A 72,089-nucleotide genomic window follows, 5' to 3' on the forward strand; every position below is an offset into this window, starting at 1 on the left:
TAAAAGGCTATGATATATGCCAACGGACTACTAAACGACAACACAAAGACTTCAATCCCCTAACAATAGTTGTTGCACAAAAACCATTTGAAAAATAGGGGATTCACTATGTGGGTCCCATACATCCAACAGCAAAAGGAACACAGGCATGCTACATCATTGTGGCCACTGATTACTTTACAAAATGGGCTGAAGTTAAAGTAGTCAGAAAGGTAGATGCCAGAAGCACAACAAGATTCTTATACAAAAATGTGAATACCTGATTCAGATGCCCCATTGAAATTGCGTCGGATAGAGGCACAGATTTTGTCAATGAGGTAATCCAAGAACTCTTGTCTGGCTTCATGGTAATCCATAGAAAAAGCACACCCTACTACCCCCAAGGGAATGGATAGGCCGAATCCACCAACAAAATAATATGCATTATCCTGACCAAGGTAGTAGAACCACATCGTTTTGATTGGGCAAAGAAACTAGATGTAGCCTTACGGGCATACAGAACCAGAGACTCAGGTTCAGTACAGGGCACACACCTTTTCAATTGGTGTACGGCCTTGAAGCTGTGGTCCAACTAGAATTTGTAATACCAAGTCTATGGATAGCAGTACAAGAATGCATGGGAGACCATGAATCTTGAAAGAAAGGCTCTACCAGTTGGAGAAGCATACAGAGACAAGACTAGTCACCAATCATGCCATGACAACAAAAAAACGCAAAACAAAGGCATGGTTTGACATAAATTTTAAAGCTAAAGACATCAAGGAAGTCGACTTAGTCTTGTTATACAATGCCAAAGTACACAAGGGGAAACTGAATTATCTAGGTCAAGGACCCTACTGAGTATGAAAGATGAATCCCATCAGAGCTGTGCTGCTAGAAACATTGGATGGAGTCCAATTCAACACAACAATAAACGAGAGCCGACTGAAGCACTACTACATCAACACGCAAGCCATCCCCGACAAAAACAAGATTTGGGAAACCAAGTCTTCCATAGTTAGGATTAGATTGTATCACGAGCACTTACTAGCATATGCACATTTTTGCACATATAGTTTGCACTAGATTGTTACACACACACTCACTGGCATATGCATGTTTTTGCACATTTAGGAAGACCTAATCAATTTCGTATTAGGGATGATTGATTCTTAGTTTCCGTATTAAAACACACAAATAAGCGTATAGTTTAACACATCCCATGCACTTAGACGATTTTGCATAGGCACATAATAGATTGCATCAATAATAGTATCACATACTTTCATTCCATACTCTCAAAGCATGCAATGAATTCACACCAAGGACAAGAAGCTATGCCAAAACTCAAGATAAATTGGCAAAAGACTCTGGAGCCTCAACAATGAGATGTGAAGAGAGTGGGAGAGAAGTAAGGAGTCTCACTTGCAACTTTCTCACATACACAAAGGGGGAATTCACACAAAGGTGGACGCTGAAAAACAGTTTTCCTCTTCTTAATTGTGAAAGCCAAAAGAACTCTCTCTTAGTATAAAAGGAATAGATGAACCCTATATGTGGATCTCAAACCAAACTCAGCTAACCTAGGTGGCATACTAACTGAGCCACTAACTAGAGTACATAAAGATAGTTGTCATCTAGCTATTATTCATGGGCGGTGTACCAACCGCATCTGCAGCTAACAAGTTGGTGACATAAATGCACAATGGTCACCCTGGCATATCACTAGTGGAGCTCGATATCTCAACACTCCCCCTCGAGCTCAATCCCAATTTTTGCACACCAAGTAGGTCTCTGAACTTGCACATCTTTTCTGTGCCCAATGCCTTCGTGAATATGTCAACTACCTGATCCTCTGTGCTGACATAAACTAGATTAATAAAACCTACTAGAACCTTCTCCCACACATAGTGATAATGCACCTCAATGTGCTTTGTTCCAGCATGATATATATATATATATATATATATAATGTTTAAGTTACAAGTGGACTAAGGAGGAAATGAGTGCATGGGTTGAGAGAGAAGAGGATTACCAAAATTCGAGCATTTGCGTTCGAGCGAGGTGATAGTTCGAGCGAGGACTTTCATAAAATTGACATTCTGGTGTGATGATTTATGTTCAAAAAGTAGCATGCATTGCTTACTTTTACAATTATTATACTACCCATGATATTATGAGGAGTCAATTGCCTTACATACAAACAACAATTTTTGAAAAATGTTTTGCAATGTTTTTGCAAGGGTCAAGGAAGAAGGAGGGGTCGAAGAAAGGGGTTAGAGTATGTGTTTTTCTTGTGAAATTTCCATTTTCAAGGAAAAAGATAATGGGTGGAGGAGCCTCCCAAGAGGCCGCGATATCGCGGCCTCTTGGGAGGCTCCTTCTGCCAATTTTATTTGGGCCATAACTTGGTCAATCAAACTCCAAATATGGTCATGTTTGTAGTCAAAACGATCAAAATGATATGAATGAATCCATTTATCATGTTAGAATGTCTAAATTCTACAACTTTAAAACGTTTGTACTTATCTTTGTTTCATCAGAGCTAAACCTTATCAAACTCTTATATTTTCTTAAATTTTTCTCATATAGAGTTCGGGTCCTTGGTTCTCTCCCTCCCTCCCATAGGTATATACATGGTCATGGACATATGAATGTGATCCATATTTTGTTAGCATCATGGTCATAAGGTGATCAATAATTTATTAGCTCCATAGTTTAGACATTTTATTCATGTTATCATTTTGTGTACAAAATGGATCATATCATATGGGTAGCATGAAAATCGATGAGCTACATAGTATAAATAGTTTTTTGTGAAGGATTTTTATAGGAGGAGCTTCTATATCATGGATGGGACTATTTTTGTTTGTACGTAAGTCCACAAAATAAAGAAACCCGTTCAACTCACGTGCTACCTTACATAATTTTGAGTGACTACCTCGAGGTGTAGACATTGCAACATTTCCCCTTTTGTATCTATTGAATGATTTCTAACTTGCATGGATTTATTATTTATCAAATAATAGGTTTTCTCTTTGTATGTTGCCAATAAGTTTTCATTTGGTATTCATCGAATCATTGCTGACTTGTATGGACTTATTAGTTATCCCCAATAGTAGGTTTTCTCTTTGTATGTTGCCAAGAATCATACGAAAAATAAGTAAGAACAATCTCTAATATGGTATGTAGATTCAACCATTTCTAGTAAAAAACTATTGCTACTATAGGTTCAGAAAAAGTTCATCACAAGCATCGTTCGAACTCTGGGCTTGCTTGAACGCAGTCGCTCGATGTTTTGACTTTCCTTGATTGAGAAGGGATTAGTGAAGTGTTGACTTTGTGCCAACATGAACTTATGTAGAAAGAGAATGTGATACAACTTTGTGTTACAACTTCTACATACGACTTCTACATGTAGAAAGAGAATGTGTTACAACTTCTACATGTAGAAAGAGAATGTGTTACAACTTGTGATACAACTTTGTGTTACAACTTCTACATACGACTTCTACATGTAGAAAGAGAATGTGTTACAACTTTGTGTTACAACTTTGTGATACCACTTTGTGTTACAATTCCTACATGCAGAGAGAGAAGCTCTCCAGCTTATATAAATACCCCATAATGGAATGAAGCCCACACTCTTTGGGGCATTGTGTTGAGTCTACTTTGGTATTCCAAGAATTTGTCTCAAGTGTCCATGCTTCCTTGCACTCCACGTCCAAAAGCATGTCCTAACCTTGCAACTCCTCCTCCCCTCTCCTCCAACCTGGCAACCCACCCTCTCCCTCTCCTCCTCCCTCCTCCTTCTCCTTCCTCTCTCTTCTTTCCCCCATGCTCTTACACCTTCTTCCTCTCCCACTCCTATGCTCCCCCTAAACCCTTTGTTCCTCAACCCTTAAAACTCCATGATCTACAAGGGAGACGAGTTCTCCACCATGTACTCTACCATGAACCTTGGAACCTCCTTCTAACCCTGGACTCCTTCTAAACCCTAGAACTCCTTCTAAACGCTGGAACCTCCTTCTAACCCTGGAACCTCCTTCTGAACCTTGGATCCTCCTTCTAACCTTGGACTCCTTCTAAACCCTGGAACCTCCTTCTAAACCCTGGAACTCCTTTTGAACCCTGGAACCTCCTTCTAAACCCTGGAACCTCCTTCTAACCCTTGAACACCTCCTAAACCCTATAGCCCCCAATGAAGGGGAAAGCCTTCATTATCTCAATCATGATGATACACGTTCCTTTTACACATGCATGTACTTTGTTTGCTTACCACACTTAAGCATATGTCTCTCACCGGAACACGACTCGAGGTCCTAAGCTACATGTATACTACAATTGACAACTCTAATATATCTGTAGGTGACAAAAAGCCTCGGAACCCTACATACTGAGAGAACCCTGCTCTTCCTATGAAAGCAGTAGGAAAGAGCCAACATTTGATGCTATTGTCGGGGAGACTAGCATCTCAATTAGTGACGTAGGTATGTGTAAAAAACAAACTACTTCGAACTTTCACGAATATAACACTCAAGGGCAAGGAGAGTGATTTTTTTTTTTTCCATTTCTAGCCAAACATATCTACCCCAAGCATCAACCTTGAGGTTAACCTTAAGAAATTTTCTTTATTTCTTGAATAGAAGCCACATGATATACAATCAGGCTAGGTAGTGGACACGAATGCGTAGAGCTTGCAATTTCGATCATTTCACCTTTTTGCAGAAAAGCAAACTGATCTATCCATAAAGAGTTATGGCTCAGGAAGAGTTAAGGGTTAAACCCTAAACCTAAACTCATTTCCTATAAAAACCCACTCCACCCCGTCATTCTTCATGTTTCACTTTTTGCCTCCATTCTCTTCTTCATTCCGAGCCCTACACAAGACACTCCTCCCTCTCCATCGACCACCACCTTACTCCCATCCTCACATTGTAAGTAACTTTGAGCCCATCTCGTAGCGATAACCCAGCCATCCACCCACCGTCCATTGTTCCTCAAAATCCCGTTACATCAAGAAAGACTTGGAGAGCGTTCAGGTGACCACCTCTCCCTCCCTTTCGATTTTCGTCCGTCAAGTTTTTTTTTTTTTTCTTTTCTCTTTTTTCCCCCCTCCATTTCCACCACCCCCTCCATTTCCATTACCCCCTCCCCCTTCCCCCTCCACCTCCCCCTCCCCCTCCCCCCTCCATTTCCATTACCCCCTCCCCCTTCCCCCTCCATCTCCAACCTCCCCTCATTTCCACCACCCCCTCCCCCTCCCCCTCCCTCCATCTCCACCTCCCCCTCCCCCTCCCCCCTCCATCTCCACCACCCCCCTTCCCCCTCCATCTCCACCTCCCCCTCCCCATCCCCCCTCCATCTCCACCGTCCCCCCCCCCCCTCCCCCCTCCCCCCTCCATCTCCCACCTCCCCTCCCCCCCCCCCCCTTCCATCTCCACTCCCCTCCCTCCCCCCTCCATTTCCACACCCCCCTCCCCTCCTCCCTCCATCTCTAGCTCCCCCTTCCCCCCCCCTCCATCTCCATCTCCAGCTCCCCCTCCCCCTCCATTTCCACCACCCCCTCCCCCTCCCCCCTCCATTTCCACCTCCCCCCCCCTCCCCCCTCCATCTCCACCTCCACCTCCCCCCTCCATCTCCATCTCCATCTCCCCCTCCCCTCCCCCCTCCATCTCCACCTCCCCCTCCCCCTCCCCCCTCCATCTCCACCTCCCCCTCCCCCCTCCCCCCTCCATCTCCACCTCCCCCCCCCCCTCCCCCTCCATCTCCATCTCCACCTCCCCCTTTCCCCCCCCTTCGTCTCCACCTCCACCTCCCCCCCCCTCCCCCTCCCGCTTCCCCCTCCATCTCCATCTCCACCACCCCTTTTTGCCCCCTCCCCCCTCCATCTCCACCACCCCCTTCCCCCTCCCCCTCCATCTCCACCACCCCCTCCCCCTTTTCCCTCTCTCTTTCTCTCTCTCACACTCTCTCTCTTACTCTCTCTCTCTCTCTTTCTTTCTCTCTCTCTCTCTTACTCTCTCTCTCTCTCTCTCTCTCTCTCTCTCTCTCTCTCTCTCTCTTTCTCTCTCTCTCTTACTCCCTCTCTCTCTCTCTCTCTCTCTCTCTCTCTCTCTCTCTCTCTCTCTCTCTCTCTCTCACTCTTTCTCTCTCTTTCTTTAGCTCTTATTCTCTCTCTATCTCTCTCTCTATCTCTTTCTCTCTCTCTCACTCTCTCTTTCTCTTACTCTCTCTCGCTCTCTCTTTCTCTCTCTCACTCTCTCACTACCTCTCTCTCTCTTACTCTTTCTCTCTCTCACTCTCTCTCTCTCTCTCTCTCTCTCTCTCTCTCTCTCTCTCTTTTCCTCACTCTCTCTCTCTCTCTCTCTCTCTCTCTCTCTCTCTCTCTCTCTCTCTCTCTCTCACCCGCTCAGCCTCCCCTCTCCCCACTCAGCCCCCCCCTCCCTCTCTCACCCGCTCAGCCTCCCCTCTCCCCGCTCAGCCCCCCCCCTCCCTCCCCCGCTCAGCCCCCCCCTCTCGCCCGCTACACCCCTCCCCTCCCTCCCCCGCTCAGCCCCCCCTCTCGCCCGCTACCCCTCTCCCTCACCGCTTAGCCCCTCTCCCCGCTCAGTCGTCCCCCCTCCCTCACCCGCCCCGCTCCCCCTTTTTCTGCTTAGCCCCCTCTCCCCGCTCAGTACCTGTACTCTTCTCCCCCCCGTGTGAATAGACTTACAGCAAGCGTCCTTAAGTGCAGGAATTTTCCAGAAAACAGAGTGCAAGGAAACAGAGTTAAAAGGGGCAAAAAGAGGCAGTTTTGTGGGCAAAAAGAGGCAGTTTTGAGAGCAGAGAATTCTGCAGTTTTGAGCAGAACTTCCAGGAGTAAGGAGATGCCACAAACAAGGAGCTCCACCATGGCCCTCCAAGGAGCAAAAGTAGAGAAAGATAAAAGCATAGGCAGCAGTATAAGAGCCGAAGAGGCAAGTTCTTCATCTTTACCTTTAACATCTCCTTCCCCACCACCTCCAACGACCTCCCTTGCCTCCACCGCAACCCTTTCCTACCCATCTACTTTACTCAATCCTCCTGTGGCTCCGACCCCATCTCCTTTACTTCATCTCCCCATCACTTCCGGTTACCTCCTTGCCTCAATCCCAACCCTTTCCTACCCACCTCCTCTACTCAATCCTCCTCCTCTCCCTCCTTCAGTTTCACCTCCTCCTCTTGCTCCCGTTCATTCCTCCCTAGCCCTTTCCCTTGCTTATTCCTCCCCTCTCCTAGTCCCTACCATCCTCTTCCTTCCTCTTCCTCCCCTCCCCTAGTCCCTACCCATCCTCTTCCTTCCTCTTCCTCCCCTTCCCTATTCCCTACCCAGCCTCCTCCCTCCTCTTCTTCCCCTCCCCTAGTCCCTACCCAGCTTCTTCCCACCTCTCCCACCGACCCTCCCTTTCAGCCCCTTCCTCCCCTAGTGTAGGCTCTTCTTCGGTCCCTGACTCCCTACTTCCTTCTACCGGATCTCTCTCTTCAGGACCTCCATTTCTGCACCCTCCTTTACTCACCTTCTTACCCTCTTACCACCCCCTCATCCTTAGTACCCCCTCTCCCCTTCACCCTCCACAGCGGAAGCAGTCCTGGCAGATAATCTGCGATTGAGAGATTTAGTTATGCAGTGCATGGAGACTTGCAGACTTCAGGGCGCTACGATTCAGTCTCTCACATCACAGATACACACACTGACTGATCAGCTATCGACAGTTGAGAGTCATAGATCTGATCAGGACTCCCATATTTGCCAGCTTCATACCAGAGATATTGATCGGGACATCCAGTTACGGACACATGCTGAGCGCATAATGCAGCTGGAGGCACGCATTCAGGAGCATGTTGTGGCATGCGATGATCGCCTCCAGCAGCTGCATGTAGCTCCTTCAACTAGTGCAGCAGTTGAGGAGAGGTTGGCCACACTGCAGACAGAGGTACAGAAGACCTCAGAGTGGGTGGACGTTGTGCGTAGAGCCCCACAGGCCCAGTAGACCACAGTCTCTGAGACTATTGCCGAGAGTCAGCGGCGAGCTCAGAAGGCCCTCAACATCCGCATCCGCGGAGTTGAGCGATCAGATACGAGATTAGCCACCATGGATCAGGCGACAGATTTCATATCTAGGACACTCGGAGTTCAGGATCATGGCATAGTAGCTGCATATCGAGTGGGCCGGGATCCAGTACGGCACCAGCCACTTATCATCAGATTCAGAGATGCTGAGGCCCGTCTCGCAGTATTACGAAGGAGATCCAGATTGAGGGACCATCCACAGATTCACATGGATGAGGACCTTACAGCTCTTCAGTGGGAGGAGCATAGACGTCTCATTGCACAGAGGGATGTTGCCCGTCGTGAGGGCAAGTGGGCCGTGATTAGAGAGGGCAGACTTTTGATAGGAGCTATGCGATCTAGACCGGCTGGAGCCCACAGTTGACGACACGAGGCCTATGGGACACGTAGTCTGCCAGATAGCTTGAGTTTCACAGTTTGGAACTGTAATGGTTCCCTCACAGCTCAGCCTGGCAACTTACGAGAGGCCTTTTTTGATCAGGACATCGTCTTCTTTACAGAGACCCATGAGAGCCCAGAGAGAGGCTTGCTGCAGGTGACAGGGTATGCCTGGGAGTCTGTCTTTCGACAGCAGACTAGACGATCAGGAGGAGTCAGAGGATCTGGCGGTGTGGCAGTTCTTTATAGAGAGCATCTCAGATCGATACTCACAGTCATGAGGAGAGACCATCGGGCTAGATATCTTTGGGTACGGATCAGGAGACCCCCCCTGAGAGACTTGTTTATTGCAGTATGCTACTTTCCCCCGAGACACTCTCGTTATGCCTCAAATGGGCCAGGACAGTCACCTTTTGAGGATTTGTCAGCCGATGTATTGGAGTACTCACGCCGCGGAGAGGTCATCCTTTTAGGAGACTTCAACGCGAGGACATCAGAGAGACAGGCAGAGATTTTGGACTTTGCTGAGGATCCAGTCTTAGTTCCAGCTGCCCCAGATGAGAGTTTTCCACGCTTATCTTCAGATAGAGGGGTAGAGGTGACAGATCAGGGACATTGCCTATTGGAGCTTCTCTCATCGCACAGCATGGTCATTTATAATGGACTTCGACAGTGGCCGCATTCATCCACAGCCACATGTTTTCCCTTCGCGGGTGGTGGTACGAGCGTCATTGATTACGTCTTGGGTCCCCCGACTTTAATCCCTTTTGTACATAACCTCACAGTCGACCCTTTTATGCCTTCAGCCGATCATGCACGTCTGCACTTTATTCTTACCCAGATTCCTCATGCCCCCCCTTCTAGACATCATGAGCGTCAGCCATACTACTATGAGGTTCATTTTGACCACCAGTTTGATGATATTTATAGCCAGCACCTAAGTGGTCTTCTCCGTCCGCACCTTCTCGATGCCCTACCCGCCACACAGGATCGGTGGGACCTTGTACATACCTCCATCATCTCAGCAGCCCACAAGTCCTTCCCTGTCACTTGCCACACATCCAGTCCTCCACCAGTCGGTCTTGTGCCTTGTAATGGATGGTATGATGAGGAGTGTAAAGAACTCCGCAGGAAGCTTCGCCTTGAGACACAGGATAAGTCTCCCCTCCTCATTGAGACCAAGAAGAGTTACAAGTGTTTGGTGCGACGCAAAAAGTGCCAATTTCTAGCCCGGAATGAGGAGGAGCTGAGAAGTTTACTTTTCAGCTGTGATTCCAAGGAATTCTGGAAGAAATTCCTTCGCTTGAAATCTCAAACTCCTCTTACAGACCCGCAGGTTTGGCTTGCCTATACTTCCACTTTATATGATATTCCAGACCGACTTATCCCATGTGCCTAGACCCACTTCCTCTGCCTTATTCTCATCCAATAGTGTCCGAGCAGCAGCTCATCGTTTGAAGACTGGGAGAGCTAAGGACCATGATGGATTGCAAGCGGAGTATGTAATCCATGGGATTGATGCCTTAGCTACAGTCCTCTCCCGTCTTTTTAACGAGTCCATTTGTACAGGTCTTCCACCTAGTTGGCTAGAAAATACTATAGTACCCATACACAAGTCGGGGGATCCTTTGGAGGCGTCGAACTACAGGACCATTATGATTGGCCATGTCATGGCCAAGATTTATGCGACCATTCTAGAAGGACATATAAATGACCATGCCGAGGCGACAGGCATGAGAGCTAGAGGGCAGGTAGGATTTCGTGCAGAGCACTCGACTCTAGATCATATCTTCACACTCAGGGCTTTGATTGAGGAGGCGAAGTCACGTAAGCAACGGCTCTATTGTTGCTTCGTGGACTTCAGAAAGGCATTTGACACTGTGCCGCGTTTCAGACTCTTCCAGCGACTTCGTGACTTGGGATTCAATGGGGAGATTCAATGGGCGATCATGGCCTTGTATGAGAGAGTCACAGGTAGAGTCAGGACACGGGCGGGGCTGTCGGCGGAAGTACGCAGTACGATAGGGGTGAAGCAGGGGTGTCCTTTGTCTCCGACACTCTTTGGTCTCTATATCGATGAGTTAGAGATGTACATACAGACGATGGGTGGTACAGGTTCTTTACTGGCAGGATCCACGATACCGATTCTCCTCTATGCAGATGACGTGGTTCTTATTTCTTCCTCCCAGCAGGGTTTACAGGCACATCTCCATGCACTCCACAGCTTTTGTCAGGACAGAGGGTTGTCTGTAAACCTTGGGAAGACCAAAGTCATGGTCTTCAACACGTCATACCAGGTTTATAGGAGAGGCGAGTTCTCTTTCACATTTGATGGGCAGGAGGTGGAGCTAGTCAGGGAGTATACATATTTGGGTGCCACATTTAGAGGTCCAGTCTTCACCATGACGCATGCAGCACGAGATAGGATCAGTAGAGGGTATGCCGCCTTGGCTCTTCTCGAGAGGCAGTGTGCACAGTCACATTTTCAACATCCCGACACGAAGTCCTTCTTTTCGATAGGCTGGTGAGACCTGCAGTCATGTATGCTAGCCCCTTTTGGGCAAGAGATCTCAGTGTTGCAGATTGGAGACGAGTAGAGAGGTTACAGATCATCATGTTCTCCAGATTGATCAGAGCGAAGCCCACGGTACCACATCAGATTACGTTCGCAGAGTTCGGAGCTACACCCCTAGCGCTAGATGTAGCATTTCAGTCAGTTACATACTTGCATAGGATCAGGGCGCTCGGAGACTCAGCAGCAGGCAGAGCACGATTACCGTGGCTAGCACTGACATCCTCGCAGATGTTAGCAGAGAGAGGTCATACTTTTTGTTGGTACCACACACTCTCCACATGGCTCACCTCGCTGGGCTTGGATATGGATAGGCTGCCACCATTTCGATACAACATAGATGCCCCTCGCCTCCCTCTCACTCGACATGAGCTCAGCCAGGTTATCAGGGCAGATTTGTTGCAGCTACACACGTTTCGCACTTGGGTTCATCCCACGGAGCTTCCTACGAAGATGGCCACATATCGTGACCATTTTCTCAGGATTTTAGAGGATGGCTTCATCATATCCCCAGGATATATCAGCGTTCATATGTCGCACTCACTCAGGATTGCCTTGGGCCAGCTCAGGGTATCTTCCCACAGATTAGACGTTGAGGCCGGTAGGATGCGTCGTACAGCTACCGGACATAGACCCAGGCGAGAGACTAGGATATGCCCTTGTTGCACTATGGGGGAGGTGGAGACTGAGGAGCACTTTGTTTGCAGATGCCCTTTGTATTATGAGATCCGTGGTAGATTTCACTGTTTATTTGGGCACGGATTTGGACCTCTCTCTCGGATTATGGAGTATGAGGATCAGTATTGCTTAGCGTTGTTCATCAGGGAGATCACCAGATATAGAGAGAGATTCCTCAGAGAGCACCGTCGCATCCCTGCCAGAGACCTGGTTATTCATGAGGAGCAGGACGAGGCGCAGGACCATGAGCACAGAGATAGCTCATCTTGCCAGAGAGCACCGATGGTTCCACCCCGAGGATGTACATATGACATGATCCGGCAGCACCGCAGGATGATCTTACACAGAGGCCGTACCCGTCGCTTTATTTCTAGACGACGGAGGATGATGGCAGATTTTCGGAGGAGATTGCTCCATGGAGACTTGGCACCGCCAGCAGCCCATTTGACACTTGCCCAGATCTTCACACTCATGGCAGGAGGCATGGTCGATGGCCATGACTTCCATCATTTCTTTGGATCACAGACCCCTTAGGGAAGACGATGTTCCTCATATTTCATATTTTACATTTTGTATCTAGGCATTTTTGGTACTCTATTTCATTTCATTTTGTATCTAGGATTTTTGTAGCCATTTTTGGCATCTTAGCGGTATTACGATGAGGCCACCTAGTTGGCGCATCGTTGATGATGTATTTTCCTTTCGGATGATTTTGTGTCCCATAGGCCATGTATGGCCTTCCGTGGACCTTTAATAAAATTTCTTTCTTTCTTTCTTTCTCTCTCTCTCTCTCTCTCTCTCTACCCCCCCTCGCTGGTCACTCCCTACCACTAACCTAACACTAACCTACCTAAGCAAGGGCCTTGCTTGCTACTCGGAAGGCCGACACCTGCAGAGCCTGCCCCGGCCCCTCCACATTGCCTCCCCGTCGCTCGCATCGATGCCCACCACCACGTCGCCCGTCGCACCGCTCTAACTACCCCCGCCCTCGCCACCCCGCCCACAGTGCCATCCCCCGCTCCCCTCCCCTCTCATTCCCACGCCCTCCCCTTCCCCTCTGTGTGCCTCCACCCTCCCGTCCCCTCTCCCCTACCCTCCCCCCCCTTGCAAAAAATCCCCCCCCCGCACCGCCGACGCGAACCCCCCCCAGTCTCTCTCTCTCCTTTCTTTAAAAAAAAAAAAAAAACCTGACCATAAGGTAACCCTAGTGTTAAGGTAACCTTCTTTAGGTTAGCTTTAACTGCAATTAGGTTAGGTTAGTTAAACTAGGCTATTTATGTTAGGTTAACTAGGTTAGTTTGACCTAGGTTAGTTAGTCTAGCTTAAGGTTAGTATTAACCTACATTAGGTTAGTTTAACGTTAGCTAGGTTAGTAAAACTGCTAGTTAATTACCCTAACAGGGTTAGTTGAACTAACTGTGGTCAATTTAACATTAACTAGGTTAGGTTAGACTAACTGTTAGTAATAGAGTACCGGAGTACCAAACGGTAACATCGTGCCCAATCATGTTAACACCGTGCGGTAACATGGTGCCCAATCATGTCCCAAAAGGCAATATAAAAGGAAGGTGTCAACCAATTGGGCACTTGCCCTTGTGAAGGGTAAGAACTGCAGTCCTAAATTTGGGATTGGTGAAAGGTTCATCAAATGAGATTCTCATGTTTGGTTTTACCAATGCTAGAATACCCTGCCAAACTATGTGTCTGGCATCATCTCTAGCAAGTGCCAGGATCTAGTGAGAGAAGGGAGGTATAAACATTTGTAGCTATACTTTAAGACGGCATCATGATCTGACGATTAAACCCCATTAGAGGCAATAAGCTAAAAAGCAATTTCTCTACCATGTCTTGGGCCAAGAGTAGAGAAGAAGTATTTATCGACTCTCCCATCTGGAACCAAAAGGACTTCGTGCATGAAAGGCATACTCTACTCTCTTATTTAACAAAACTTGCTGATGAGCCCTTGCTGCAGCCCTAAATCCAAGAATCGGTAGGCCGTTTTTGCTATTCCCTCTTCAAGGCTACTAACGGCCATGAGACGCCAATCTCTTGTCTGAGAATCTCATGCCTTCTGGCACTAGCCATCGAATGATAAGCATCACTAATACCAAAGAGGAGTGCTGAAACCAAACCGCAGCAGTGCTAGGCTCCCTGGAATCAATTCACAACAGGTTTGGGTGCTCTAGAGTGAATTTGCAGCATCTCTGGGCACCAAGTAGGGCTGGAAACCCTAATCGCAGCAAATACAGATGGCTGAAACAGAAATCGCAGCAGGTTCTCTCTCTCGTACGGCACTCACACGTGCAGATGATACAAGATCTTAGACCTAGAGTAAATTGTAATTCAGCCTGGAGAAGAGATAGTTGATTCACAGCAATAGATAGAACTCTGGGAGTGGGGGAGAGAAGACAAAAACACCACACTAGGGCCACAAAAGAAGGGCTGGACTCCCCTGAAGTTCTTTATTGCAATAGAATAATCTTTGTACAACTGGCTCTTGAGAGAGCAGGAAACTGAGTAATACATCTGGGAGGCCTTGGCCCTTTCTTTTATAGACTTGGCCTAGCAAAAAGCTAGGGCCTACTTTCTAAAAGCTACTTTTACACAAAAGCCAAGCTTTTAAGTTTTTCTTCCTAGATTGGAGGCTGTAGGTGCCTTTTTAGTCTTGTGGGCACTTCTTTTTAAAAAGGCGCCCCCTTGTCCTTGCGCTAGAGCCTTGTGGGACCTGCTTTTTGTGCATTTTCTCCCCAATCTTAGGTCCTTTTTGCACTCTCTTGGATCCTACACATTGCACAAACAAATTTCAACCAGTTCTTGGACTAATCCTAGTCTCTTGTATACGTCCCCACAACTCTCTTTTACCAATGCAAAGCAAAAGTAAAACAATAAAACTTATTTTTAGTTAACCAAAGTCAACATTCTTTGACCGAAGTCGATTTCTAATAAAGATTATACTTCATTTCTTGATAGAAGTACCAAATGGTGGCATCCCCTCAGCTTCTCATCAGTTGTTCTCAGTTTCCTTGTACAATTGCAAAACTTGAGGATATTCTGAAAAGAAGTCCTCATCAACCCACTTGGCATCAAGTGCCGAATAGTTCTTAAACTTGACAAGGTAGTTGCGGATGACCTTGCCTTTGGGCCCTTTCTTTTCTATGTGGAATACAATTTGTTCTGGTTGGAGGATCTCTTCCATGTCTTCCACCTCTGGTGGCTCTTCTTGTACTGGTTCCGCGGGCATTGGTCCTTGGTACTTCTTGAGAAGACTCACATGAAAAGCATTGTGAATCTTCCAAGTCTCGGGTAATTGTAGTCGATACGCGACTTCATTTATGGGCTCAGTAACCCGAAAAGACCCATAATATCTAGGAGACAGCTTTGGGTATACTTTTTCCTTCCCTTTCATCTTTCTTAAACATGCTTTTTCAAACTTGAGTAACACTCAGTCTCCTTCTTGGAGATTCATATATCTCCTATGCTTATCTGTAGCCTTCTTTTGCTTTTGTTGAGATCTTTTAATTGCTATCCAAACCTGGGAAAAGGCTATGTCCAAGTCTCAAACATACTGATCAATTGCGAACATCTCGTCCTTTGTTTTATGCAAAATCACCTTTCCATAAATGACTTCGCATGGGGCTTTTCCTGTGGAGCTGTGTATAGTAATATTGTATGCAAATTCCACAAAAGGGTTTTTCTTACTGGAATGACGTGTGCCTGCTTACTAAACCTGCCAATTATGGTCCATATCCCATCATTCCCATATCTGGATCTAGGAAGATCAATGATGAAGTCTATAGTGATACTCTTCCATGGTCCCTATGATATGGGCAATGGCATAAGAAGTCCTGGGGTCTTGTGCCAATCATACTTCACCTTTTGGCACGTGAGACATTCCGTCACAAACTTGTGTATATCCTTTCGTATTCCTGGCCAAAAGAAATATCTTTCAATGGCTTGTGTAGTAGAAGAGATGCCTCGATGTCTTGCATAAGGAGGGGCATGACATTCTTCCCAATACTTTTGCTCTCATATCTTGAGTGAAACAATGGTGATCATCCTTCATGAGGAAACCATCTTTCAATGAGTACTGACTAGAGGATTGCCCTTGCTGAATATTCCTCATAATTTATCCGAAATCTGGATCTTGAAGATAAAGTTCTTTCATGTCTTTGAGGTCCCTGTGATGAGCTATGTTAACATCGTTCACATGGGGCCTTCTGGATAATGCATCTGCTACCATGTTCCTGGCTCCTGGAGTATAAACAATCTGGAAATGGAACATGGACAAGAAATTTGCCCACTTCATGTGCTTTTCGGAGATCTTTGTCTGGGTCAAGAAATATCTGAGGTTCTGATGGTCGGACTTGACTGCAAAGTTAGCTGCAAGAAGGTAATGCTTCCAGATGGTTAAAGCATGAATGACCGCTCGCATCTCTTTTTCGTACACACCATAAATCTTTCTGCGTCACACAGCCTTTTGCTCTCATAAGCTATCACTCGACCATCCTTGTGAAGGGCAGCTCCTACACACTCTCCATATGCATCACAATCCACATCAAACTGCTTGTGTAGATCTGGAACAACTAGGATTGGCTCGGTTGTTAACTTCTCTTTAAGAGTATTAAAAGCTGTTCTTTGCCATTCTTCCCATATGAAAACTACCGATTTCTTGGTCAAATCATGTAACGGGGCTGCTATATGATAATGTGTCCTAGGTTTTGAATCTTATCAAGGAAAAACTCACTCTTCTTGCCGTTTACGAAAAGCTTGTGATTTCGAAGTTCCTGGAACACGATGGCCAAGTGCTCTTTATGTTCTTCTTCTGTCTTTGAAAACACCAGGATGTCATCAAAGAAACTACCTGTGAAATGTATATATGATCTAAAAATCATGTCCATCATACGATTAAAAGTGGCTAGTGTGTTGATTAACCCGAAGGGCATCACCAAGAACTCGTACATTCCAAAAGTGGCCCGAAAAGCTGTCTTATGAACATCTTAAGGATGGATCCTTATATGACGGTACCCACTTTTCAAATCAATGCGACTAAAGATCATGGCCCCTTTTAATCTGTCCAAGATATCATCTATGCAAGGGATTAGAAACCTATTCTCGACCGTCATTTTATTGAGAGCTCTATAATCCACACACATACGATAGGAGCCATCTTTCCTTTGAACTAGGAGCACGGGTGAACAAAAGGGTGAGGAACTGGGTCTGATGAGTCCCTTAGAAAGTAGATCCTATACCTGTGTCATAATTTCTTCGGTCTATGCTGCACTTACACGATAAGGTGATCGATTTGGAGGCTCACTTCCTAAAAGAAGCTCTATGACCTGATCTTCCAGTCGCTCAGGAGGAAGCTCTCCTGGAAGAGAATCTAGAAAACCACCTTTGAAAGAATCAAGAAACTGAACTTTTTCTTTCTCCCGACAGGATTCACTTCCATTGGGAATTCACCCTCTCTCTCTCGTACGACAACAAAGTATGCAAAAATAGCTGATTTATTGACTTGGCAATAGAAACATTAGATACAACTGGGATTGTCTCGCCTCTTCCTCCGGCCAAAATTTTATGCTCTTTGTTTATGTGCATGAAACTGAGTGTTCTTGCTTTTGGTGTCCAAATTTACTTCCATATGTGGAACCATGGCATACCCAAAATGACATCATGATGTTTGAGGGGTGAAACATAGAACTCCTCATGGTCCACATAGTCCTGAATATGAGGTCTAAGTTTTCCAATCAAGGGAGTAACCTTAACTAGTTTCCCTTCAAAAACATGTTCTGCATCTAGAGCTGGTCCCAACTCTTCAATCTTGATTCCTAGCCTGAAAGCTAGGTCTTTAGAGATGAAATTATCTGTTGCTCCTGGATCGAACAAGATCAAAGCTTCTGGTCTCTTACTTTACCCCATGAGATGCAAAGTTCTCAAGCTTCGAGTTTAGTAGCTCTTACCAACATATTAGGGATTCATCATGCCAAAGGCTTTGGCGGTTCTTTTGGCGTTGTCTCCTCCCTCAAACCCGGAGGTTTTTCGGGGCACTGGGCAGCCAAATGCCCTTCTTTTCCACAATGGAAATACTTTTTCCTCCTTTCAGAAGGCCTCTATTTTCTCTGGTGGAAACTTCGGCTTCCCTTTGTAGGGCTTCAATGTACCTCTCGGGTTCTGAAACTGGAGTCGGTCTTTGTCCCTGAACTATTGTGACCATGTTCCTTTTGAAGGCGTCTCCATATTTACCTTTTGAGGTAGTCATTGCTCGTAGCTGATCTCTCTTCGTTTCCTCAACCACTAGGGCTGAGTGCATCAAATCTCATAGCTTTGTCTTGCATTCAATGCTCACTTGGGTGTGAATACTTGGATGTAGACCAGCTTGGTACTTTTGCATCTTTGTCTTCTCTGAAAGATCCTTGAAGGGAGTAATGTGGAGGTATGCTGAAAAGAAATTCTGATCGTAAGTGTCAACCGTATCCGTAGCTCTCATGGATACACTCTCCCAAGTTGTATGAACCTCATCATAAAAATGCTTTGGTGAAAATTGCTCGAAAAATTGCTTCTTGAAACTCTTCCACCTCTGGGGTACTTCATCTGCCACTAAACGAGCTCCCCACCATGCTCTGGCATTGCTTGTAAGATGGAGATTTACCATCTTCAATTTTGACTTCTCATGATAATTTCATGTCTAGAAAGCTATGTTGAACTGTTGGATCAAGTCCAAATCTTTCTCACTTGCCCCGTACTTTCCATCAAATGTAGAAAATTTGATGGACTTGCCTCCTTCTTTGAAATCCTTTAGTCTTGATTTGTTCTTCCTCCTTTTGCACCCAGAATATGAATGCTCTCGGAATGAAGAGGAAGAAGAAGAAGAAGAAGAAGAAGAAGAAAAGGAACTGGAGGAAGATGTGCTTTCTGCTTCGTCTTCCATGAGACTTTGGACTCCTTCCTCTTTTCCTTGAATCTGAATACCTTTGGACTAAAGGAGAACTTCGGGAACGTTTTCTTGAGGCACGATGCTGCCTAGGAGATTCGTTAGAAACTGAGAGAGATAATCGGTCAATTCCTTCTTTGTGGAACGTGGAACGTGCTAAGACATCATCTCCTCGAACAGGTGCTGAAATCAAGGTATCTTTCTCAGGGACTGGAACTCCTCGATTCTTTCCTTTATGAATTCTTCATCGAGATCTTCATTAGGTGCAATAGGGCGTCTCCTTATAGCTGAGCCGCCTCGTTCATAAACCATGATGTGGGAGATGGAAAATTGAACCCACTGAATCAAACTTGACTGGGCCTAAAGCAATTAATTGCAAAACCCCTACTCCTTCCAAGGAGGTAAACGCTTACGGGTGAAGATGGGAGCCGGCCCGATGTGCGATGAAGTATGGGTAGGTATGGCTCTTGGTTGTACACTAGTCAAGATATGACCCCAAAAATACTCAAAATAATATAGCGGATTTAGCCCGACGTGTCTTCTTCAACATCGCTGATATCCCATGCAACTATCTCGCGCCTGCTAACTCCACTTGCCGCTGCTTGAAGTCTATTCGGATCTGTTCAAGGAGTCTTTGGACTGTTGCTACCAAGGAAAGTAGCAAAACCGCACTCTGATACGACTGAAACCAAACTGCAGCAATGCTAGGCTTCCTGGAATCAATTCGCAGCAGGTCTAGGTGCCCTAGAGTGAATTTGCAGCATCTCTGGTGGGCACCAGGTAGGGCTGAAACCCTAATCGCAGGAAGTACAAATGGCTGAAACAGAAATGGCAGTAGGTTCTCTCTTTCGTACGGCACTTACACGTGCAGATGATACAAGATCTTAGAGCTAGAGTAAATTGCAGTTCAGCCTGGAGAAGAGATAGTTGATTCCCAGCAATAGATAGAACTCTGGGAGTGGGGGAGAGAAGACAAAAACACCACACTAGGGCCTAGAAATAAGGGCTGGACCCCTCCGAAGGTCTTTATTGCAATAGAATAATATGTGTACAACTGGCTCTTGAGAGAGCATGGAACTGAGTACAACTCTGAATACATCTGGCAGGCCTTGGCCCTTTCTTTTATAGACTTGGCCTAGCAAAAAGCTAGGGCCTGCTTTCTAAAAGCTACTTTTACATAAAAGCCAAGATTTAGGATTTACTTCCTAATTTGGAGGCTTTAGGTGTCTTTTTAGTCTTGTGGGCCCTCTTTTTAAAGAGGCGCCCCCTTGTCCTTGCTTTAGAGCCTTGTGGGACCTGCTTTTTGTGCATTTTCTCCCCAATCTTAGGTCCTTGTTGCACTCTCTTGGGTCCTACACATTGCACAAACAATTTCCAACACTCTTACCCATTAGAGGTTAGCGAAATGCATGCATTCCTAGTTCTTGGACTCATCCTCACAGTTCTCTTTTACCAATGCAAAGCAAAAGTAAAACAATAAAACTTATTCATAGTTAACCAAAGTCAACATTCTTTGACCGAAGTCAATTTATAATAGAGATTATACTTTATTTCTTAAGAGAACCAAATGGTAAGAAATGTTGCCACATGAAAAGGAGATGGCACTTCATCTTGGAAATGAGACACCAAAATCTACAAAACATCCTCTATGAGGCCATCCTCTGAATACTGGCAGAGTGGCGTCTCAAATGAGGTAAAGGAAGGCATCCCAAGCTGCTTTCTCCAGGAAGTGGATGACACCTTCTCTTTCTATCTGAAGACAACTCCATCATGTTGAAGTCACCTCCAATAATCCAAGAGTTTGCAATGGGGGCCCAAGAGAGAAGTTCCTTCCCATGATCCTCTCTATGTTGGGGGCATAAAGGTTGTGAAGACCAACCTCATGTTCCCCAATCAAATTTTTTAAAAGGGGACAAGAAAGAGAGAGAGAAGAAGAAGAAGAAGAAGAATATATTATCGTCCTCTGAAGACCAAAAATCGGCCTATGGGACCTGAAACAATACAAAACCTTACATACATAAAGGGTCCTCCCTCAAAGGGGAGGGTAATAAGAGAAACTACCTTTATGTCTAGGTGAGCTTCTGTGCTTGAAAAGCTTAGATACAAATGTTCCTAAAGCTGAGGGTGACGCCTTATGTAGCAAATCAGCCATGTGCCTCAAGAAGAGAGCTGAACTTTTTCCTAATGTGTGCATAGTAAGGGCATCTCATTACCACGAGAGAGAGAGTTCACATGATTTATGGAAAGTGAAAAAGCCGATACATATGGTCTTAGAGACAAGTAAACATGTTCTGTGCTATGTACAACACCATACATGGCGTTCTAATCCTTTTATCATGTTACATCCCTTTAAAACTGAGGATGCTTCACTTTAGGCCCACAGTCAGTGATAAGTGATCTTTCTTCTCTAAAGACTACTTGTGTGCCCTCCTAGCTTCCTTGATTATGTGGCAATTGCCCTTGTAGAATTACAAGGAACTTGCAAAAGGGCTTCTCTGCTTATAGTGATACTGGACCCTGGATAAAACAATCTGTTCAGTTTGTTGGAACTTGTTCTTTCATCATTCTAGAGAACTGTTACTTTCATTTACTATTCTGGTTGATGGAAATTATGTGACTTTTGCTTGAAAAGCAGGCAGTATGAGGTGGATCGTTTTTATACGTTTCTTGTTTTTTTGTGTATTTTGTTTAATGCAATGTTGTCCTCATGAGTTTTTAATATACGTATATAATGAATCCATCTATGATCAGCAGATTATTCTGCCTTTGTTGAGGGAACAGTTGGAGTATGCAGTACAAAATCATGCCACACTGGAAGCAAAGTCTTGTGTCTTTGCTCTCTGCAGCTCGCTTTGGGTAAGACCACCAGTTGCGCCACCAAATTAGTTGTTCACTTTGCGTAGACAGTGTATAGACCAGTTATTGACATAAATTTTCTTTTCAAATGTGTAGTTAAGAGGCAAGCTGTCTCTCTACCATGAATCTATGGTGCATATCCAAAGCTTGCTGGTTTAAATTTTGTTATGGCCTTGCATGCCTACTGATGAAGGTCTTCCTCTGATAATCATTTTGGAAAGTGTTTCTCGAAGCTATTTTTGTTTTCATATTAAGAAAAGCGAGGCATTTTGTTTTTAAAATCTCTGTTTGGTGAACTGCTGGTTTTCTCCCATAAGCGTCATCGTTTTGTGCAATTATATCATATCTGTCTTCTTTAAGAAACCACTGATTAAAAATGTAGCTATTTCCCTGTTGCATCTATGATGTGCGATTTCATGCATATTCCTCCTCCTTGTGCAGATCTTACAGTAAGTACTGTGTGTATTCTTTAGGCATCCTTGCATATTCACACTTTGACTTGCAAATTCACTTAATTTTTCTGCTTATTTTGCTAAAATAAGAATATTTTTGCCCAGAGAAAATTAGATATTGACAAGCAAATTTTCCTATTTCAAGCATTGGTTATGGTAAAACCTGAGGAAATTTGTGCCCATCAATAATTTCGAATTCTTATTCCAATCTGAAGTAGTAGTAGCTCGCTTTGCCACAGAAGTAGCTCACATTCCTTGCCCTGGTGCCCTTGGCATATGAAGAGCCACATAATCTGAAAACGACAGATGAGTTGGTCATATAAGCTTGGTGCAGCGCTGACAAGGCCTCATGAATGTCCCATTGCCCTCTTGTACCCAGGTGCTGGTGTGGCATACGACCTCCTTTCACATAAGCACTAGTATAGTACGCCCATATAAGTTGTATCTGAGCAGATCTGAACTTTATGTAGTGCTGCATGCATCTCATGCCAAATCCTCTTATAGGCCTGTAAGTTCCATACGGAGGAGCGATTCCAATTTCCAACAGCATGTACACAATGTTGAGGTGTGCCAAGTGGATGTTGTGGAGGTTGGCCTCTATCCCATGATTGTAAGTCATTGGGTGACCCAAAGACATCGCCAAGTGTTTGGCTGAGGGGCTGATGGAGAAGCTCTTGCTAACAAACAAGCTTCCCAAAGGTGGAAGGCTTTGTCTGGTTGTGTAATGAATTTTCACCATGATCATTAGTACGCCCATCCATCAAGTATAGTCTTGCACAATGTTTGCTGCTCAAAATTGTCATGACAGCCGTCTCTCTTTGGCTGTTGACAGTCTTCATCTCTCAGGTTGTCATTTCTATGTTCCACTGTGCTCTCATTTAAGCCTTCGAGTATTTGCAGCTATAATAAACATGGGAATACTGGCGTTTGTGGTGGATGCTCTTCAAGAATAGCATTTGCATGGCTAGTCATGTGTTGGTCATTGTCATGCTGCATCAATTTTGTAATGCATTTTCGAGGTCAAAACTGTTACATATTACTTGTGCAGCATCGTTCTTGCTATGTCCATTATAATATATATATATATATATATGTATCCCTTTGCTTTTGTTTTCAAATTTTGCATGTTTGGAGTTTTCAAGAGTGTGTACATTTAGTTCCTACCTTGCATAGACATGCATATTGGCTTATGGATTTTTTGTTAATTTCATTATTAGGTATCTTTTCTCCTTGTAGGGTGTCTTCTTCACCAAGCTGGCTGTTGTCATCCACATCTTCTGTGCATTCCAAGACTTTCATGATAATCTCCATCATTAAGCTGCCATTCCTTACTGCTCCTCAATGCCTTTCCCCTAAATAAGTTTTTAACTTGCTTGGGCTGTTCATCATCCAAGGTTCTCCCCTTCTGATGGAAGATCTTTATGTGTTAGTCTTAGAATTTGTGACTGGAATTTCAAATCTACCCATTAGAAGCTCTCTCATTGCTTTTGTATGAGTACTTTTGTTGATTTTGCATAAGCCTATGCAAGTGTTCTCTAGTTCTTGGCCTCTTTGTGCAACCTGCAATTTTTGGCATGCCTTATCAAAACTGTCATCCACTTAGGAACAGACTTCATGAATTTGGAAAGGTGTGGAACCTTAACCAACCATGTGCATGTGTACACCCACCACGTCTATCCTTTGGTGTGCGGATACTATCCCAAATGCCATGCATTTTTTTCTTACTAGAGTCGTGGACATCTTGGAGTACCTGTCTTTTGCCTTCTTGAAGCCATGCAAGTTTATAATATGGCCTACTGCGAAAAAGCTCCAAAATGGCCTAATGTTGCAGTAGTTATCCCTTACATGCAGTGAGAGAAAATATTACAAACTTGTGATGAGTACTTGTTGGGCTAGCTTGTGTGCTAGTCCCAGTATCTTATTGTGGTGTTCCAAAATCTCTTTCAAGTAGCTTCCTAGCCTTTTGAGTGGCTGCTCCAGCAGATTTTTCAGATAATCTCTGCTGCCCTACTGTTACCGATAACCTTTTGTGATGTGTGCATAGGCTCTACATTGTAGGAGCATGCTGCTCATTTTCTACCGCCCTTATGGGGCAGGTTTCGCATGTTCTTTCCTCTCTGGGGATCGTGGGGCTTGCCCACCTACCCCTCTCTACCTCGAGATCATGGGCACTAGTTCTGATTTTGCAGATTAGATGCTTTTTAAATATTGATATGTCTTCCCTGAGGTATTTCTGCGTACATAGCTGTCCACTGAGTTAATTTCCTATTTGTAGAACTGCATTTTTGTCCCCAATTTCGCGAAGTTTCTGTAGCATTTTCTGCATCACTATCTCCCTGATTTTGCATGCATCTTCTGGTACATCAGTGGCTGTTATAACCTATGATTCCATCCGCTTCGTTCCCTCTTTGTGCCGATCCATGATTTTCATAGCTTTCATCGCCTTTTATGGCATCCTATTGAAATCCATCTTCTCAACTTTGTTGAGGTAAGCCATGAATTGACATAATGCTTTCCCTTCTGAAGGTATCATACCTGTTTCAGCCAGTAGGATGGGGTAGGGTGTCTGTGCCTTAGCTCTTAACTCCCCTATCAAGAACGTTTATGTAAAGTTTCTATTGTTTTCTAGAATGTCCTAGAGAGCCTGGGGGCAAGGTGGGCATCCGTATAGGAATATTGTCTGCACAAGCATGGTGTACAAAAATTTTCTCATTTCCCAATTCCACAAATGTGCCTTCGTGCATTTATTTTGGAAGCTATATAAGTCTTTTAAGCCTCCCAGAATCCTCCTTCCCACTCACGCATTCCATTTGTAGTTGTATGTGAAATCCAATCCTAGATATTTATATGTGTTAACTGTTTCCAAGGGCTCCCCTTCAATTGTGACATCCACTTGTTTGTTATGTGTCCCAATCAACATTACCTTTGTCTTATCTATATTGACCTGCATTTCTGGGTGTTTGCAGAATTCTCTCATCCAAATGTGCTTGCAGGCTCTCCTTCTTTGTGACGAATACCACATCATTTTCATAGATAAGCATTAGCAAAGTGTACCATGCAATCTGAACACCTTCCTTGCTATGCATTCTCATCCACTCTTCCAAATCCATCGATAAAAGACCGAAAAGTGTTGGTGAGAGGGGACAGCCTTGCTTAACCCCTATGTCACTGCTTATTACAGCATTCCCCTTGGAGCATGACCCATCCACTAGCGGTTGTGCTAACTCAGCTAGAACCTTCTCATAGAGTCAGTATGTGGCTTCTTTGAGAGAGAGAGAGAGATTTTATTAAAAGTGTTCAGAAGACCAAAACGGTCTATGAGACTAATAGATAAACTGATACAATGAGCTGAGGGTGGAGCCATTAAGCGGGCATCAACACCCATGGTGAGTACAAAAGGAAACCCAAAGTCTTGAATCATAACATCACGAGTACACAGTGAGAGCTCTCTTGGAGTGGGACAAGTAGGAGTATCAACTCTGAGAGGGGGACGTCAATGTGCGAGGTTGTTGTGGTGGCATATAGCTTGTGATAGATCGTTGGCAACTATCAACACGTGTTGCCTGCTGTGGTCTCTTGTCTATAGCCCTATGACGAACGAGTGCTATCGTCACTCCTGTGGGTAGGTCCCTTGGTCTGGTAAACAGGGAAGGGAGGTCTGAATGCCCCTCTGTGTACCTGAATGTTTGGCATGTCTCAAGCTCTGGCTCGGGTCCTCGAGGTCGTAGTCTCCATGTGTCCTGCTGGTTGGTGTCGTCAGGTTGGAAGAACTCAATGATTGTGCTCTGAGTGGGATCTGGTTGTATGTCATGGTCCCCTCTATGTGCTCTAAGCATCCGCTTCCTATGTCAGACAACCTCGTGGATGAAGGCCGCTAGGCATCTGTGGTCTGGGTAGGATAGGAAGCTGGATTGAGAACCAAGGCCATCTCTGAAAAATGCAGTAGTAGCGACCTCTGATGTCGTAGTACATAGGGCATGTGAATGCAAAATGCTCCTCTGACTCGATCTCCCCGGAATCACATAAGGTGCAGATGCGGCCCTCTCTAGGTATGCCCTGTGCCTGACCACTCTCAATACGGAGGCAATGTGACGAAACTCAGAACTGCCCTATGGATATCCTCAAGGCGTGAGGAAGGTGGATTTGTGTGTACCCTGGTTGATTGACGAAACCCTCAGCAGAGGTCCGTAGGCAGTGGTCCCTGTTAAAATTGATCTTCATAGGAAGCTCATGAGGTACCAAACAAGTTCTGAATGTGTGTAACTGCAAGAGATCCTCTTGGATGACCTGGTTGACCTCGTGATAGGTGAGTGGGATAGAGGGGGCCTCAACACTATACTGGAAGGGAGATAGCCTATCTATGTGCAGTCCCAAACTCTCAAATCATCTACATGTATGTGCGTACCAGCTCCTCTGATCATCTTCTGTTGCCAATGCCATGGAAGAGGATAGGGCCAACAAAGGAAGCGTGCGTTGTCCTGTAGTGTGGGTTCCATACTGTCTAATGCAGTAAAGATATGTGATCACCTGAAATGCCGCATCAAACTGTAGTGGGGATACCCCAAACTCACCAGGAACTATCTGATGTGGGACTGAAGGCTTACTACGAATCATCCCGATCCCCGAACTCCTCCTGTCTCTCGGGTCTCGTCTCGATATGTTGTCTCCCACATGTATCCACTGACTATAGGCAAGGGTCACTCTAGACTCTAATATGTCTTTGCAAGTCAAGGACACTGTCCTCTGAGTCTCATAGACCCCGCCCCCCTATGCAGGGGGACCACAAGATGCTTGTTGTGGACCTATCAGAAGCCGTCCATCTCGAACTACTACCCACTTTCCCTCTCTTTGGGTGACATCTGGCTGATGTAAGAGGATACGCCTCTCCTCTACCGGGAGTGGTGTGAGATCCTCATCTAAGTGGATCTCTGGGTGGGTATGTAAAGCTGAGCATTTGCATAATGTGAGGCAAGCCTGGGTGTCTCTGAAGCAGATTTTGAGACATTGCTCTCGCTTGGGATCTCACCCAGTGCGTCAGGCTCCCTCAATCCAATGCTTCTGAATCCCGAGAGTGGAGGTCATGACGTAAATTGCGTCGTCCATGGGGGTTGTGGTTGTGCGGGGGATCCCATGTACCCTGACATTGAGTGCCTTGTTGGCCCTCTGCTGCTGCTCTAGAATTGTGGCTGAAATAGTGGCCTTCGTAGATTCCTGTTTTGCAACATCCATCCACCCGGTAGTCTCTTCAATGGCTGATTGCATGCAAGCTATATGTGCTTCAACTGCCTCTACAGCTGGTCCGTTGTGTGGAGCTGTCCCCTTGGCTTCCATCTCCTTCCCAAGCTGGGATATCTCTTGGCTAAGACTGTGAATAAGACGGCCTTGTTCCACCTCTCATGTACGAAGACGGTGTATCTGTAGAAGGACACCATTCCAATAGTCCGATGGGATTGTGAGGCCATGAAGTGTGTAGAGAATCGAGATGTGGTGTGAAGGGGGGCTGGAAGTGGAGACTGATGGGGAGACAACTGCAACGTGGGTGTAGTGAGGCCAACTAATGAGTGGAAAGGTGGCTGGGTAAGGGGTAAAGGTGACAGGGATGAGGTATATGGGGGGAAAGGGGCATAGTGGGTCGGGCTAAGAGGAGGGATGAGCTATACTAGGGGGGAGGGGCATAGTGGGTCGGGCTAAGAGGAGCTCTCCTCAATCTCAACACCAAGGGTGGTGATAATATAACAAAATCTCCTGCTGTCCCTGGCACTGCCATAGCTAGAGATGGTGGGGCTGTCACCTCCAAGGATGTTGTAGAAGATGACTCTGAGGATGATTGTGATGGTGAGGCAGAAGCTGGTACTGATGGTGATGATGTAGAGGCTGGTGCAGAGGTTGGCATCGGATTGAAACTTGATTGGGCGGAGGCTTCATTAGTTGCTTTTTGTGTTGCAGTGTTGTCAACCTTTAGGTCAATTCTATTGCTTCGTTTATTCACATCATCTATCATAAGTTGCTTTTGCTGTGAGAGAGAGAGAGAGAGAGAGAGAAAGAAAGAAGAAAGAAAGAAATTTTATTAAAGGTCCACGGAAGGCCATACATGGCCTATGGGACACAAAATCATCCGAAAGGAAAATACATCATCAATGATGCGCCAACTAGGTGGCCTCATCGTAATACCGCTAAGATGCCAAAAATGGCTACCAAAATCCTAGATACAAAATGAAATGAAATAGAGTACCAAAAATGCCTAGATACAAAATGTAAAATATGAAATATGAGGAACATCGTCTTCCCTAAGGGGTCTGTGATCCAAAGAAATGATGGAAGTCATGGCCATCGACCATGCCTCCTGCCATGAGTGTGAAGATCTGGAGAGAGAGGAAGAAAGAAAGATGGAAGAAAATTAAAACAGCAAATAATTAAATCTCCGAAATTGTTTCTTCACGAGGATGGTCCAAATTTGAGCTCAAGGGTTGCTATGGGCAGCCCTTAGGTGGTGGGCAGTCCAACCAAGAGGGCCTGCAAAAAAAAAAAAAGAGCAAAAAAATCAGTAAAATCAGAAAAAAGAGGCCATGGAAAGCTCACCCGATCAGAAAACCAGAGGGGACAAAGTCATGAAATACAGCATAATTTGGACCAAAGGGCAGAAGTAGAGGATGTGAATGCAAGCATGTCTATCCACTATCAAAGAGGCATGTAAGCTACAAGATGCTGAAATTGAATGCTTACAAAAGAAATTGGAAGAATACAACAAGGATGAATTTTCAAACATACATGCTCAAATGAATGACGACATGAAGGGATGGCAAGAAGAAATGCATGCAAAATGGGCAAAACAAATTGGGAAAATGCAGATGGATATGATGCGAGATATGGACGTGAAAAACAGTCTTCTCACATCCAAGATAGAGAGCTTGGAAGCTCAGGTGATTAGTCTCCAAGACGAGAATGTAAAATTGAAGGCAAATACACACTGAGATGAAGGGGAGCTTCAGCCATCCCTACACGAGGAGCTGAACATGATTAGGGAACAAATGAAGCAGCTCAAGGGGGCCAAGGGAACTTCAGAAGAAGAAGGCAAGATCATAGATGAAGTGAAATCTGAGAATGAAAAACTCAGAAAAGACTTGGCATTTTTGCAAGACACTATGAAGGGTAAACATGCTGAATTCACCTAGAAAATCAAGAAAGGAGAGGCTGCAATCTTGGAATGGAGAGATGTGGTCATGAAAGGTACTGTTGTTCCCAAGAAAGAGTTCATTTCAGATGCTCTAGAGGAGGATAAAAGGAGAAACATTAAAGCCCTAAATGTTTTAGTCCTAGGTCTCATAGTAGGAGATACTTCTATGACAGATGCAAATGCTTTGTTCACCAAAATGGGTGTGAACTTGACATGTGAGACAGCTTGGAGAGTTTGCAAGCCCGATGCACCCACAAGGCCACTTGTGATGAAGCTCTGAATAGCCATGGATAGGAAGACCCTCATGAGCACGAGGGTGACCTTGAAAGGAACCCGGATCTACCTGGACGATGACCTCGCCCTCCTATTAGCAGGAACACCGTAGGGAAGGTATGGTACACGTCATGGCAGCGAGAGAAGCAGGGAAATGGGGTGCATACAGGGATGGTAGGGTGATTATCCGAGAGAGAGGAGATCAGGACCAGGGGGAGAAGGAAGAAAAGGAAGAGAAAGAAGAGGGTGAATTATGACGGTGTCGGGCCAATGTGACACAAAGTGGACTGAGAATTGCAGTGTGCAATTGCAATGGCACACTCTGGTCTGATCCAGGTGGTTTCTTAGAGACATACACTGACAGAGACATGGTCTTCTATACTAAGACACATGAGAGCCGACCCGAGAGAGGACTGCCCACTGTGACAGGATATACATGGGAGTCATCTCATAGGAAGGAGACGAGGAGAGACATTGGTGTGCGGGGTTTGGGAGGAGTGGCTATCCTCTTTAGATCACACATGAGACCTCTCATATCAGTGGCATGGAGAGAGGAGCATGCGTGACACATGTGGATACGAGTCCAACTACCAAACGCACGATCAATTCTCATAGCGGTGTATTATTTCCCCCCAGATACTTCATCCTATGCACGCGAGGTCACCACAGAAGGGCACAGCCCGTATGAGTTGATTCAGGATGATATCACAGAATTCTCCAGGTAGGGGGACATCCTCCTTCTTGGTGACTTCAATGCACGCACAGGGAACAGGCAGGTGGGCCTACTGGACTCTGCATCAAATTCCCTCATAGTACCAAACTAGATGCAGTTGAGCTAGGGATAGTGAGACACTCTACAGATGCACCACAAGTGAAAGAGTATGGATGACATCTACGTGAGCTAGGGGCTGTTCATGATTTGATCATTTACAATGGTCTATAGAGATGGCCATCATTTGGTGGTCTCACTTGTTTCCTGCATGGCGGAGAGACAAGCACAGTGGACTACCTATTGGGTCCCTTGGCCTTTACCTCACCGATATACGACTTTATTGTGCCCCCTCCCCCACTTGGTGCTGATCACTTGAACTTAGCCTTTTGTATCTCTACCACTATGCCAGTCTCAGGGAGGGTTCCCCCCATGCCCACTCGTGTACAGGTTCACTTTGATCGTGCCTTGGACCCCATCTATGTGAGCAACCTGGCGAAGGAACTTCCAGTCCTACTACTTGGAGATGATGTAGACCTCACCCACACCTCAAACACCCTTGCCACAGTAGTCATGGACGCAGCCATCAGGTCTTTCCCCACGACTCAATCTACATGTGCCTCACTAGGGAAGATGCCACAGAATCCTTGGTATGATTATGAGTGCAGAGAGATGAGAGCTCACCTCACATGTGAGCAAGCCCTTGGCCACTTGACATCACCCAAGGCACAGTGGATCTCACGGCGATTGACACGTCATAAGCGGCGGGCCTTCCTCACACACAGAATGGATGAGGTGATCAGTTCATTTCAAGGGGGGGATCCCACCATTGGCTAGGGGCTTCTATCGGAGGGGAAGTCACTTGTACCCATCTACCCAGGTGTTTGGCACACTTATGAATTGATGAAGAAAAATTCGATGAACCCGCCCATCTTTCATTCCGCTTCCCTGGCAACATGTTTTTTTGAGGGTCCAATAAAGAAAACAACAGGATTTGCAAAACCTTTCACATTGGAAGCATGCTCTCTTTATGATGTCCAGATGCAAGTACCACCTGATATGTCCACTATGCCCAGGCCCACCACTTGCCACTTGTTCACTGCACAGAATGTGCGGGGTGCACTCAGCCGGCTTCATAACCACAGAGCACAGGACCATGAGGGGCTACGGACTAAGAGGCAGAGTTTGCCATGACCCCTCTCCAGGTTGATGCCATTTTTTAGACAGTGACTTTCCTCCACAGAGTTTGGGACGTACCTCACGAGAGACTTTCGAGGTTGGCACTAGAGTCCTCCATATGACTAGTAGAGAGTGGTAGATACAGCATGGTTTGCATGCATCACCACATGGTTTGCCAATCACGGCATTCAGATGGATCGACTTTGTAACATGCAATGGTTATCTGATCGTGTAATTCACAGCAAGACCTTCTTTAAACCTTTAGCGAGAAATGAGCGTTGTTTACCATAGAGAGAGGAAGGAGATGAGGTTAGAGAGAGAGTAGAGTCGACAACTGATTGAGTTCCTATACCCACTGAGGGCCCCCTCCCCCAATCAGGGGAGAATTTGCTTTATACTTGGAGAACTGAGAAATACAAAGAACACTCTTCAAGAGAGCACGGAACACGCTTCTGAAGAGCTCACTATGCACTCGTATAGTAGACCCAAAGACCTGAGAGGCAACGCCAACCAATACTGAGACCTTGATGCTGTCCACACTGATGATGTAGGACGCTTCTGCAAGGCAAGGAAGAGGCTTGTGCTGTCTAGCGGAATGCAGGGTTACTGTGTGAGTGAGAGAGTGAAAAGCTAGAAGTGATAGATCCTATGAGAGAACTGAGAGATGACGGAAATATAGAGCTGAAAGTGAGCTGTGTAAACTATAAAAGAGAGCTAAGAAAGCTGAGGAAACAGTGTCCAAACCTCTCTCCGTTTGCTGGTCCAAACCTCCGACTGTTGTGCTGCGTGGTCACCTTCAGATCAGGCTGAACTGATGGCCAAGGGACTGAGGCTAGAGCAGGGCCAGATCTGAGGATCTCAAGGGCAGGAGGCTGAAGTGGAGCTGTAAGAGGACTGAAGGCAGGAGCAAACTGAATGAGAAAAGAGGGCAGCCAAGGGGCCCTTTTATAGGGCTGGACTGAGCCAACCCAGTTTGTAAACAGACTGACTCAGTCTGTATTATAGACTCAGTCTGTTTTACAGACTGGCTGGCCTACAACCAGCCTATAAAAAGCCCTCCCTGGCTCATTTGCTAGGGGAGTTTTTGGGCAGCCTTTGCAGGCTGCCTTCCCTGCTTACCTGTCCAGCCTTTGGGGGCCCTAAAGGGACTCCTAACCTAGGCTAACCTAAACTATAAGATGGAAACACTTAACCTACTGTTCTCCAGTGGGTACTAGTGAACAAGAACTGACTACCGACTTGACCTAAGGCTGAGAGACTGACCTACGTAGCTTGTGCCTGACTGTCCCTGGACAAGGGCTCACAAAGGGGTCACAGCATACGACAAAATCTCCTATCTGGGAACTATAATGCACTTGTCGATGTAGCCAGTGTGTCACCTTGCACCCAAGTGCAGGGGTGCATGTGACATTCCCTCCTTCTTAACTTGGCGGTAGGTTCATTGCTTCCAAGTAGTCCGCCAATATCTGGGGAAACTCCTGGAAAAAATCTTCGTCCAACCACACTGCTTCATGGGTACCTCGATCACGGAACCTGGTGTAAAACTCCCGGATCCTGCGTCCTGACCCATGCTTGAATTTATGAAGAAGGATCTGTTCTGGCTGCAAAACTTCGGCTTCATCAAGAACTTCAGGTTGTTGCTCGTCGGAAATCTCTGAAAGAGGAGGCCCAAAATATGGCTTCAACCAAGCTACATGGAACACGTTGTGCATAGTCCAACTGTCTGGTAGGCGTAACTTCATTGAGACATCGTTGATCTTTTGAATAATAGGGAATGGTCCGAAGCTCCTGAAGGACAGCTTAGGGCATCGCTTGCCCACCTGCTTCAATCGTTGCTTGATAATGCGTAAATACACCCATTGACCCTCTTTATACTGGACATCTCGTCTGGATTTGTTAGCTTGGCGTGTATACGATGCTTGAGCTTTGGCAATGCGGCTTTTCACGGACTCCGTAATCTCTGCCATGGATTTGGTGGTTTTGTTGGCTTCAAGAGATGGAGACACCATCCGGGTGACGAGTGAGTAAATCGCTGTCCAAACGCCGCTTCATAAGGTGTACGACCAATACTCGAAGAATAGGTATCGTTCAAAATGGCCTGCACAAGCGGAAGAAACTGCTCCCACTTTCCCTGAGCATCATGACAATATGATTTCAAAATATCAATGCCATACCATTATACTTTTCCGTCTCGCCGTTCGATTGCAGATGGAAAGTGCTGTGGACATCTGCAGCTTAGTACCAAAATTATCAAACAAGGCTCACCAAAAGTTAGACGTAAACTTAGAGTCCCTGTTGGATGTGATGGTCTTTGGCAACCCTCCAATGGGATACCAATACTTGATAAACAAACGAGCTACATCTTCAACGCTGGCCGTTTGTTTGCAGGAAACGAGCATACGTTCTAACTCCCCCTCCATAGACTTTGAAAGTCGATAAGGGAACTTACTTAGAGGTGTTGAGTCCGGAAGTAGATCGATGCGATGGTCTTCCGGTCGGTTGGGAGGTAGCTGGGGTGGCAGATCATCCGGAGCATGAAGTCTTTGAACTTGTGGAGTAGATTCACCATTGCTTGCCCCATCGAAGGAGCGGCTTGAACTGCAGTGATCTAGCACTGGACATAGACAAGTGCACACATGGCACCCTTGTGGACGGCGCAACCTACTTGAATATGAGAGATTAATGGAATCCCTGGTATGCTCCGATCATCGCGTATCACGGCAGGCTCAGGTAAACCTTCCACAATCGTGAAGGTGTCTTGCCACCAATCAGGCGTTGGAACATGCTCACGGAACCATTGAATCCCGAGGATCATGTCGCACCCCATCAAAGGAGTCAATATAAAATCCCGCGTAAACATGGCCTTTTGAACTGAAAAAGTGAACTGGATGGCATTATGCGTGATGTGTGTGCGCAAGCCGGGCGTGAACCCGTCCACTGCAAGCTCGTGAGGCACCAAGGTGCACCCCACTATCTTGGCAAGCTGAGGGGAGATGGCATCTTCTGAACTCCCCATATCGAACAGGACAATAAACTGATGCCCGTTAGTTGTGCCATACGCTCGAATGAGCGCCTTCTTTTGATCTGAGAAATCGCCCTCCTTCTTACCTTGAAAGACCACCGTGGGAACGACGTTCAAAGCAGGGAAGATAGCATTCGTAGCTGAGGATGGAGGTGGAGCTGGAAGAGCCAATACATTAGCGATGGACGAAGTAGGTGCTTTTGCAGCCTTTTCGGCAAGCCACTTCGGACAATCCTTCTTGCCATGCCCAGCGATGTGGTGGCAATGAAAGCAGCGATGTTCTTGGTGATACCGCTTTTGCTCGTCAGGCTGTAGATAGCCTCCTGTAATACCCGCTTTAGCCTTCTCATCCGGAGTCATCTTTGGCTTGGACTCCCTCTTTTGACCAGAAGCCTGGCCGTCTTTCTTTTGGAACTGGTTGTCCTTCTTCTAATCCTTACCCGTTGTGTCGTTTGACTGCTGCGGGGCTTTGGAATCTTTCTGGACCTGCTTGGGCTTTCCCCCGTTTAGCATCATCTCCTGATTCTGTGCGAGAGTCAGCGCCCGCTCATAATCTGGCGGGTCGAAGTTCCGAAAGGTAAAACGTATGTTCGTGTCCAAACCTCGAATGAATTGCTTCATCTTGGCGCTCTCCGTCACGCCCAACTGTTGCGCCAGTGTGATGACCTTATTACTGTAGGTCAACACAGGCAAACCATTCTGGGAGAGACGAGCAAACTCATCCTCCAAGTTAAGCATATATTGGAGTGGGAGAAAATGGGCTTTGAGGTCGGCCACAAACGTTGCCCAAACGAAATTCTTCTTAAACGTTTTTGGGTCAGTATGCTTACTAGCCCAATGCGACATTAATCCCATATGCAATGAACTCAGTGCATAGCCCCTTATGATCCTCTGCTCGGCCGTTATGAAGTTTCATTACAGAATCCTTCACTCCCCGCTTAGTGAAGAGGGTGCAGGATGTGGGTCATGGCATATGTGAGGTCAGGAACTGGCTGATTTGGGATGTTATATAGTGTGCATGCATAGTTATGCCGGACCTGAGTGTTAGTGAGTGGTGAGTGTCCATCTAGAAATCTCCGCAAAGAGTCCTTGAGTTGTTGCTAAACAAAATGTTCAGTAGTTCCTTCTTGTTCCGGCGAACAAAATCTAGTTTCTTTCTACTACCAGGCGATGATACTCGTGTAGTGTCTCTGGTTCACTCGGAAGATTGTTTTTGGTTTCGAATCTAAGTTGACGGCGTAAAGCCTTGCACTCATAATCGAACCAGCTATTACAAGGTACGGTCCTGGGTGGTGGTGGGCGGGTGGAGTGAGTGATGTGAGGGAAAGCGTGAAGGACAACCTCGTGTAGTGATCAGAGCAGCACGGTCCTCTAATAGGGGTGTGAAGTCAATATAAGCGAGAAGTATGTATAGACGGCCCGAGTAAATAGGTGAGTGATCGTGGTCGAAGCGTATGTCATGATAGGTGGAGTAAGAAATCAATGGGGTGGAAGGTGTTGTGCGACAGAGAGTGGAAATACTAAAGAATAAGTAGGTGATCAGCTCCGAGGGGAAGAGGGGCCACAGTAAAATCAGTGATGCGAGATGTGAAGGCAAGGGATCCCATGATGTGATCAACAACTCTAGAGCCTCCCCCATGTGGAAAGCATGTGAGATCACCTGAGGCGGGCCATCTATCAAGACCATTATAAATAATAAGATCATGCATCCCGTTGAGATCCAATAGGGCCTGCCCATAAGATGTGACCGGACCTTGTCTGTCAACCGAAACCCAAAGCATACGTGCTCCCTCAAGGTCAATGTCTGGCAGTAGAATGGAATCATCCTTGAAGTCGAGGAGTGGTACTTGACGGGTTTTTGTCCTCGTGTTGAAGTCCCCAACTAGGAGGACTTCTCCGCGGCTCGAGAAGTCAACAATGGACTGATAGAGAGCTACAAATGGAGATGTCTCAGCCTTATCTCAAATATCTCTAGCAAAGTGGGAGGTTTCAAGAGGGAAGTAGCATACTGCAACAAATAGATTCCGGCTGCCATGTGTCGGATCCGGATCCAAAGAAATGTGGAATGTGCATCTCTCTGCTCTACTAAAATGGTCCCCAAAAGGGTGAATCTGTAAAGAACTGCTACTCCTCCTGACCCTTGTACCCCCCCTATGTCCCTAGTCTCATCTCTGTAGGGTGACTCCCATGTGTACCCACTGACTACTGGTAGTGGGCGCTTCGGACTCTGATGTGTCTCTGTGCAGAAGACAATGTCACAACCTGTATAGGATTCCGAGTTCCTTGGTGAGAGAGAGAGGGAGAGAGAGAGAGAGAGAAAGAGAGAGAGAGAGAGAGAGAGAGAGAGAGAGAGAGAGAGAGAGATGTATTACTGTCCGCGGGAGGCCTTGCGGGCCTATGGGACAATGTGCACAAATAGAAGACTTACACAAGCCTCAGTGGGCTGGAGCACAGGGTGCGCTAGGGCCCTTGCTGAGTACTGATCTATTATGCTAATCTACTGAGCTCAAGAGCTCAATCAAAATCAAAATCAAATACAAACTGCAAACTGAAGCAATATGAGAGCTAGGACTTAGAAACCAAAGCCTGGCACAGTGGTGGCTCTCCGGTGAGCCGTGAAGATATCCTAGCGACTGTCGAGCTGTCTCACGCTATGGTAGGGGATGCGGTCCCCTCGATCTTTGAACTTGCTGACCTATGTCCACAGTGACCCTCGTCTTTGTTGGTCTCCCCTAAGGAAAGCTGTGATAGGTCAGACCTCAATAGAATGTGCTCTAGGCGCTCTCTGTCTTGTGCGCAGTCTTTGCATCCTTCTCTCGGTGGCACCGTTTCGGCTCTCCCTACTAATCCATGTTGCCCTCATATCAGCTAGCTCCTTCTCCTCGACTCCGTTGTGTCCCGGAGCTGACTCAAATGTATGGAAGTCTATGACACGTCGCTATGCTCGGTCAACCTCTATATCCTGTGGCCTAGTCGCCTCCTGCTGCTCTCTGCTCTCTGTAGTAGTAGTGTCTCCCTGTGTCGGTGCATCTCCATCAGATAGAGCCCAATGTAGACTTGGTCATGGAAGTTGATCAATCATGAGAGTGGACCGAAGCTGCTTCCCTCTAGGTAGAGACAGTGGTAGCATCCCCGGATCTCATAGTAGGCTGGGCAGGCACAAAGAAAATGCTCCTTTGTCTCAACCACCCCCAGTGTGCATAACATGCAAATCCACTACTCTTTGGATATACCTGCGGCTCTACCCGATTCAATCCTCAGCCGATGGGACGAAACTTGCATCTGCCTAATGGCAATCCTCAGTGCATGTGAGACTCCTTTGTCTCGAGATACTGGGGTCTAATGATGAATCCCTCCTCCGATACTCTCAGGAAGTGGTCGTGATAGAACTAGATCTTGGTGGAGATCTCCTGGTCCCCCTCCCAAGTCCGAGACTTGGGATGTATTTTTATTTTTTATTTTTAAAAATGTCCGAAATGTATGGAGAGAGAGAGAGAGAGAGAGAGAGAGAGAGAGAGAGAGAGAGATGATATGATATGATTATGGTCTATGCCACTAGTGACCATTATTAACTAATAGTGGTCTTTTTACATCCAGAGAAACAAAATCTCTACAAAGCTTGCTATGTTGTGAGTATTTGATTAGCTAACTATTGTGCTAGCCCAAGGACTTTGTTGCGGTGTCCCAAGACTTACTTTAGATAGATTTTTGGTTGGTTGTTCCAACAAGGTTTTTAGGTTGTCACTGTTGTCACTATAGTTTTCTTTGATGTGTGCATAGGCTCAACATTGTAGGAGCATGTGCTCGTTTTGGATTTCATAGATTCTTGCATCTCTCTGGGGATCCTGGGTCTTGCCCACTTGCCCCTCTCCACCTCTATATTGTGTGAGCTGGTCCTTATTTTGCAGATTAAATGCCTTTTGAACGTTGATATATCCTCCGTGAGCATTTCATATTTGTCCATCGGATTAATTTCCTATTGTAAAACTGCATTTTTTGTCCTTGGGTCTCGCCATAGTTTCTGTAGTATTTTCTTTTTTTTTTCCTTTTTTTTTCTTTGCAAAAGTGAGACTTCTATTATGTATGAATGAAACTCCAAGAGTGAAGCTCAAGGGAGAAGTACATCATGCAATGCATGAACGAACATAACAAAATCAAGCTCGTGTAGTAAAAGAGCTGGAAAATAACCAAGATTCAAGTTGATAGTGCCATCTGAGACTTTCGAGAAGAAAGTGGAGCTGCTCCACTCCCTCAAGAAAACATTCCTTGTGGTAGAGGCTACTCGTGAAGGTCCCTATATAGTCCCCTAGATGCTATCAAGGTGTGCTATCTAGATACTAGCCAATGTGTGAGCTAGGTGGACTTGGGAACCATCCAAAGCCTCTGTACATCTGGATCTCCAAATATGTGACACTGCTGTGCTCAGCAGAAGATCCCACAAAGTATCCACTGAAGCATACACAGGTCTGTATAGAGATCATCGTCCATAGAACATGACTCAACCACATGTAGTCGAGATGAGAGAGCGTGAGAAGAGTCATGTCTCTTTAAAATACGTGAGGCCCTAAAAAGAGAGAGCCATGCTACCAAGCCCTAGGTAAAGGAGAACACATAAAGGTACTCAAAAGTCTAGCAATTGATCCTTGCCTATCTTTAGTCCCATAGGCATTTATGAATAGACTCAGCAGTATAACAGCAACGAGGACAAGTGCAATCTGTCCCAAACCTCGTCCTCCACTGGCTCACTACAGTCCCTCCATGTAGAGAGCCAAAAGAAAAGAGTGATTTTTCTATTCCTAAGGGATTTCCAAAGCCTCTTCCAATAGAAATTTTGCACATGAGCATAATGTGAAAATTTTCGCAATGAGCTCTGGTGGACTTCCAACCTCTGGAACCTTCTAGCATTAGTAGCCATGTATCGAAAGAAGGGGAGGCTCTTCCCTCGGTGCCTTGCATTGATCCATTTCCACTCCCCACTACAAATACTTTATGGGCACATGCATCTAATAAAGAGTTCCTTCCAAGGTTCCTATCCCAGCAAGAGTCCTTTGACCACGACCTTGCATAATAAAGCTCTGCTCTGCAAATCTGGATCTATTATATTGAGTCCACTTTTCCATTTGGGTAGAATTAGAGTCTCCCCAAGCCACCCTAGCTGTGGTATCTACACGATTTGGTCTTCTGAGCTCAGTGATGTAGTCCCTAGAATGGTACCAACAAGAACAAACAAACCAAGCCGTGTATTCAGTAGCACTTGGTTGACCACCACTACCCTGGAGGTGAGGTCAAGTTTGGCTAAGCTCCTAAAAAGAAGCTTCCTCCTGACAATGTCAGAGTGAATTGCTACGATGGAGATATGCCCACGACAACTTGGCAACCCAAATACCAAGTAACCCCTCTGGATCCAAGTAGCCCCCCCCCAAGCTGGGGTGTCCTCATCACTAATCCAAAAACCATTGGATTTGTTTCAATTAATGTGTGCACCTGCTGCAAGGCAAAACAAATCCAAGGCTGCTCTAAAGGATATGAGATTTTGTGTGTTGGCATCCAAAAAATAGCAGTATCATCAGCCGGCTCACTATCCAAGAGGCCCTCATTGTGTCTAAGGGAAGCTCAGCTGAACAATGTCTGCCTGGGATTTAAACAATCTGCCCATTGCTTCAGCCACAAATAAATACAAGAAAGGGACAAGAGAGCATCCCTGATGGACTATCTAGAAATTTGAAATCTCTTCCTTCTTCCTTTGATAAGTACCTAGTTGTGGGCTGATTTGTATAAGGAGGAGACCCCTGTAGTTCATGTATCTTAAAATTCAAAACATGCAAGGATACCTTCCAAAATATCCAATCTACGCTGTCATATGCCTTTTCAAAATCCAAGAGTAGAATGGCAAGACGTTGGCCACTCTGCATAGCCTAGTTAGAAGCTTCCTAGAAGGAAAAACCAATATAAAATATGCTTCTGCAATGCACAAAACCAGTCTACATATCATGAATAAGATCAGGTAGAATGGGCTACAAACGTAGAGTGATTGCAAAATCTTATAAAAAGTTCCTAATGAAGTAGTGGATCTCCATTGGAAAGTAAAATTTCTGCAACCTCCTTTTGGGATAAGATGAATGAGACCCTTTGTAAGTGAATGAGATCCTCTTTAATGTGAAGTCCTATTGCATTTTTGTTGGGTACGGTGCACAAAGCAAAGGCTATTGCTTCTACAATCTTGCTTCTCACAAGATTTTTGTGAGTAGAGATGTTATATTTTCATAAAATTCAGCACATACACATGCTGAATTTACAATTCCAGCTTCTTCACATGATGTTTTTGAGGGGATGCTTCCTATAGCATTTTGTTCCCCACCTGAGACTCATGCTGAAAATCAGAATTTACAGCAACCTCCTCATCCACAATGCCTCGATTCAGCCATAGGCTGATTTTGTACCTCCACCGGGTGTGGATGAACAAGAGATTCAAGAGATACACGCAGCCAAAACAGTCCCGAATTGGTTGCTACAGACTCCATTTTATACAAGACAAGTGTGGCATTGTTATGTCTCAATCCAAGTATGTGCAGAAGCTCTTGGATAGGTTCAATATGCATGATTGTAAGCCTATAGCCACTCCCATGGAGCCGGGGCTAAAGCTTACTATGTATGATGCAGGTGAATCAGTGGATGTCACACGTTACAGCCAGGCTGTTGGATGCCTCATCTATTTGTGCAATACTAGGCCCGACATTCAGTATGCAGTATCTCAGGTGAGCAGGTATATGCACAACCCAAAGACAACACATTGGTAGGCTGTAAAGCGCATCTTCCGTTATTTGCAAGGCACAAAGTCTTATGGCTTGATGTTTCCCAGGGGGGGGTGACTTGCAAATGCATGCTTATAGTGATTCAGATTGGGCTAGAGACTATGATACCAGGCAGTCCACTAGTGGTAATTGTTGCTTTTTGTGCAAAGCTTGCATTTCTTGGCTGAGCAAGAAGCAATCTATAGTGGCTACTTCCTCATGTGAAGCTGAGTACAGGGCATCTTTCACAGCGACAATTGAATGTGTTTGGCTGCGACGTTTGTTTGCTGATCCTTGTCTCTTATTGGAGGGTCCTTCTCCAATTCTCACTGATAGTCAGAGTGCTATAGCAGTGGCAAAGAATCCTGTCTTTCATGCTCGCACGAAGCACATTGAGGTTCATTATCATTATGTTAGAGAGAAGTTGCATGCAGGGGAGATCAGTATGATCTATGTGTCAACACATGACAATGTTGTAGACACCTTCACCAAAGCACTTCCTCGTGAGAAGTTTGAAGCATTTCACAATGCCTTAAACTTATCTTCTTTTGGTGATTGATCACTACCTTGTACACTACATTGGCACTGCAGGGGGGTGTTAGAATTATTATCATATTCTAGGCAATGGCCAATGTATTGTAATAAGTAGGTTAGGGGTACTTTTCCCTCATTGAGGTTTTTTCCCCTAACCACAGTCCAATCCCTAACTACGGTTAGTGGATAGGATAGGGTTTTGTCACTTAGACAAAACCCCTCACTTTCTCTTTGTACTCACTTTATTTCACTCTACTATTCAGTACACTTACGTTTGCTCACTCTCACTCTTGCTCTTTCCACTTTTGTTCACACTCCTCAGGTGGCTTCACTTGTTTCCCACACGCAGGGGACTCTAGCGTAGTTGACTACATCATGGGATCTCATGCCTTCACATCATGCATTATTGATTTCTTTGTTTCACCACTCCTCCTTGGGTAGACCACACTTTCCTCTTCTTCAACATCTCTACCTCCTGTCTCACAGCACCACACACACCGCCGACCACGTACACCACTTATCATGATATCCACTTTGATCACAATTATCATCCACTTACACCACATGGCTATACACATTACTCACATGCATTGACCACATACCCCTACTAGAGGCCCACGCCGCCCTGATTAGCCGCTCACTCCACTAGGCTGCCCTATATGCCTTTTCGTACACCACATGTTCCACTAGACCTCCACCTCTTGGTTCTATGCCCTGCAATAGTTGGTACAATGAAGAGTGTAAGGCTTCTCGCTGACAACTCCGACTCGAGGCCAAATATAGCCTTCCGAGTGAACCCGACACGATACGCGAGTATCGTCGTTTTGTACGTCGGAAGAAACAGGCATTTGTCCGCCTGCAAAGATTTTTGGTGCAAGTTCCTTGAGCGAAAGTCACCCTTACCCCTACTGACACTCAAGTCTGGCACACCTACACGTAGATTGTATGACATTCCCAACCAGCCACAGCCCTGGACTTGTCACACTCACCTTGCCCTACCACTTGCACTCAATTCACCAATGGCGGTGTCAAGGATGCGGCATTGAAGCTCCACAATGGCTGAGCAAAAGATCATGAGGGGCTATGCACTGAGTTTATCGCATATGGGATTGCTGTCCTAGCCCCGATCTTAGCAAAGCTTTTCAATAACGCAATTTGCCTTGGCTTCCCACACACATGGATTCTTAACACTATCACACCCATTCCCAAGGCAGGAGATCCCATAAGCCCGAAAAACTATAGGACCATTATGATTGGGCATGTCATGTCCAAGATCTATGCATCAGTACTCGACACGGAGGTCAGCAGGTTTGCAAAGATGCAGGGACTTAAAGCCAAGGGCCAACCAAGCAAGATTTCAGCATGACCATGGGGCCACGGATCACGTACTTGCACTTAGCGTGTCATAAAGGAGGCCAGGTCACGGAAGCAGAGAGTATACTATTGCTTTGTGGATTTCCGCAAAGTCTTTGACACGGTTCCATGAGCTCGCCTCATGATTCATCGCTTGTAGACGTTGGGGTATGACGAGAAGATCATATGGGCTGTTGTGGCACTCTACGAGAGTCTTAGGCCGAGTTCCAACAGGTGCCGGATGGACGGAGGAGATTATGAGCATCATTGGGGTCAAACAAGATTGCCCACTATCACCAACCTTGTTTGGCCTCTACATAAATGAGCTCGGGACCTTCATAGGATCACTAGGGGGGCTGGTTGCTCTCTTTCAGGTACTCTGATTCAAATTCTCTTTTACACAGATGACGTGGTTCTGATGTCCTGATGTCCTCCTCTGCTAAGGGCCTCCAGCGACATTTGGATGCACTATAGGTTTTTTGTGAGTCACATGATTTGAAGGTGAACCTTGGCAAGACCAAGGTTATGATCTTCAACACATCTCGAGCAGTCATGAACAGAGAGCAATTCACATTCGATGGATCACCGGTCGATATTATCTTCTCATATACGTACCTGGGTGTCGTCTTCTTTGCCTCGATTTACATGATGAGGCCAACGATGCAGGCCCGTTTGAGCAGGGGTATGCCTCACTTGCTCGCCTGGAGCGATGATGGGTTTTTTGTGTGCGACTGATATCTTTTTGTAAAGAATAAAAATGCCATGTAGAGCACGTATAGGGACACCTATGTGTAGGAGAATCTGGCACAGATAGGCACATATGTAGCTCGCATGAATAGGGTAGGAGATGGTAGCTAGAGAATAGCACGGCAATAGCCTCTTCTTTTGTTTGAAAACGATGTTTTGTATTAACTATACATTTCATAAATAAATGTGCTTGTATGAGAACCCTGATTGCAGGAAGTGATGACAAAGACTGTCGCCAATGAGACGTTTGGATGGTGATTGGAGCTTGGATGTGGACACATCTACTTTTTAGTAGTTGTAATATAGAGGCGGGTTGCAGTTGATGGTGGAAGATGTGTAAAAGGCATCGGGCTGGTGGGTTCTCATGCAAAATTAGGTTGAGCATATGTAAACCAAGTTAGTAGAGGTGGTGAAAGGAAAAATTGACCATAAAATAATCCCACTAGGGTACTATGTGGTCAACCAGTTCGTTCAAGAGGATCTACTACAGTTACACAACATTAAGGACCTAGTTGGAGCCGAGGGAGCTTCCAATGAAGCTCAGTTTCTACAGAGACCACTGCCTATGCATCTCTGAGGAGGGCTTCATTGTCCCACCATCGGATCCACTTGCCACACTCACTAAGGATCTCTATCGGACAGTTTCAAGTCTCATCACACCGACTCGCATCAAGAGCAGACGAGGTGAGGGGATACCCAGGGAGAGACAGGCCTATGCACATTATGTGATCGACAGGAGGTGGAGTCTGAGGAGCACTTCGCGTTCAAATGCCCTGTGTACTACAGATCCGCGGTCGATACCATTGTCTTTTTAGGGCCGGTTTTGGGCCACTATCCAGACTTCTCTCATACCCAAACTAGGGATGCCTCGCTACCTTCATCCATGAGGCGATCTGCCACATGGAGCACTTACTCAGGACGCAGAGACAATCTTCAGGCACATGGCCGAACCCTTCTCAGAGAAGGATCACGAAGTTCTTCCAATCAGATCGCACGAGCCTCGCAGCCACTGATAGCAGGCGCAGTACAGATCCAGATCCTGAGACATGCCGCACTCGACAGCGGACATGCAGATCACATTGAATGACCTCCCATCCATGTTTAGGCCTGGGACACGACCCGCAGGGGTTATGATAGCCCTTGTGAGGAGCAAAGTCATTGCTAGGAGACCGAGACACGCATCACCTACAGACAGTAACTAGCACTCCATCACTGGCTACACATCAGTGCCTCTCTGACACACATATGGGGGCGCATTGCATTGACCAGAGCCAACCATCCAGCCTTGTTGGTGATTGATGGTGATTGAATCGATGATGATGATGATGATGACGATGATGCCATTATTGATGATATGACTATGCACTGCTTAGCACTTAGCATTCAGCATGGGTGATGATGCTTGTTTAGTAGCTCCACCCTTTCTGCTTGTTGTATCAGTTTTCTATCAGTCTCATAGACCCATCGGTCTTCCGAAGACTTTAATAAACTTTATTTCTGTCTTTCTCATTCGAATTCATCAGTTCCAGCAGTAGCAACAATAGTTCTAGTAGCCCTAGCAGAAGCTCCAACGGTTAGCCCAGCAACCCCTTCAATGTCAATAGCCAGTGGTAGATCCAAGGCAGAAGATGCATTTCTCTCAACCTTTCTAGCAGCCCTCCATCTTTTCTCAGCAATGCCCATAGTTAGCATATCTTATTTCTCACCCCGTCCTATTATGGGCACAATTCCCCACTGTTAGCCACACTCCAAATGTAGTGAGCACCAGCCCAAACCTACAGATCTAGACCAAAAGGAAGCAAATAGCCTCTTCAATGAGGGCCAACAGTTGTATGCCAGGGGTATTTGGTGATTTCTAGGCACAAACCAAAGAATAGAGAGAGTAGTTAGCATAACTAATAGCACAACAAATTATATATATGAGAGGAGTTTTTGTAAGAAAAGTTTTCCAAAATCCTTGGAAGGCCTTCAATGTTTCTCCCATTCACTCTCTCCTTAGTTGGCATCTATGCTTCCATCTTGTATGCAAGTGCGTCTTTTGCCCTTGCCCTTGATGGTGGATGAGGACCCCTTTTGTATTCCTATTGTGGCTCTAGGTCCACCTATGGCTGTTGCACCTCCTTTTCTTCTTGGTTCAAACCTTCATCGTATTCACTATCCAATACCACCATCTTTGGCTGATGGCCATGGGAGGATCTCTTTTGGGGTGGTTATGGACTTAGCTGGACTTCGTGCATTTGGTGAAGATGGATCTCTTTGTTGATTTGGAGCTTCTTCGATTGCAAAACTTTAGATCCTTCTTTATTCATGTTGATCTAGCTTTACTCTTTGAGTTGCAACCCCTTTGATTGGACATCTCCAAACATCTTTTATTTTTATGCCGATCTATCTTCACCCTAGTATTGGAAGTAGGTCAGTTTCACCTTTCACCTTGTGCATCAGTGCATGTCTTTTCTATGAGTGGTTGATTGCTTACACATTTTGCAGACTCTCTCACTTTGAACAACATTCCATAGCGCTTTGTGATGATGGTGCATCAAGTGTTGGAATGAAGGTATCACTTTATTGGGCCTTATTAGTGCACAGATTACTTGCCTCAAAAGAAAAGATTTTTCTATTCCTAAGGGATTTCCAAAGTCTCTTCCAAAAGGATTTTTGAGTGATTTTTCTATTCCTAAGAGATTTTCACTCTCTTCCAAAAAATTATTGCAAGTCAGCAGAAATCTGGAAATTCTTCCAATGAAGGGCTCTAGTGGGCTTCCAATCTCTAAGACTGAGCTGAAACCTCGTGCATTAGTGACCATGTAAAGAAAGAAGGGCGGGCTCTTCTCTCGGTACCCTGCGTCAATCCACCCCCACTCCCAAGGGTCCCATTGCAAAAACTTCATGTAGATACCTCCTTAGAGCCAAATCCTCCATGCACCCAAGGGAATGTGATTTGGGTTAGGATCTAGATATCATCTTGAAGCCAAAAAAGAGACCTACAGCTGTGACAAGCTAAAATGGAATATCCATAAGGATATCATCGGTAGACCTGGACAACCTACCTCTAAAGTGAACATCAAATACCAAGCCATCATTTTCTGATCCTCGTAGTCCTATGACTTGAAGTGGAATCCTTGATCTCATAAAGGCCCCAAGCCAAGTAGACCAAAAGTGAGACCCGTCAGCTACATGAACCCAATTCAAGAGTATGGTTGCATCAATCAGCTAAATTCTCTCTGGAATTGTTTGAGGTGACTTACTAATTGATGTCTGCGATCATTTGGAAGGTTTTTGAAATCCTTCCAAGAACCCACAGAGGAAGAAACACCTCTTTCCCATCTAGACCATTGTATATTGAGAAATACCAAGTGGTCTGCCATGATCACCAAGTATCTTGTCATTCCACATGACAGGCTACCTATCGATCTCTTCCTGAGAGAAATGGGAAACTCTCCGAAAAGTGCTCATGAAGCTGGCCTAAGCTTTCAAGATAGCAAACTGTGGAAAGATAGCTTTCATGAAGGGAGAGGGAGCCTTGAGATGGAGTGAGGTGAAGATCCACATGGTACTATCTATCCAATCTCCATCTGTGGAAAGGAGAACATAACTGTATGCATCGAATGAAAAATCCTTCCAAGGTTCTTGTCCTAACAAAATCCCTTTGACCGCTAGCTTTATAATAAGGCTCTGCTCTACAAGTCTAGATCTATTATATTAAGGCCTTGTTCCCGTGTGGGAGAGATCAAGGTATCCCAAGTCAACTAGCTCTCGAATTATCTAGTCCACTCCATACAAGATTTCCTATCGGTCTTTTGTGCTGACTGACACAATCCCTAGAATGGCATCAACAAGAGCAAACAAACCATGCCATGGGCAGGAGTATCTGGTCAACCACCACCACCTTGGAAGCAAGGCCAAGTAAACTGATGTATGGCTGATTACTCTTTCAGACTATTATGTAGGTACTCTAAATAAATGGGGGTTGCTTTTGCACTCCTTGGGAGCTCCCATGCGCCCTCCCTAAAGCAGTTGTACTAGAGGGTTTCTTGCTGTCCCATAGACCTTTTGGTCTCAATGGATGTTAATAGAGTTTCTTTCTTTCTTTCTTTCTTCCCCTGCCTCCTTTGATAATTACCTGGTTGTTGCTTGATCTGTACAAAGTAGAAACCCCTCTGATCTCCAAGCACGTGGAAATCCAAAGCATAGAAGGGTAACCTCCAAAAAAACCCAATCTACTCCATCATAATCTTTCTTTTCTTCATGACCTAGGGCTCAGTATCCCATGGGTACTTGCAAGTGAGGATACTTTTCCGTGAAGATCTTTGTTATTATAACATGAAGTGGCATGACAGTTGAATGTCCATGAAAGTTTCTCTACTGGAAAAATTTTCCTTCATTGAATATGCATTATGTTCGACTCAATTAGGTAAAGTATGGTTTAGATAACCTTACATGGTTTGATGTCCCCTTAAGCATTTAAAAAGGTTCACGACTCAGCTGTCTGATAGGGTCCTATGCGGGCCAACCCCTTGCAGATTCGTGCACAAGGTTCTTGGATTGCTGCCTATGAAAATCCATGAAAAGCTGCAAGGAGCTAGTTTGCGGGACTATTCTACAATCAGTGGATACCTATATCCATGATACAATAGAAGGTGCCTAGAGGCCAGGTCTTACAAAAGCATTCGCGATGCTGAAAAGCCTTGCAAGGGTCCTCGTGCTCTTGCTCATAATGTCAAGCTAGATGGCTACCAAAGTGACCATATGGTGGGTCTAGAATTTAAAATTTGAGGAAAAGACATTGATAGGCGTATATCCATAAAAATGAAATTGTGTATGTTCTTGGCGAAGTGATCAAATGCATTTATGATTGGTGCTACACTAAAAGCTAAGTTTGTGTATTATTGTAGTTTCTGAGTAAAGAATCATATGCAGATACATTTAAGACTCAGCATGGCTGCATCGATTGCTTTGCTTTGATGATCTGTGCGGAGTTGGCAGTAGAAAGAGGTTCGGAACGTCTCCATTCTTCCATGGTAAAATGCAATAAGGGCTCGCTGATTATTGAAGAAATTCAGGAAGATGGTTTACAAGAAAGTAAGATCTTCTGCTATATCAACTGCAGTTTAAATCTATGTTTAATTTTCCATAAGATGCCTCATTTCTCTTTTGATATTTTTAAACTCAAAATCATTGAAATCACATTTATTTGAAAAACATCAGGAGGATGCTTATCTTGCAAGTGGGTTTTAGATTGGTTTCTTTCAATAGTAACAATTGAGGTATTTCAGGATGCACTGGCGAACAGTCACAGCCAGTTGTGTCCATTCTGTCATCTGTCATTTCCTGCATCGTTGGTCAACGAGAGGACATTCCTTTCCTACCAAACCATCAATGGGAAGACGTAGATGCATCTGCATCCAAGACTATTGCAGAGAAATGCGATGAGGATTTAACAACTCGGATGGCATTCTGTTTGTGCATGGCCAATGTCCTTATCAGTGCTGCACAGAAAATAAGGACACAGGAAACAGAATCATTTCTTTCTCAAATGATGTCTCCTATCATGGGATTTGTTCAGGTCAGTACTCCTATCTCTTTTAATAAGGTGCTGATTGTTATCTTGAGTAGTTCTAAATCTGAATATATTTGATTGTTAATATTTGACCTCTTCCTGACCTAGTGTCTAAACTACCCAAATCAAAATATTATGGAATGAAGAAGTCTTGATTCAAGATTCAAATTGGTTCTTGTTATTACATCTACTTGACCTATTTACTACTGGTGGAAAGAGAGTGCCAAACCTCAACCTTGACCCACCATAGTCAAAGTTGATCAGAGGGAAGTAGAGGGAAGTACTGGCACAATGGTGCACCGGGTACACCTGTTGGTGCACATGGGAAGTAGTGCACAGGCGCACAGGCGGTACTCATTGGTGCACATGGGAAGCAGTCCAACTGTTAAGAGGTATAGGGGGTGCACCAACCCTCGCAACCAACTAGTGTCAAGAGTGCATGGAATAGACAGGAGAACACATGGAGCACGGGGTATGCAAACATTGTACACTTGTTGTCTACAGGTGAGTTCCCCAAAGGGTTAACTCCAGCACAAAAGCAGAGGCAGATTGTTCAGGCTACTCCTTTCAAACTGATCGCGGGAGCTGTACAAGTTGGGGAAGGACCACATTTTAAGGAGGTGCGTGCTCCCTCATGAAACACAAGCCATCCTTCAAGAGGCTCACTCAGGAATGGGGGGAGGTCATATGGCACCAGAGGCCACTGCTAGGAAGATAATGCGCTCTGGGTTGTGGTGGCCAAAGCTATTCCAAGACTGCTATGCTTATGTGCGCCGCTGCGACTCATGTCAAAGAGGGGGGCCGAAGCCTACCCGAAGGGAGTACCTTCCCCTTCATCCATCCAGCCCTGTACCACCCTTCTATAGATGGGGATTGGATTTTGTTGGAACCATCTCTCCTGCAACTCGAAGAGGGAACAAGTATGCTCTGATTGCTATTGATTATGGCACTAAATAAGTGGAGGCGAAGGGCGCCGCGAAGACCTGCACTGCTCCAGTTGTGGCCTCATTCTTGTATGATCAAATCATTTCTAGGTTTGGATGTCCTATGGAATTGATGAGTGACAGAGGTACCCACTTTCTCAATGATGTCATTACTGACCTCATCACCCAACTGCAAATTGTTCACAAGACCTCTAGTTCATACTACCCTCGATCCAATGGTTTGGCCAAGAGCTCCAATCGGACCATGTCTCATATTGTGGTTCGGTTATGCCTTCATTCCTTGGCAGATTGGTATATTCTACTACCAGCCGCTCTTTTTGCTTACAGAACAGCATACAAGGCTAGCACTGGATATTCACCATTCCAGCTAGTTACGGCCTGGAGGCGGTTATGCCCTATGAGTTCCACATGAATACCACTAGGGTCATGGCAGAGATGGATGATAACTTGGAGGCATGCACACTTGAGGGATTATGGGATCTTGAAGCCTTGGATGAACATCGTCGTGAAGCAATCCTTGCTTAGGAAGTCTGGCAAAGAAGGCAGAAAGCATGGCATGACAGATATCTCAGGAAGAGGGAATTCCAAGTTGGCAACTTGGTCTTGTTATATTCCAGTAAGTTCCTGAAGCATAAACCCAAATTTGTCAGTGGCTGGACAGGGCCCTTCTTTATCACAAGGATTATTCCCAGTGGAGGGGTTTATTTGGCCACCTTGGAGGGCAAGAAGTTACCAACACCCGTAAATGGCTCACGGGTAAAGAAGTATCATCCACATTGACTCTCTCTTTGGATAAGGATTTCCATTCCTATTATTTGAATTTTTATTCATTCAAAAAAAAAAAAAAACAATGTATTCCTTTGTTTAGGTTCTACTCTCCTGCCCAATTGCGTGCCCAATTGCGCTCTTTTGGTGGGAGATCACTAAAAAACTGAGTTTTTTTTTCTCCTTCTCTGGCAAGATGGAAACAGCCCTTGCCTTCTCTGGCACACACCTCTCCTTAATCCCTCTTCACCCCTCTGTCACCCAGGTTCACCCTATGTTCACCCATGTTCACCTCCAGCTCACCCATGTTCACCTCTAGGTCACCCCTATTCACTCCTATGTCACCTCCCCATGTTCACCTCTATTAGAAACAGGCAGGAGACCTATGAGTTCCATGCTTTGGTTAGAGTACTGCAATACTTAGTGGAGGTACAACAAATGCAAACAGATAGATTACCTCACAGGGCATGGATGGCCAGCATGAAACTTCAAAAGAATCATAAGAGCAAGATCATTTGCACAGGATGGGGGACAGATATAAGGAAGTGGTTCAGCAGATGGAATGTAGACTCATACTTGACTATGCCACCCGCAAGAATTGATATCCAAGAGTTTCAGATGTCCCTACTGAGCACTCTACAGACTCAATGGCTAACAACAAAGAAAGGGTGAAGCTGGAGTATTACCAAGATCACATCAACCCCACATGTTGGTCCACATATATGACAAAAGAGGCCCCTGCTCAGGCATACATCAGCACTTCCATCCCCTTGCTCTATCGCAGAAATATTGCTACATTCCGGACTAGATCTCACATGCTTGCAATTGAGAAGGGAGCGTGGTTGAATCTTCTGCGACATGCCAGAATATGCAGATTTTGTGACTCTCAAATAGTGGAGACAGAGGCACATATAGCTTTGCAGTGTCCCAGTTATGCACACATTAGGGAGGACTACCGGAAGTTACTGGGAGACTCCACACAGTTAACATCAGTCCTTTCCACTGCCTCGCCGGCAACATTAGGATCTTTTGTTACCCGCCTCTTTTTGTACCGTCAAGAACTTGAAAATTCTTGACCCCTCCACACCGGAGGAGATTTTTCTTGTACACCGTTCAGGTCCCAAAAGGTCACCCCTGTTTACTCCTATGTCACCTTCCCATGTTCACCTCTCTGTCACCTATGTTCACCTCTAGTTCACCTCTAGGTCACCCCTATTCACTCCTAGGTCACCCCTTTTCACTCCTATGTCACCTCCCCATGTTCACCTCTCTATCACCCATGTTCACCTCTAGGTCAACCCTGTTCACTCCTAGGTCACCCATGCTCACGCCTATGTCACCCTCCATGTTCACCTCTCTGTCACCCATGTTCACCTCTAGGTCACCCCTGTTCACTCCTAGGTCACCCCTGTTCACTCCTAGGTCACCTCCCCATGTTCACCTCTCTGTCACCCATGTTCACTCTAGGTCACCCCTGTTCACTCCTAGGTCACCTCCAGTTCACCCATGTTCACCTCTAGGTCACCCCTGTTCACTCCTATGTCACCTCTCCATGTTCACCTCTTTGTCACCCTTGTTCACCTCTAGGTCACCCCTGTTCACTCGTAGGTCACCCCATTTCACTCCTATGTCACCTCCCCATGTTCACCTCTTTGTTACCCATGTTCACCTCTAGGTCACCCTTGTTCACTCCTAGGTCACCCCTGTTCACTCCTAGGTCACCCCTATTCACCCCTGTTCACCTCCCCATGTTCACCTCTATGTACTGCTTGCACATAGTTGACACCATCGACTAGCACTCGCCTACGTACCATCAGTGACACCTATGGCATGTCTTACTTGCTTCTCGCACCAGTAGCCCTAGGCCTCCGGTAATACTTCAGAAGTGTTAGGACCCCCCCCCCCCCCCCCAGACAGCCTCCTATCGAGCTATCGTGAGGGGATTCAAAGTCTGAGGAATGTTACAGCCTCCAAACCAGGAATCCATATTTGGTAAACGTTCTGTGAGCTAGTGTCAAAAGGGTGCACCTCTGTTGATGGCACACAGGGGTACAAAGAGGATCTCAATCTTGAGATCCTAAAGGTGGACGCCCATCCAAATGGCCGTCCTCTAATATGATCTCCTTGATTGTAAAGCTCTGCAGCTGGTGCCTATCCATTGGAAATTCACGCCCACCACTCCGTCCCAAACCGGGGACCAAATCTCAGGGCCATGCCCCAAGAGCTGTGGCTCCAGATGTTCTAGAGAAAAGATGTGCTCTCTTGTAGCACCCAACAAGGGCTCAGTGCAACTCTCATCTGAGGATCAACTACTATGGTTCCTAACATGCATGGTCATGGAAGCCATGCACGTCCCAACTCAATATTGTCTACCCATAGGAGGGATGGAGAACAGACCCTGCAAAAGCTGAAGGCCTATGAGGAAGAATTTGAGCAACTAGCCTTGGTGAGCGTTAGTAGTCTATGGCAGAAGCTTCACCGGCATCACTCCAAACTTGTAGGCTCAAGTCAACAGATTTGTGTAGGGGGCAGCGAGCCAAGCAGCTACTGCCTGTGGGGGACAGTAGCCTTGTAATACCTGAGGATGGAAAGACTCTATTCTCAAACCTATCACCAATCTTCCTTGCCAGGCTTATCCGGTGAAAAGGTGAATTCAGACTTGGCCTTTTCTCCATGCATGATCCACAATGCTCGCCTAGAGGGTGGGTGAAGCTTCCCTTCCAAGGCACCCAACAAGCCTCCCTTCCAAGGCAAAATGCAAAGCACAGTAACCTCTAGCTTGTGTGGGTAGCGGGGTGGAACATCCATGAAGTTCCAAGGCCCAACTCTCCAGATGTTGGGGAATGCTTGCCTTGTAGAATACAGTAAATGAAGTTGCCTACCACCTGTATGTCAAGAGTTCCATCAACTTTTTAGCAGCATGCATACTTAGCTGAGTATGTACCCCATGTTAGAGAGAGAGAGAGAGAGAGAGAGAGAGAGAGAGCAAACTAACATCTTGTTATTGCCCTTTTAGGTTGGTGTGGGTTCCAAAATGAAGTCAGCATGCCTGCAGATTCTCTTTACAGCTGTTCATAACTTCAAAATGGCAGTAATTCCATATGCGGTTGATTTATTTAACCTTTCTCGTGGAGTCGTTAGAAGCAAGGCTTCTGCAGAGGTATAGACTGCATCGTGGGACTATTTATGCATGTGTATTTTAGTGCCTGCTATGATCCCAGTTTTTAAGAACATCACTGTAGTTTATTTCCCTATTCCTCACGTATCTTAAAGTACGCGTGTTACCTTGCTGATAATTGTTTGTGGGGTCAATTTTAAATGAAGATTTTATTGCTTTTTCTTGTCTCTTTTTGAATGGGCTGTACTCAAGGAAGAGAATAGAATTGTTAGTTGATCCTAGTCCTCATGTATCTTGAAGTACTTGTGTGATATTGCTGAAAATCATTTGATGGGATGAAATTATAATGAGGGTTTTATCACTTTTTATTTTCTATATCTTTATTAATGGTCTGCATTCTGAACTTACAGGAACGTGTAGCAGCAGCTAGGTTGTTGGCATCACTTCTTACCTTCGAGGATGATGTCACAAGGGAAAGTAATAAAATCTTGAGATCCCTACTTTAATGCTAGACGGCCACATAGGTTTTTCATGCAAACAACAAAGCAAGGATAAGCCGCCGTACCTTTGCAAGAGTGCAGTGTATAGCCTGCATAACTTTATGCATTTTGGCCTCTTACTCAGAGGGAAAATGTTTGAACTTTGAGATGAACTTTCTGAATCTATACCGAGCTTGCATGTTAGAACAGGCCATGGTATGTATCCAACGTCCCACAATTGCATGGTATATGAATCATTCTAATCATCATTTTACTACCATGATATAGATACAGAAATACTTTCTAGATAAGATACACTAATGTCAAAAAATTGATGCTTAAACGTTTTCGAAAAGCTCCACCACTCTGTATGCTCACACCCAGGGTCCCACCCTTCCAGGTCACAAGCGAGGGACCGAATGCTTTGTTGCTTTATCTCCAAACATTGCCCCTTGCTTTCATATATTCATTTATTATAATGAGGGTTTTTCAGGTGGTTTTTGATTGACCAAAGGCTACAAGCACAATGCTATAGATAGTCCTTTGGCACTTGGTTCCAAGAGGATCTTTCTTAATGCTTTCACCTTGGGTATTGAATCGGAAGAGGAGGACAGACATGTTTCTTTACTCTCCATTAGGTTCCCGAGTCTTCCTCAGGTTTACCATCAACGTGTTGCTATGATCGGAGCATTTTTTGGGCAGGTCACAGAGATTCCCTCCTCTTGAGTTCTTCTCCTTTTGTAGTGGAGGCAATGATGGGATCCCCAAAGTTAGGGTCATCGTTTCTTATCCTTACATTTTAGATGACCCCATTATGCTTCAGGGGCAAAATGGTTCTCTTTTTCGGCAAAGAGTCAAGACAGCGACGAGCAGATAGGATTAGCAAATTTGTAGGAACTTTGGACATATTGCTAGAGATTGTCCAAAGGAGAAATGTTGTTGAGTAACTCTTTCACTCTCTTAGTTAATCTTGGAGAGATGGAGGTTGTATCATCTACCTCTGGTGATGCAGATCGTGGTACCCTATTGACAATGCACCATCTTCCACGAATGGGGGATTCTCTTCTTAAAGAATGTCCCTCCTCTACAATTGTTTTTTCCACTAGGTCGGGTAAAGTGTTCCATCCTATTGCAAGAGGTCTACTACTCAAGACGTAGTTGTTTTTGTCAATAGGTCGGGTAAAGTGTTCCATCCTACTTCCTTCTGTCGATGAGGATTATTAGCTCGAACATACAAGGGCTTGGCGGTGTGCCTCATCCCCATCAAAGGAAGTTGATTTATATTTAGCTTCATCCAAGGGGAATCTATGGACATTCTTTTTATTCAGGAACACAAAGACGATGCAAGAGATTGCTCAAAGTTAGGTAAATTGCTTTCAGATCATACGTTTTGGTCTCTTGCTTGGGCAATAGGAGGGAAACATGCATCTTAATTTTAGATTCTTTTCTTGCCCTAGTGGTCAGCCACGGTTTCATTATACCCTCTAGAGCATAGTAGATAATTTGATTGATTGGTGGACGTAAGGTTGGTCTCCTCAACCTACAAAGGGGAGGAACTTCTCTCTTGGTCTCCCATTGCAATCTCATTAGGGAACTTCAACATGGTGGAGTTGCCTTCAAATAGAGGTTGCTTGGTATTCATTGCATCGAGGGTTTGCACCTTAGATCACTTTTCACTGGTTTCATGATCTCTGAGTCTCATGTAAGGCGTCCTTGTGGCAATATTACGATTCTAGATGTGTTATACGTAGAGGAGAGCCTCGTAGATTATGTTTCACAAATTTGGGTAGTATCTACTTCACATGTGGCAATACCCCTATCTGGCTTCAACAATCATGGTGATCAGCCTCTAGTCCCCCACTTTCAGCTTACACTACCTTTTGGGAACAATTTCATCAAACTAAATTCACATCCTCTAATAGGGAACCTTTTTTGACAATCCATATGGTCATCCTTCATTTATGTCCCAAAATTGTAAGAAAATCTCCACAAAAAGCCATCAAGGCTCGAGGATTCTCCTTATCCATAGACCTAAGGGCTTCCCACAACTCATTACTAAGAACATCCTTGCTACACCCACACATTGCCTTTCCATAATCCTACATCCCACCATACTCAAAATCTCATACATTGTGCTAGTCCAACCATCATTTGCCACCATGGGTCACTAACAATTGCACTTAGTTCTCGTTTAAAAATATATGCAACATGCCACAATTCGATAATCAAATTTCCTTATCCATCACTCTATCCACTCTCTTAGGGTTTTTTGCACTTAACAACTTGAAAGAAAAGATGAGAGGGACAAAATCTCCCATAGACAAATAGAGTTTCCCACTTTTCAACCTAGCATTTTCAACCCTTTTCCACTCTTGAGAGCTTCATGCCTCTAATTCAACTATCAACATGAAGATGATCGAAACCCTAGGGTTTAGCTTCAAGGCTTCATGTACGGTCTCTCTAGTTGTAGTTAATTATTTCTCCTATGTTGACTTCTGAGACCAAGTTCCCTTATGCATCACTATATCTACAAATCTTGGGTATGCTTTTGCTTGACAGCTTGAAAGAAGAGATTCGATGGACAATCTCCCATAGACAGCTAGCTAGAGTGTCTCACTTTTGAGCCTAGTATTCTCAGCTCTTTCCACTCCCTCACTTTTGAGCCTAGTATTCTCAGCTCTTTCCACTCCCAAGTGCTTAAGCCCTCCTCTACACCCAACCATCAACATCGAGATGGCCGGATCCCTTGGGTTCAGCTTCAAGGCATCATGTACAACCTCTTTGGTTTTAGTTAATCATTTTTGTGATGCTACCCTTTGAGACCCATACTATCAATCCCACTTAATCACAATGGCAACCATGATTTGGATAGCCATCCCCCATCTCCAACAAGGATCCTCCCCTCTGATCGACATTCAGTTCGAGTACTTGTCACCAACTCCTAATACTCCCTATTGTTTAGATGTTTGTAGTCGAAATTAAAAAGAATATCTCATGATTCCCCACTAGATAGGGGTAACAAAAAACCACTATATCATAGGCCAATGATCAGATAGACCTGTGTTAAAGATATATTTACCCCCTAAAGGGGGTCTCAGCCACCATCCCTCTTCTAAAACATAGAATCAATCAATTCTACCAGCCCTAAGATCTTGACCTTTCCTTTTATTAGACCATTCACCTTGTTCAAATTTAGCAAATTCTTACATAGCTCCTCCCAAACCTCAAGCTCCAAGAGGGACACGCTTCTCTTGTTATGAGATTGATCAACTACTCTCATAAGATCCATTTTGAGCTTGACATGTTATCTTTCAACAATACATTCTCTCCTTGGACCCATGTGGGGCATAAAGGCAACACACATTGAAGATAAATCCTAACAGAGAAACTTGTATAGCTAGCAAGTACGCCAAACTATCCCTAAATAGTTCCTTACAACCAGTTGGCTAAGGCTGTCGTACCTCCACTCTCTTGGCAATCCATAGCTAGTTGAAATCTTGATGACATTCTTATCTACAATACCACTCCAGAGGAGCATCTTATGCACCTAAACAAGTATATCACATATGCAAAGACAAAGAATTGGTGGTGTCTACCAAGAAGATATTTTTTACGTAGTCCGAGATTGAATTTCTTGGTGTATAGATTTTTGAAGGACGGCTTCTTATAGGCCCCAGTACCTTGAGGATGGGAGAGTCTCACACGCCTTGCGGATTGCTATCGGATAGATATGAGTCTCGTCCCACCAGCTATAGATTGAGGCTGGAAGAGCGGTCGGCATACCTCGAGAGCAGCGGGTCTACAAATTATGCACAATGGGGGAGGTCGAGATAGAGGAGCATTCTCTATGTGTTTGTCTGGCCTACTATGAGATCTGAGGGCGATACCACTGTCTCTTTCAGGAGGGGCTCAGCTTTGGACCCTCATTCGACTGATACATTTCCCCGACCAAGTTTGCATTGGGCTCTGCCTGAATGATTGAGATGAATAGAAAGTGCGTGGGATGTCATTGCACCCATGAATCTTGTTTATACATAAGTCATGCCATCAATTATGTAGAGTCCCAACCAATTTCGCTTCATCCACGCTAAGTGGATAATGAGATGAAATGAGATTTTTGTAATACTTGATGAAAAAGCCTTTTCAAATTAAATATACCTCCTCGATGGCATGAATTCTCATTAGTCAAATGGCTGATTTATTGGTCTCTTTTGATGTTATCCATGTATAAGGACTACTTGACCTCTTTCATCATAAATCCTTGCAATGTCATTAGGAGCACATACTATAGCAACCAAAACATACACGTGTGCATTTTCTTGCATAACTTATATGTGTCACATAGAGTAAGAAATTCAAATTCATGCACAATTTAGTTGCAACATCTTCTAACAATCATGGTATTTGTTCCCATTCCATGTTCCATTCGTAATGAAAGCACACTCTAAGGATGCATGTGCATTGTTGGGCTTTTCATGCTAGCAAGATCATGCTTTTGAAATGTGCATGCTTGGCCCTTGTAAATACCCATGGAGCTTTTAGTAGCCTAAGTGAACCTAATTTCATCCTTGGCAATATGCTTTTCTTTACCCCCTTCACATTTAGGTGACCCATTGAGCAACCCTTCTTATTTTCTTTGTTGCCCAATCACAGGCTTCTAAATGCTTGAGTTCCCTCCTCCAGAGAGGAAATTGCCCGACAGCCACTTTACCATAACCCCCTGGTTCGGTATTAGGGATCCTCCCCTAGTACAGAACTTAGGACTCCCTTGGCCCGATGGCATGCTCAGGGGGTTGTGACAATTGGAGATTGGTTCAGAGGTGGTGTGGAGATGTCAGAGGAGGTGATCAGAGATAGACACGGGCCACTTGGATAGATTGTTGCAACCAAATTACTGATCATGAGAGCTATTCCTCAACAGTGGAGGGATATACTCACAGATCCAGCCTATGTTCACCCCATCTCTACTTGGTCAGGTTATTTTAGTGAGGCTGGGCTATGCATTGGAGTTCGTTTAGGACTGGCACCGTTTATTTATTTTGAGGCGGACATTTCTCATAGATTGTATCTCACTCAGCCCTTGGATTGGCAAGAGCTCCTTTGGCAGAGAGTTAGGGTCATTGGTTGCCTGGGTAAGGAATAGGCCACAGATCCTTCCAGGTTGACCATTGCAGTGGATACTAGATGGAGACTTTGGATTTTTCAGGGTCGACCTCTTGGGGAGCTTGACTGGGACCCAGGTGAGTGGGCATGGCCTGCTCCGGTGGCAGGCGATCGTCCTCTTTCCTTTTTCTAGTACTCGACGAGGGCAGGTTATAGGCTTCAGCAGAGAGACTCTCATCACCTACCATTTGCCTCCCAGCATTGGCACGCACAGGGACTTACTGCAGAGCTCTTGTTGAGCTACTGGACTCACTTTTGGGGCATTAGTAGAGCCAAGAAAGTCTCCTACTTTCTTTGGCTCACTATACATAGAGGCATACTGTGGGTACTTGGCTTCAGCAGATGGGTAGACCCTCCTTGTGTATGCATTGTCAGCTTGCAAAGGAATCTAGCAAGCATTGTTTATGGAGCTGCCCCAGCTCTAGAGTGGTTTGGACAGATATCTTCAGGTTGTTCTCACATGTTACATCTGAGTCCTTTCTGATGACATGGGGTGCTACCCTTTGGGGGAGAGGATCTGGAGCCCTTACTCTCTTTGAGTCAAAGCCAGGAGACCACGATTTCTTCATGTAGCATCGCCAGAGACAGGGTCCCACAAAGGCCAACATCATGGAGCCACAGGATTTGCTTTTGGTACCTGTACCAGCTCAGGATTCCCTGCCTACTTCAGGTGCAGGGTCAACCTGGGAGGTGATTTCCAACATTACCCTATGGCGGATATGGTGTTCACGATGTTCTTTTGTCCTTGGGGGCCATTTATGCACGGAGGCTGACACTCTCACTTCCATTTGGGCGGAGATTATCTTCACTCTCAGGAGTCAGTGGGAGCGGTGTACAGGCACCTCTTCGACAGCTCGTGGGAGACTTATATCCTTCATGAGGACATGGGATTGCTCCTTGTTTTTTCATTTGACCCCTTTTGGGATGTCGTGGCATTTTAGACTACCACCATGGCTTTTTTGCCACATTGTTGAGGCTAGGGATAGAGTACTTTCTCTCCCACCTGTTGTATGATTTGTTTTGAATGGAATATATCACTTTATATTAAAAAAAATGCTTGAGTTGGACCCTAGGGAAGAAAATTATGATAAAATTTTTCAAAATTAAATAAAAAGGAGGTATGTTCACGTAGAAGCCCCCAATTCAATAAAATTGCCCTTGTAGTTGTCTTGCCCAAGATATGACTATCCTAGTGCAAGATTGTTTTTGGCCATAACTTTTGATCTCAAATGTGGATTTGGATGTTTCTTATGGTGTTGTGATGGGAGCATGAAGATGTGCAAACTAGTGTCTTTAATAGTTTAAATTCTTCAAAATTTTAATAACTTGATCGTCAAATGAAAGAGATCAATCATATTTATATTGTACATGGTATAGAAAATCAATGACCTTAGCTACACCTAAAGAAAATCCTAAATGAGTAACAATGTCAATCTCATAAGGTATAAAACAAATAATTGATATCCATTATTCATTTCTAGAAAATAATAATTGATAATTGCTATCCATTATAAGATATAGAACAAATAATTGATAGCCATCATTCATTTCTAGAAAATGATACTTATTCTATTAAATCCAAGCATGTAGATGCATAATTAATGTACCTGGAAACTCCCCTCGAATAATAATTTTTGTCATCTCCAAGTGCCTCTTTGCCAACTTTCCATATGATATAAAGAAGAAAAATATTTTTTTAGAACATCTATACAGTTCTTCAATAGACCTAAGAAACATTCTCTTAACACACATCCTTATTCTTCCCCATTTTATTACTAATTCTTATAACTTCTTATCACTATTACATTGTTGATGCTACTCATCATTCCCATTAGAGATACACTTTAACCCTTTCTAGATGGAAAGAATGTTACCACATGTTGATGTCTTTCTTATCTATCATGGATTCCATATGATTCCCAAATGTGCTTTATATTTAGGTGATACTAGTGTGTCCCCTAAATTATGTTTGTCATAGCAATTATAGAAGTATTTGGCTTGGGTTTTCTCTCAAATTTTCCATGAAAATTTTCCCTTCTACTTTACTTAAATATAGTAAGTCTACAGAAAGGACAAAGAAGTGATAATTGTTGGCCTCCAGTTAGTCGAAAACCTGAGTCCAAGTCCAAGAACCAAGCATAGGTGACCAAGCACCAACAATCAATGGGCCAAGTAGTGTACCCCAAGCCATAGAAATGGGCCAATATGAGTTACATAAGCAATATAATTGGTGAAGGTGATTTTGAGAAGCCCTTGAGCCATGTTCAAAAGGTGGTTGATGAGAACTGAGTAATCTAGCGTTTAGGAATATTGAAGTCAAAATCCTAAGTTAGAATGAGTCTGTTTAAGAGTCTAGCTCTGAGTTGAGTAGTTTGGACAAGGTCGAGTTGTATTGCTCTTAGTGAGAGTTGTGTCTTGAGCAGGTGAGAGAGTTTGAGACATGACACCTTCTTGTTGCATGAGGACTCTTGCAATTATGATTGTTTGTAATAGGCATAGGCCTCTTTATAATCTAAGTATTGGTTTTGCATTTCTATGCAACACTTATATTTATGTGTGCACAATTGATCACTCATCTTCATATGGTTTCACCAATGCCTACTATTACCAAGAAAAGAAACCAACTCTCACTATCCCTTATGCCATCCTTCCACCTAGGCGGTCCCATGCAAACGTTAAGTGAGATATGGCCAAGGTCAATGGGATATATAGTATTAAATTAGTGGAGGTTTGAGGGGACCTTGGAATTTCTCTTCCATGTGGGCTAGTCCCATGTGAGGTACTTGGGGCACCAACTCAATATGTAATATGTTACTACCCTCGTCCAAAATCCAAGGTATGGAAGGACAAGGTCCATATATAATATGCATGGATGTCCTTTAAAATTTTCAAATATGGAAGGAAAAAATATGAAAATTTTTGTGTCCCTCCTCGCACAAAATATAAGGTATATATCTTGAAAAATATGCAAGATTTTAAGATTTGTACATATTTTTCATAATATATGAGGCCCAAGGGGGGGGGTCTTTTGGCTGGGGGGGGTTAAAACAAAAAATACACTAAAATATGAAAACCCCTCTCCTTTCAAATTAATGTAACTTTTTCATGTGTTATTCAAATTTCAAGGTGTAAAGACATATTTGAAGCTCTTCTAGTGTAAAACACAACCATGTTAATTTGAATAATTTCTACTCATGGCATATTGTTAAATTCATCTCGTACTCAATATTTTGATATGTTTTCTTACTAAAGGGAGTTGGCGCCCTTTGTGCCAACCCTCAACTTGTCTTGCTAGGCATTATAATATTGAGATGGAGCCATGGGGCCTCTTAGACTTAGGATAAGAAGGTTTGATTTTCGAGGGGAGGAAGTTGTCGCATGCTATTGAGGATACTCACTGCCAAGCCCACAGGCCTCCACCCACACTATGCATGTGGGAAGATGCATTTATGAGGAGAACCCCCTTCTTTTGGTTATAAAAGGAGGGACTATTGCTTGATGCGACACTCTCATTCTTGTATAGCCACCATTCTAGCATTTTGATTTCCCATCCTCCCTGTCAATAAAGCATGACCTTCCTTCCTTGATGTCTCTATCTCCCCATTCCTCATCCCCCCCCTTACCTCTTGTACCATAACCTCTTTCTTCATCTCCATACCACTTTTATCCTTGCCCCCTCCCATGCTATCACTTTCTACCTCTCCTTCCCTCTCCCCCATGGCTCTGGAGCGTCGCCATAGGGACTATTGTCATTGAGCTAAGAGCTATAGCACTTTGATGCTGAGGTCTTCAAGAAATGAGTAATTTTAGCCTATTGTCTTTGGAAAATCAAGATATTTTATATATAGAATGCTATAGAACTATTGAAACCACAAACCTATGATTTATAGGAATGGAAATGATATGTCTAATACTATATGTTAAGTACTAACCGAGTCAATAAGCTTGAGTTGGCTTGAGTTGGATAGTTAAAAATGATTGGATTGAATGGAATTGAAATCACATGTCCAATATTTTGTGCTCAAGTACTAATCAAAGTCAGTAAGCTTGAGTGGGATGCTTAATAATCTTCCTTGAAGCGGAGACATATATCCAAGGTAATTGTCACTAGGTTAATCCTAGACAAAGATAAATAAAGGATACAAGACAATAAGCTTGAGTTTATTTATGCCATGGACTATGTACAACTCACCTATGGGTTCTCTTACATGGAATGGTGGAACATGGACTTGCCCTGCCACCTCAACCTTGGGCCTTACACACTATATTTTATGCTATTAATGCCACACACGTTCACACTCACATTTATTTACACTATTCACATTGGGAATTTTTTTGCCTATAGCAATTCACCCCCCCCAGGCATAGGGTGCGTTGCATCCTCATGCCTAGGACCAACACGTACAAAGAAGGGTTTGCGATGTTGCTTGTTGAACACCTTTCTTCCATGTGGCTCTTGTAACTCATGAATCTCTAGTGATCCATTGTTGTGTTCCTTGATGTTCTGGTATGGTCGTGACCACTTTGGAAGAAACTTCTTGTCCATTTGGTGGTCCAATCTGCTATCAAAGCACAACACCATATCACCTTCCACAAAATGATGCTTCCATCCCTTGCATTGGTTCTTTTAGATCTCTGCAAGGTGCAATGCAAGCCTTTGAGTCTCATCTAGTTTCTCATAGCTGAATCAACCTGGCTTCTACCTATTCATATTTTGACATCTTTTGCTCCCGTGCCATTCTTAGAGTAGGTACCTCTATCTCTAGTGGCAGAATTGCTTCAATACCATATACTAATTCAAAAGGTTATGTCCAATGGATGTTGTCTTATGAGTGATGTTGTATGCCCAAACTACTTTGGTAACCTTCTGGTCCCACTGGCTCCGGGGTCCAACTGCCATCTTCCCCATGGACTTGCATAAGAGGCCATTGGTCCACTCCACTTGACCCATTGATGCCAAATAGTAGATGCTAGAAGTGTGGTGATTGATACCCATATGCTCCATGAGTAGCTCCACAGCTTCATTTAAGAATGGGCTCCCTTGATCTAACACTATCTCCATGGATGTCCCAAATCATGTGCATATGCACTCAAAGATGAAATCAAAGACTACTTACCATTTGTTGCTGAGAGAGGTATAGCTTCGGTCCATTTGGTGACATATTGCGTGGTCACCAAGAGGTACTTCTTCTTGCGAGCTGTCATTGGCAGAGGCCCCACAAAATCTATGCCCCACTTCTGAAATGGGTGGATAGACATCATAGGATGGTGTTTCCCAAGTTGCAAATCCTTCCTTCCAAAGTACTAGTAGGGCTCACAGGTATTACAATGCATAGGTACATCCTTGAACATAGTTGGCTAGTAATATTCTGCATGTAAGATCTTTTTGGTGGTGTAGTATGCCGCATAATGTCCACCGCAAAATCCATCATGGTACTGCTTATTCATTGGCATCAATAGCCCTCCTCAACACTCCATCCATGACTTGGCTGTACAACACCCCATCAAAGAGGGTATAGCGCTTACTCTCTTTGTGGATCTTCTTCTGCTCATAACTGGTACTGTTAGGTGGAAAAGAAAAGGTATGGATCATCTACTTCTATGGCTACTACAAGGCTCACATCAAGATATTCTATCAAAGAATTCTTCAAATTGGAACAACCTCCTTTTACAAATTTGAAAGAAAATCCATATTCTTGAAGGATTGTGAACCACCTAGCCAATTGGCCTAGGGGATTTGGTGACTGCAAAACCTGCTTTGCAAGGCCATTGTTTGAAATGATAAAAAAGGCTCTACCTGCCACATAATGCTTAAACTTTTCAATGTAAAACACCAGAGATAGAGCATGCTTGTTGGCCTTGGAGTAAGTGCTGCTCTATTTCAAGCATATGCCGTGAAGTAGACCGAATGGGATACATGAACTGGTCCTCCCCTTGCTGGAGAAAAATCCCTGCCACTAGTGAGGCTACCAAAAAAGAGGCTCTACCCCTCATGATGTCTCTGGATATAGAATATGAGATTACTTAATGCTTGGATTGCATAGCAGCTGGAAACATTGTGTGGGCGAAGCTACTATATGCCTCAAGTGTTGGAAATTGATGTTTAGCTCAAGTGCTAGAATGTGCAAATCATGGCCAAGATCAAGACCCCTTAGAGATTCCATGAGGGCTATCATTTTGGAGCCTGTGACGTTTTCTGAGCCTAAGTGAGCTGATTCCTTATAGAATCATCTCATGGGTAGCACTGGCATTCCCTGGCTTTGGATTTTGTTGCTCATTTTGCGAGCTTTGTGAAAGCCTTGAGCAACAAAGGAGTCCATTTTTGTGAATCTGGTTGCTACTAATGCTATTTTTTGTGACCCGTGAGCTCCGATTCAAGTTCCACTGCTAAAGCAATTCCAGGCCTTGATTCAGCTTCCAACTAGCCTAGGAGATAGAGCAGAAGCAGCAATAAGCTGCAAAATCAAACATTTCATCTTCTTTGATCTCTTCCTACATCCAGACACTCGTCTCCATAAGACCCGCTTGCTCAGGCCACCATTTTCGGATCTGTCTACTCCGATGGATTGAGGATAGGCCAACACTCTTGTCTACAATTTTGTGAGGGATTCTTTGAGTTATGATCCTTTGTATCGATGATTCTTTTCTCTGTTGCATATTTCTTCACATTTGCACACAGGTGGCACGTGGCTTTATTTGCTAAGGTTTCTTTCCTAAGGTTTATTTCCTGGTCAATTAAAAGGGTTGACTCCTCATTCCCATTCATCAGTTGGGATTTCGAAGTTTCGATAGAAGAGAGATATTTGCAGATTTGTCTTCTTGAGTTTGATTATCCAGTGACACCCATGTTTTGAGGCATCTTAGGTCCTATTTTCAACATCGGTCATTGTCATGGGGCCATGATTTTTGAAACATACCTTATGCAAATCACTCTAGTTGTAGTTTGAGTCATGTGCGCTCATTCGTGGTCTGCATTGGGTTGCAGTGGATGCTTTACAAGCCATTTGGATGCATTGCGATCCTTGTTGGATGCATTGATATGCACAAATTCCCTTGTGGGATGCTTTATTGATGGACGTTTAGTACACAGATGCTATTTTATGCTAAGGGATAGCTTTGACACATTGTAGTTAATGATTGCTAGTGCTATACTCTCTTGGGTGAGACATTATTGATGCTTATGCCCATGGATGGTGTTAGTTTTTAAGAAATAAGACATGACTCTGGATCATCACCATTATGATGCATGTGGCTTCCCTCATGGGTAGCCTTTCTTTTTTTTTTGCGCACATCAGTGTCGTCTTATATAGTTGTTCAACGATCAACGTTTTCATAGCTCTTATTTATTTGGGTCACCATTTCGTGACACTGCGGATATATAGAAAGACATGTTTTTCACATCACATACGATTGATAATCAATGCCTATCGACATGTGGTCAACGCTTGAAGATAACAACTGCTTGGGGTGTCTCTATTGTAATACTCTGTCTTGTCTATAGATCCTAATAGAACAACTAGAGATGATGCCAGATATAGGGTGTGACAACATGTTATTCTATTGGTGAAACCACACATAATAGTTATGCCTGATGTTCCTTTTACCAATCACGAATTCAAGACTGCACTCATGGCCTTGCACAAAGGCAAGAGCTTGGGTTCATGTGGGTTGTCACCTTCCTTCTTTATTGCCTTTTGGGATATGATTAGGGATACAATTGACTTCAGCCCTATAGCACATATGGGACTCTATTACTATGCATGAATCACTTACAGAGACTCTTAGTCTTCTCATCCCTAAGGGAGGTTGCAGAAATTATCTCCCAATGGAGGCCCATCACTCTCTTGGGAACTTGTTATAAGATGTTGGCCAAAGCCATCAGTTTGCATTTGCAGCCCCTTCTTCTAAACCTTATCCATGATATGCAAATGGGCTTTGTTCATGCCAAAAGTATTTGATAGCATATTCTCGTTTTGGATGCTTCTCAGTGGGCTATGCACAGTGGCCAAAGACTTGCCATTCTACTCCTGGATTTTGAAAAAGCTTATGACAGAGTAGATTAGGGTTTTTTAGAGGGTACTCTTCTATAATTTGGATTCTCAAATGCATGGATTAGAGGGATCTCCTTATTGTACAAATACTTATTAGAGGGGTAAAGGGGGAGAGGTTTCAACTTTTGAGATCGGTCCAACAAGGATGCCCTCTTGCACCCTTTCTTTACTTATTCATGGCTGAAGCGATGAGCTTATTTTTGAGAGCTCAAGTAGATGTTATTGGCTGAGACTCCCCCTAAGACATAATGGGGAACTTGTGGATAGTGAGTAGCTGATGATACTATTGTTTTTTTAATGCAACTCCACTTAATTTTACTTCATCAAGGGCAGCCTTAGACTTGTTCTGTTTGGTAGCAGGTGCGCATATTAACTAAATAAATTCAAAAGCTTCTAGATTAATGACCAAGATACTCCGAATTGGGGGCTTTACTTGGATCCAAAGCGCTTTTTCTACTAGATATTTGGGCTACCAGGTTGGTGTGCTCCCTTCACAATAGTTTGCCCCAATGGTGGAGAGTATCATGAGGAAACTCCTTTTTTGGTGTTCAGCTATTGACCTCACCTCCAAGGTGGTGGTAGCCAACTAGGTACTGGCTTGGTTCATATGCTCTTATTGATGCCATTCTAGGGATTGCATCACTCAGATAAGGAATTTTCTTTGGAGTGGTTTAGATGGTTTTTGGAAGACACTAGAGCTAGGGTGGCTTGGAAAACCCTAATCCTTCCCACATGGAAATGAGGCCCTAATATCACAGAGCTCTACCATGCAAGATGGTGGTCAGAGGTCTTATGCCAGGGCAAGAACCTTGAAAGGATATTTTCATTTGATGCATATAGTCTTGTTCTCCTTTCACATGTGGAGATTGGTTGGACAATACCTAATGGATTTTTACCTCAGCGTGTCTTTGGGCCCCCTCTTTCCCTTGTATGGTTGCCATCTTGTAAGCCTGGGCTAGCTTCAAGAGTACTCTCCAGAGTTTTCCATCTACCTCTCGAGAAGATATTGATAGCCAACCAGTCATGTGAAATGACAACATACTTGATGAGCCTGGTAGACCCTAGGGTTTTGTCTTCTCACATGGAAGGATTTCAAAAGCCTCCCACATAGAGCTAGAAAATAACCAAGGATGAGGTTGAGAATGATGTACTTTATGTACTTTCACATTGAGCTTGCTTTATGATTTTCATTCATACTTAATAGAATTATTTTTTTGCAAAAAAAAAAAAAAATCCTCCCATATGATCAACAATCCCAATAGTTTAGCCATCTCAGAGAAAGTGTAGGGAGGATTCAATAGATAGATGCTGCTCTACTTATAAATTGGATACCCCCAGGTGACGGATACCATCCTCTTGCTACTTGCCTAGGAACCTTTATGAGATCAGGAATTCCTCTTCGGGTCATAGTACTTTCACGTTCAGATAGGGATGCCTCGATCTTTGATGTTCATTCTGAGCAGGTTCCGCATGCCACTCTTGAAATCCCTTAGGAATAGAAAGATCACTCTTTTCTTTTGGCTTTCTATACATGGCCCGATCCCCAAGTCATATAGAGGAGAGTGTATAAAGGTAATTAATAGCTTAGCAATCCGTTTCCAAATAATTTGCGCCTGTGTGCAGTCCCAAAGACAATGCTAGATGGACTCCTCAGTAGAAAGGTAGTGAGTACAAGTAGAATATGCACTAAACTTCAACCACTGGCTTTCCCTTTCTTGGCCGCAAGTTCTATATGAGAGACAAGATATCTCCTATGTAGAACAACTTTTGGAGGAGGCTATGGAAATCTCTCAGGAATAGAAAAATCACTCTTTTCTTTTAGCTTTCTATTCATGGAGGTATTGTAGTGAACCTATGAAGATCCAAGTGTGTGTAGAGAATATATGATATTATTTCCAACCAACAAGAACTTTTACTTTTTGAAGTTAAACATTATCATGATCTGGGCTTCCTGAATAGCTAGCCTTGTTTCTTTCAATTCAGAAGTAATTTTAATTATGCTTTATCCTTCTTTTTCTGCAGGCACAGACCTGATCAAACCTCACAGTGAAACATTTCTCGACTGTACTGTCGAGGATAATGTTCAGTGGGTTCTGATGTATAGTGATTGTACCATACTTGCCAACCTTTGCATTGCTGGAGTGGTAAGAATGGAGAAAGTCCCTAATGTATGTGGTCATTGTAGGACTGTCCTCCAAGGCTTTTAGGCCCTCATGCAAATTGCCTAGACTGCTTTGCTCTAAGTAAGATGCTGCTTCCTGCGAAAGAGCATAAGTCGATGTAGAGCTTAAGTTGAGAGCCCTAGAGTTAGATATTGCCCACAGCTTCAGCAGGAAGAGCAGGGTATTCTCAGTATGCAGGGTTCCAAGGCTTTTTATCACCTACATATATATTGGAGTTGTCGTTTGTAGTATACGTGTAGCTTAGGACCTTGAGTCGTGTTTCGGTGAGAGACGTAGGCTTAAGTGTGGTAAGCAAACATAGTGAATGCATGTGTCAAAGGAACATGTATCATCATGGTTGAGGTAATGAAGGCTTTCGCCTACATTGGAGGTTGCATGGTTTAGGAGGAGTTTAAGGGTTAGAAGGGGGTTTCAGAGTTTAGAACAGCTCTCTACAAGTCCAAGAACACATCCAAGATTCTCACCCTGAGAAACCAGATCAACCAAAGTTTTCGCAACATCAGTGAAGCCAGTCATGCTTATGTACTCCGCATAAAAGACTACAACAATCAACTTGCAGCAACAGGAGAGACTATGAACCCCGCAGAAATGGTTCAAGTCATTCTGAATGGACTAGGAGAGGGATACGATAATCTAGTCTAGAGTATTGCCATCCAACAACCAATTCCGACACTGGAAGAACTTCAGTCAGTCCTACTTGGTGAAGAACTCAGGACTCAGGCCATTCAAGCATGTAAAGGTCATTCTAATGATCGGGCAATCACAGCTTTAGACAGAAGTAGAGGCAAAGGCAAAGGCAAAGGCAGAGGTAGAGCATATCAGAAAAGTGGTCATCATCAGCAACAAAATCAAAGTCAGCATCAACATCAGAATCAACATCATCCTCAACAACATCAGAATCAGCAAAGAGGAAATCATTCCAATTGAGGAAGATTTCAAGGACGAGGGAATGCATCCACCAACGTGTCAAACATTTAGTGCAACTACTGTCACAAGTTTAGACACTATGAAAGAGATTGCCGCAAGAAGCAGTATGACCAAGGCGGTCAATCTAGTAGTAATCGAGGGACTTCTCGAGGTAGAGGATATCCTCGATCCACATCTCCATGTCATGTGGTTTGACGCACGTGAGTCAACATACCACACATCATTGCTTTCTTCTACACTTGTCACAGAATTGGTCATGTGCTGCACCATAAACAAATGCTCATTTTTGTCATCACCCTGTCTGCTAGAGGATGCATAATTGCCTTGCTGCAATTTTCCATTCATGATGTCATTCTGCTTTTTGTAGTAGTCTTTAGCCATATGACCCATTATACCACATTAGTAGCATTCAGCATTGAACACTATATTAGAGAATTTGGGAAAATCCTAATTCCCACGAAATAAAATATAGTCACTTCAAAAGTAAAATTTGATGGTTTTTATTGAAACATTAGCTCCATTGAGGACCATGCACAATACTTTCCCAATTCCTAGAAACCCAAGCAAAAATCTTCTGTATGTTGCTATGGCAAAAGGCCTTAATAGATGTGAACATGGCTCCATGGCCAAAAAATTTGTTGATTTGCTAGTGAAAGAAAGATGTTTGTTGTTTTGTATGCATCAAAACCACAAACAAAAGCCAATTTATAGATGTTGCGTTAGGAAGATTCATTGGAATAAATTAAATTGCAGTATTGATATATGCAATAGGATTGTTATAGATCTTTGACATCCATCATATAACTGTGGTCTTCAAAAACAAAATTAAACTTGCAACAACTGTTAATTTTTATTTGGTATATAAGATGTATCAAATTAATGTCAAATGCATATGTTTCTATGTTGATAAATTGCAGTATTGACATATGCAATAGGATTATGGTAGAGCTTTGACATCCATCATATAAATGTGGTGTTCAAAAACACCGTTCCATCACAATAGAGCTCATGAAACTCTCCATCACAATAGAGCTATAATCAAAACCATTGACATAGCCAATTTTGCACCACATCGTTTAACATAATCATTAACAATTCCATACTAGTATTCATACTCACAAAGTAGCTCATCTCCGAAGGAGATATCCTTTATGGTTTGCACAGTAATGTAGCCATGGGCACTCA

The 72,089-nt window shown here is 44.4% G+C and overlaps 2 protein-coding genes across 8 annotated transcripts; one reads left to right on the forward strand and one right to left on the reverse strand.

The window, feature by feature from the left end:
• Nucleotides 1-14,703: 14,703 nt before the first annotated feature.
• On the reverse strand, nt 14,704-15,105 carry LOC147883545 (uncharacterized). The gene has a single exon (XM_087399509.1). The coding sequence runs from the start codon at nt 15,103-15,105 to the stop codon at nt 14,704-14,706; it is 402 nt and encodes a 133-aa protein (XP_087255635.1).
• Nucleotides 15,106-17,715: 2,610 nt separating this feature from the next.
• LOC147883546 (uncharacterized) lies at nt 17,716-54,954 on the forward strand. 7 transcript variants are annotated; one of them, XM_087400003.1, is made up of 8 exons: nt 17,717-17,947; nt 18,528-18,821; nt 21,382-21,483; nt 21,580-21,676; nt 48,635-48,796; nt 48,991-49,280; nt 54,000-54,143; nt 54,512-54,954. In XM_087400003.1, the coding sequence occupies exons 4-8, from the start codon at nt 21,661-21,663 to the stop codon at nt 54,605-54,607; spliced, it is 708 nt and encodes a 235-aa protein (XP_087256129.1). In that variant the 5' UTR covers nt 17,717-17,947; nt 18,528-18,821; nt 21,382-21,483; nt 21,580-21,660; the 3' UTR covers nt 54,608-54,954. The 7 variants fall into 7 exon arrangements, with proteins under 7 accessions (XP_087256134.1, XP_087256129.1, XP_087256128.1 ...); XM_087400002.1 differs by lacking the exon at nt 18,528-18,821; XM_087400004.1 differs by lacking the exons at nt 17,717-17,947; nt 18,528-18,821 and adding an exon at nt 17,990-18,075.
• Nucleotides 54,955-72,089: the final 17,135 nt, after the last annotated feature.

This window comes from Dipteris shenzhenensis, chromosome 28 (genome assembly GCF_047967505.1).
Source record: "Dipteris shenzhenensis isolate YYH24624 ecotype China chromosome 28, Dip_SZ_1.0, whole genome shotgun sequence".
Lineage (NCBI taxonomy): Eukaryota > Viridiplantae > Streptophyta > Polypodiopsida > Gleicheniales > Dipteridaceae > Dipteris > Dipteris shenzhenensis.

Coding starts and splice junctions, on each gene's coding strand:
- LOC147883545 (XM_087399509.1), bottom strand. CDS start 15,105: ATGAAAGGGAAGGAAAAAGTATACCCAAAGCTGTCTCCTAGATATTAT.
- LOC147883546 (XM_087400003.1), top strand. Junction 48,797..48,990: donor GGAAGATGGTTTACAAGAAA/GTAAGATCTTCT, acceptor GAGGTATTTCAG/GATGCACTGGCGAACAGTCA. Junction 49,281..53,999: donor CTATCATGGGATTTGTTCAG/GTCAGTACTCCT, acceptor TTGCCCTTTTAG/GTTGGTGTGGGTTCCAAAAT.